The sequence below is a fragment of the Colossoma macropomum genome, unplaced genomic scaffold, assembly GCF_904425465.1.
Source record: "Colossoma macropomum unplaced genomic scaffold, Colossoma_macropomum, whole genome shotgun sequence".
NCBI lineage: Eukaryota > Metazoa > Chordata > Actinopteri > Characiformes > Serrasalmidae > Colossoma > Colossoma macropomum.
The window spans coordinates 30,382,709-30,446,482 of NW_023494787.1; the positions used below are offsets into that span (position 1 = coordinate 30,382,709).

The 63,774-nt window shown below is 37.8% G+C and overlaps 11 protein-coding genes across 11 annotated transcripts in view; 5 read left to right on the forward strand and 6 right to left on the reverse strand.

Annotated features, from left to right (window-relative positions):
* Window positions 1–3,180, reverse strand: part of LOC118805789 (hemoglobin subunit beta-like) — a 14,566-nt gene extending 11,386 nt beyond the window's left edge. Inside the window, exon 1 of the mRNA XM_036566849.1 lies at window positions 3,031–3,180. Coding sequence (XP_036422742.1) covers window positions 3,031–3,122 — 92 coding nt within the window. The 5' untranslated portion in view covers window positions 3,123–3,180. The remainder of the gene's footprint in view (window positions 1–3,030) is intronic.
* Window positions 3,181–18,851: 15,671 nt separating this feature from the next.
* On the reverse strand, window positions 18,852–30,297 carry LOC118805793 (hemoglobin subunit beta). The gene is made up of 4 exons (XM_036566853.1): window positions 30,279–30,297; window positions 19,548–19,694; window positions 19,209–19,431; window positions 18,852–19,080 (listed from the first exon to the last, which is right to left on the reverse strand). Exons 2-4 carry the CDS (start codon window positions 19,637–19,639, stop codon window positions 18,949–18,951), a joined length of 447 nt encoding a protein of 148 aa, XP_036422746.1. The 5' UTR covers window positions 19,640–19,694; window positions 30,279–30,297; the 3' UTR covers window positions 18,852–18,948.
* Window positions 21,246–22,155, forward strand: LOC118805798 (hemoglobin subunit alpha-like). The gene is made up of 3 exons (XM_036566859.1): window positions 21,246–21,411; window positions 21,622–21,829; window positions 21,938–22,155. Exons 1-3 carry the CDS (start codon window positions 21,317–21,319, stop codon window positions 22,064–22,066), a joined length of 432 nt encoding a protein of 143 aa, XP_036422752.1. The 5' UTR covers window positions 21,246–21,316; the 3' UTR covers window positions 22,067–22,155.
* Window positions 30,298–36,176: 5,879 nt separating the features above from the next.
* LOC118805800 (hemoglobin subunit beta-2-like) lies at window positions 36,177–36,879 on the forward strand. Its single transcript, XM_036566861.1, has 3 exons — window positions 36,177–36,299; window positions 36,392–36,614; window positions 36,751–36,879. The coding sequence occupies exons 1-3, from the start codon at window positions 36,208–36,210 to the stop codon at window positions 36,877–36,879; spliced, it is 444 nt and encodes a 147-aa protein (XP_036422754.1). The 5' UTR covers window positions 36,177–36,207.
* Window positions 36,880–38,921: 2,042 nt separating this feature from the next.
* On the reverse strand, window positions 38,922–39,541 carry LOC118805079 (hemoglobin embryonic subunit alpha-like). Its single transcript, XM_036565685.1, has 3 exons — window positions 39,441–39,541; window positions 39,139–39,346; window positions 38,922–39,050 (listed from the first exon to the last, which is right to left on the reverse strand). The coding sequence occupies exons 1-3, from the start codon at window positions 39,533–39,535 to the stop codon at window positions 38,922–38,924; spliced, it is 432 nt and encodes a 143-aa protein (XP_036421578.1). The 5' UTR covers window positions 39,536–39,541.
* A 2,967-nt stretch (window positions 39,542–42,508) lies between these two features.
* hbbe1.2 (hemoglobin beta embryonic-1.2) lies at window positions 42,509–43,221 on the forward strand. Its single transcript, XM_036566862.1, has 3 exons — window positions 42,509–42,631; window positions 42,734–42,956; window positions 43,093–43,221. The coding sequence occupies exons 1-3, from the start codon at window positions 42,540–42,542 to the stop codon at window positions 43,219–43,221; spliced, it is 444 nt and encodes a 147-aa protein (XP_036422755.1). The 5' UTR covers window positions 42,509–42,539.
* A 1,701-nt stretch (window positions 43,222–44,922) lies between these two features.
* Window positions 44,923–45,542, reverse strand: LOC118805080 (hemoglobin embryonic subunit alpha). Its single transcript, XM_036565686.1, has 3 exons — window positions 45,442–45,542; window positions 45,140–45,347; window positions 44,923–45,051 (listed from the first exon to the last, which is right to left on the reverse strand). The coding sequence occupies exons 1-3, from the start codon at window positions 45,534–45,536 to the stop codon at window positions 44,923–44,925; spliced, it is 432 nt and encodes a 143-aa protein (XP_036421579.1). The 5' UTR covers window positions 45,537–45,542.
* Window positions 45,543–47,466: 1,924 nt separating this feature from the next.
* On the forward strand, window positions 47,467–48,169 carry LOC118805803 (hemoglobin subunit beta-2-like). Its single transcript, XM_036566865.1, has 3 exons — window positions 47,467–47,589; window positions 47,682–47,904; window positions 48,041–48,169. The coding sequence occupies exons 1-3, from the start codon at window positions 47,498–47,500 to the stop codon at window positions 48,167–48,169; spliced, it is 444 nt and encodes a 147-aa protein (XP_036422758.1). The 5' UTR covers window positions 47,467–47,497.
* Window positions 48,170–49,925: 1,756 nt separating this feature from the next.
* On the reverse strand, window positions 49,926–50,545 carry LOC118805804 (hemoglobin embryonic subunit alpha-like). The gene is made up of 3 exons (XM_036566866.1): window positions 50,445–50,545; window positions 50,143–50,350; window positions 49,926–50,054 (listed from the first exon to the last, which is right to left on the reverse strand). Exons 1-3 carry the CDS (start codon window positions 50,537–50,539, stop codon window positions 49,926–49,928), a joined length of 432 nt encoding a protein of 143 aa, XP_036422759.1. The 5' UTR covers window positions 50,540–50,545.
* Window positions 50,546–53,802: 3,257 nt separating this feature from the next.
* LOC118805802 (hemoglobin subunit beta-2-like) lies at window positions 53,803–54,513 on the forward strand. Its single transcript, XM_036566864.1, has 3 exons — window positions 53,803–53,923; window positions 54,026–54,248; window positions 54,385–54,513. Exons 1-3 carry the CDS (start codon window positions 53,832–53,834, stop codon window positions 54,511–54,513), a joined length of 444 nt encoding a protein of 147 aa, XP_036422757.1. The 5' UTR covers window positions 53,803–53,831.
* Window positions 54,514–56,533: 2,020 nt separating this feature from the next.
* Window positions 56,534–57,155, reverse strand: LOC118805081 (hemoglobin embryonic subunit alpha-like). Its single transcript, XM_036565687.1, has 3 exons — window positions 57,044–57,155; window positions 56,751–56,958; window positions 56,534–56,662 (listed from the first exon to the last, which is right to left on the reverse strand). The coding sequence occupies exons 1-3, from the start codon at window positions 57,136–57,138 to the stop codon at window positions 56,534–56,536; spliced, it is 432 nt and encodes a 143-aa protein (XP_036421580.1). The 5' UTR covers window positions 57,139–57,155.
* Window positions 57,156–63,774: the final 6,619 nt, after the last annotated feature.

Consider the following 63,774-nt stretch of genomic DNA (forward strand, 5'->3'; position numbering starts at 1 on the left):
GACGTGATAATCTGTTCTTATCCATTTTATCCATACTTAGAATTATGCGTACTTTTTGGTGTTCCTATAATTCTGAAAAAAAAAGATTTTTTCTATTAAAGTTTCTAATCTATTTTACTTTGAAAGTCAATGTGTGGTCTTTCCTTTTCAGTTTTGAGGTAGATTGCAATACAGAAATTATGAATGGGTTTTTTTATACATTTCTAAATTTTAATCTTAGTTATGCTGCAGTAAATTACCCTAGAAGCTGGAATAAATGTGCCTTCCAGACTGCACAGTAGTTATCACTGTAAAGGAGTGGGACACTGAATCGATGTAATATTACAGAGGTAATTCGTTCAGCCGGGAGTGACTACGGTAATGGCGGGGGTAAGTGTATTTGCGACTAACAAAAATCGGAATTTGGCCAAACATCCAAACACATTTAGCATTTTCCATAGTAGGCTATAGCACTGTAGCTAGGTGGCTATAATAGACAATAAATCTTGTTTATCCGCTATGGCACACTGTGAAAACATGTTAATAGAACAATGACATACTCCAAAAGGCAGCCCGTGCATAAACACTGTATAAGTCTATACAGAACGCTTTGTCCAAACGTGAGCATTGCTTTTATGAAGTAAGCGTTTCTTATGATATATCTTTATTGTCATACACAGCAAATAACGTACCTGACAGTGACGTACTCGTGAAAAAAGATTAATTCCATGGTCTGGTTTGTGCTGGTCTGATGCTGGTTTTGCTGGCTTCCCAGCAAGGTCATTCGCCCCTTTGTCCCCCACCAGCCCCATGTTTTCAAACGGTGTCTTGGTTTTCTCCAAGCCGCAATTGACAGCCAAAAGAACCTCCAATTTCTTTGGCGACGCCTTCACCAGTTTTTCTTCATATGGAGAAGGCACCACCCCCTGGACTGCTCCCCTTTATGGGGACGTCTCTACTCCCGACTCCAGCTGCTGATGAGAGTTTCTGCTCTGTCTCTGAGTTCAGTAGCCTTTTTAAAATAACCAAAACGCCCATTTGGTGTTGCATCTTACGGGCGAATTGTCTGTCGTTACCTGCAGACGTTGTCTCTGTGCCCAGTCACATTACAGCAGCTCCTTTAGATGTTAGATTGCAGAAAAATCTAGAAATATTTGGTTTTGCGTTAACTTTTGCGCACCGCTGACACATTTTCGGCTGTGCAATTTAATTGGAGAGGTTACGTCTGCCTACTCCATGCACTAGTAAAGATAGGATATCACGGGCGCTTTTCTATTTCTTTCTTTTATTAAACATAATGTGACTAACATTAGAGATGATTCTTTAACCAAATATAATAAAGTTACCCACCAGCTGCATGTCAATTTACTTTAAATACGCTTAGTTTCAAAATGCACTACATTTTAAATTGCCCCTGCATTATACGCCATTGTACAAGCCTATTATTTTTGTCATTCAGTAGTGTTCAATCAGCGAGTGTTTTTGATAATACGATGAAGGTTTTTAACATGTATCTACCTTCCTGATGAGGTCACTTCCAACCCTGACTGGATACATCTGATGCAGATCCTCAGTCCATTTAATTAGTTGGATCAGGTCTTTTCGTTTTGGTCTGGAGCTGAATTATGCGAGCAAGGCTGCAGGAGTTGGTGAACACCACCCATCTTTCACTGTATTCATTAACTTAGTAAGAAAAGAATCTAGGAACATAGGCAACAGTTTTCAGCAGAGCCTTGCCAATTGTATCTGGGATAAATAAAGCATTAGCTTAAAAGCAAAAGCCAGCATTTTTTTTTTCTTTTGTCTTCTAATATGCTCACAAGTACTTTGTCGCGCTGTTATTTTGAAAAAAATTGCTATTTAAAATAACGTAAACGTAAAAAAAGCAGGTGATGTTTTCAGATGATGGAAATGCATAATTTGTCATTTTTTCGCCGCATCAAAAGAATAATAGTACATTTTATAGTTGGATGTTCAAATCATTATCATTGTGCAACTGACGATTAAGGCCATTAAAATTAGCCTTTACTGTATTGGCAGTTTCCATCAGTTACACATGGCGTCATTTATTGCTCCCCCACATAAAATATCTGAGCCAAAACATTTTCAAAACAACGGACATCTATCCAGTTTAATTTGATTAAATTATTTAACTGGATTTCATTTTTAATTTAACCTTCTGAGTTTCTGTACAGTGACAAAAACGTATCATGCGGTGAACATCGTGCACTGTTTAACTACATTTACCGAATAAATTAGCTGGGGGTGAAGTGTGGTTAGAATAAATAACGTGTAACTTGCATAATTGTCAGGAAAGATACAAACAGAAAAAGAACATTCTGACGAGAAATAACAGAACTAGTAAGGTGCGTGTAAAATTGTTTTATTCGTTTATTGGAGTAATCATTTGTTGTCAACAGCTTTGTGCAGTGAATTGGTCTTTAGCTGTTCATTGAGAGTTACACTAGTGGTACTGCCTCCTCAGAGCAGCCACCATCACTCACAGGGACTTCTGCCAAGCCTCCTGCACATCAGCGGTGAAGGCAGAGGGTCCGAACTTCATGGCCGCACGTACGGTGATGCAGTCAGCGAGAAGCTGTAGAAACAGAGAAATAAGCCAAATTGATTAACACACAGGCAATAATCTACCATCGCTTATTTAGCACTAAAGTATGCTATTAGGCTTTGTGAAACAACGTAGAAGCACGGAAAATTACCACGAAGTTGTCGGGATCCACGTGCAGTTTCTCAGAGTGCAGCACACTGAGCTGGGCGTAGGTGGCCTTGATGTTGTCCAGGTTCTTCACGGCTCTGTCCAGCCCACCCATGACGACCTTACCGTGAGCAGCCACTTTAGGGTTGTCAAGGATAGCGGCGGGGCTGGAAAGGTTACCAAAGGAAGCGAAGTCCATGGAGCCACGATCAGGAGCCTGGAATTAAGAATTCTTAAGAATTAAGAATGAAAGAGAAGCAGAAATTCAATTTTAAAGTAATGACCACTTACAGGACATGTCAAGAAACATGTAGATACTATTACAAACAGAGAGCTACCTGGCTAGGGCCTGAGGTCCCATTTCATCGACATTGATCTTTCCCCACAGGCCAGTGATGGCGCTGCGCTCGGCATCTGTCCACTCAACCATACTGACGGTTTAGGGTCTCTTCACTAACTTGCTTGAAGGCGTGCAGCATAAATCCCTTGCACAGTATAGAGACCGGGCTAAATTTATTGAAGTTGAACGTCTCCGCCCTCCAGACAGAGCACAATTTGATTGGCTAATTTCTTTCTGGACGTGAGGAATACATGACTGGACACCAGTGATCGGATTAAGTCCAAATCACGTTGGCAAATATATTCACTTTCTTATTAGGGTTTTTTTTTAAGTATGGTTAAGCGTTCACACAAATCCACAAGTTATACCAAATAGAACTGCTGCCAGTGAATGCACGAAATAAACACCGTTGATAACACAAAATTGACAGTGCATCATGGCTTCATGTGCACTGTAAGCCCGGATAAGTTGAATTTGCTTAAAAAATAAAAGAAAATTAAGTAATGTGTAATGAAAACTTCAGTTACAGTAACTATAATTTTTGAGTTAGGCTAACATAAACATACGTTTGCGCAATTCGTCAATTCTAATTATTTTAATTTAACGTCTTGAAATTGCAATTTAACTATATACTTAAGTAGGCAATTGAGAATTTTTTTTTCTATTTAAGTGATATTAATCACTTTGCCACACACCAAAGGGTTGAGGCATTACTGTGAACATGGTCACTGACCAACACAAATACCCACTCATTAGCCAAGAGAATGATAACCTTCACTCTTTGCCAACAACACAATGTCAGACAGCTGAGTAAAGCATATGTAAAAAAAAAACATTTGCCTGAGGAAAGGCAGCCTGGGTGGAACAAAAGCACACTGACGGTGAGTAAAGCAAAGGGAAAGAAACACTCAGTATGCAAACAGATGGAGCCAGGAGCCAATGGGAAAGAAATATACGTTTTATCTAATAAAATCGTGTTAACAAAACAAACATGTAATTGTATTTCACAGCTTACTTAGTTTCACTCAGTTTCACACATTTGTTCAGCAACTTTAATGAGAAAGAAACAATTAAAACCAACAGAAATGTTTTTGAATATGGGGTTTCAAAGTTGCCATAGCAACAGACTAATGCAACAAGATGAAATCAATAACCAAACCGAACTTCCTTCAGACAAAGCGAATATGCAACCTACATATAACACAGCACACATGTGGAAGATGTTTGTGAAAAAAATCAAAGCAGTAAATGGGGATCATTTCTGAAAATAGTGATGGAAGATCATGTCGTTATTCTCGCAAGTAGACAGAGCTCTACATGTAAAAACATCTATTTCAAAATGTAAGCTAAAAGGGTTCTGCTGTTGTTATGATGTCATGCTTGTAACAACAGCAGAGCCTTTTATGCTGCTATATAAAATCATTTCCAAAGGAGATCTATATACAACCACATACAACACATTCTCCATCAGTCTGAAGATCTATTTCACTATGTAGAGAACAGTTTAAGCATGCAAATGGTTCTTTTGGTGTTCATGGTTCTAAATAGAACCATTGTCTTTACTTTAGAACCCTTGAAGGAACATTTTAAGATATAAGTTTATCATTTAGGATGGTGAATTCAAGTGCTTTGGTGTGCATTTATTTCACTTGTGTTTTATTAGTGAAAGGCACCACATAAGAGACTTGAAAGTGTCAGTATGTTAAGTGTGATTCGGCGCAGTTTGAAGCAAATTGCCAATACAGATTTACCCTAACGTGAAATACGTGAATGAAAAAAATCGTTATCTGAATTATACCTATATAAGTACAAACTGGCAAACTGGGTGCAGATCAGCGGTAACGTACGTCAGAGGTGTGGTTTGGACGGGAGGGCTGGGTGGGTCCTTTATTGGTTTAATATAAAAGTGTTGAAAATTCCAAAAATCACCAGGAGCTTTTTTCTGAATACATTCTGAGTTGAGAAGAAGAAGACGCAGCGATGAGTCTCACTGCTAAGGACGTGTCTGTGGTGAGAGGCCTTCGGGGCAAAATCTCCTCCAAGGCTGATGAGATCGGAGCTGAAGCCTTTGGCAGGTAATTTCATTCTGTGTATTTTAGCGTTGTCGTTCACCGAAAAATACTTAGTGTGGGTACACCCAATAGACTTTTCTTTTACCTATGTTTAAGGTAGCACTGGCTTCTTAAGGCAGTTTATCTGGTTCTGTGTTCTTCGTTGAACATAGTTTAAATTAAGCAGATTAAATTACATTATTTAACATTCAGATAAATTTTACCGGGCTGTTCTTGTAGGTTCAGTTTTTGTAAGTTGCACGGCTAATCAGTTTTTTCTCCATCAGGATGCTCACCGTTACAGAACGTGGCCTGGTGTCTGAGAGATACCGCTAAACTACCAATGGGAAGGGACCGTCGACTGACGCAGTTCTTCTCTGACAGAGCCATGTCTTAATAAAATCTCTCGATGAACTAATCTTAAGATGCTTCATTTTTAATGAAAATATAAGGTTGAGAGGTTTAAAGGAAAATCAGTGGGACTAAGGTGTGTAGAAGTTGTCGCGTTACCCACAATTAAAATCACTAATGCAGTCCCGAGGAATATCAGGATAGATCTTTAAAAATGTACTGTGCATGTTATGCCATGGTATTCAACTCCCAAAATATACATATTTTTCAAAATTCTGTCCAGTTGGTAAATATGAGTTTACTGTCGGTCAGGAAGCTGCTCTCAGACAGATGGAGACTAAAGGGAGAGATGGAGACTAAAGTGCTGGTGGCACAGCTGAGCACGATGGTTGGTCTGACTTACCCAGCATTCGAGAAAGCTATGCAGGAGGAGTGCACTGTAGGAAGAATATCCTGAATGCACTCCTGCCAGATGGGCCGAGACGGCACGTGCAACTTGTCGCAGTGACCAACCGAGAGAGAGTTCAATCCCTGATTGGTATCTGGCAGCAAGAAGCGGCAACATCGCCGTTCGGAAATGTCACGTACTGGCATGTGGCACATAGCGAATGGCGCATGCCATCAATAACTGGAAACGAGTGGCACTTCCCGCTGGGTTAGTGACACTCGCCAGTGGCACCTGCCACATAGAAACTGCGCGTGCCATTCAAAACAGACACGTACCAACAGCTCCGGTGAGTAAAGCAGTGACTCTAACAATGGCTACTCGGCTCGGCTAACTAGCAGCACCTAGAAGCAGCACCTAGTAGCACCACCATCGGCCATCAGAACCTTGGAAACGTGACGGAGGAATGTTGAGCAGATAGTATATAATTTTGTTGGTTTACTGGTTGTGCTGTTGGGTGGACGATTCTAAGCGAAATTAGACGTTAGACTGTATTCAGTACAGTTACAGAGCTGCAGTTTAGGAAAGATACTGTCCAAAATTATACTCTTTCAAGAATAGAAAGTGGAACATGATTCTATAACGAGACAACGCAGCGATCCACACCCATGTTTGTGTGATGTTTATATGTAGATAGACTGTGTGATTCGCGAAGCACAGAGAACCTGTTGGTGTTTTCCTCTGGTTTTATATTAAGCTTATTTCATTTGATAGCATATACAGGGGATCTAAACCTGATGTAGAAGTTATATTCATTTTTTTAAATTATGGTTAATGCTGAGTAATTGGAGTTAAGCTACAGAATTCCTTAATCTGTGTAGATATTAATGATAGATTGGTACCTTCTTACACTAAACTGAAGTCAGCTTCTTATTCGCCAGCTTTTTGTTGAAATTTTCCCCTTCCACCTTAAATGGTGCAGCATTTACATTCTGGTGCCTGAGGCTGCAGCCCGTCTGTTAATGAAATTTGTGTTAGCCATCCTAAACCCCAAAGGTGCAGAACTCTGGTTCTGGAGGGCCAGTGTTCAGCATACTTTGGTGATTTACCTGCTACAACACACCCGATTACACTTATCTGTTAATTGCCAGGTTGAGCCAGGTTGTCCAGGACCAGAGTTCTGCACCCCTGCTCTAGCCCTTCATCAGTGGTTAGTTTCCGACCACAGAGTCCCTCTTGGCTCAGTGTATTTGGATAAGTGCACAGTTACAGATATATGAACAGAGAATCTAAAATGATAGGGAGTGTATGTTCTATACTGTTCAATAATCACAAACACATTTACGTTTTTTTTTACACAGACACTTTTCAGAGCATCAGACATTTGCACAGTAATGTTTTTATATTTATATAGGATTTTCTCATTTACACTTCCATGAATCATTTTTTTAAATTAGGAATTGGATTGAACAGTGGTGGCATCACATTCTTGTGGAAGTGTATGTGAATACTGCCAGTGAACGTGGCTTCATACCACCATTGCACCCCACCCTAGGCACTAGGTAACAAGACAATTATTTGATTTTTGGCTTCAAGCAGCAGAATAAATTTGGGGGCCACATTCTCCACAGGTATTTGTTCCATCCATGCATTGGACTACTAATTAAACTAATGAGATAATTTTCCATCATTCAAGATGTAAACAAACTAGTTCAAAGTTACGTTCATGACTGTAAGAAATACATGCAGACACTATGGCACTCTGGAGCCTGGAGTTGCCCACATTGGGTGAAAGTGGCTAAAATTTAAATAATTCTTCACATAACTATGATATTTTTAGTTTTTGTCCCCAGTCATTTGTTTCAGATCTTGGGTGATTGAGGACCAACCCCTAAGCCATTCAGCCATTCTCCACACCCAGACAGGTCTTAGGCAAAGATGTGGAAGAATCCAGAGTGAAATCAAATATATTTTTTATAATTAAGTATAATATTATCAAACAAATAATACTAATGCCATCGTCTCGTAGAACTGTGCTGTATTATTTGTGTAGTACAGCTATTTAATGGACTAATTTTCTGTCTGTGGCCAAACAAATTACTTGCATTTGCATAGTTATAAACAATGTTCTATTTTTTTTTTTTAATGTAAACACAGGGCATTCATGAGATTCTGGTGCTGCAGCTTCATTCAGTTCACTGCTGTTCAATGATTCACACAAGTTTTTGAAGTACTAATAAGCTCCCTCTTTTTGGAGAAATAGAGTGAAAGTGTTTTACTTTAGCCTGATAAACTGAATAAGTAATAAGGTCCATGTACTGTTTTACAGAGCGACTGATTGGCATTTTCAGCAGATTCCGTTTTCTGAATGGACTGTTTCCTCTTCAGTTTCTGTGGGTTGATGTGGAAAACAGGGATGTGAATCTCAAAGTCCATCTAATGTCTCTCTCCTGATCACAATTTAAAGTAAAGCCTATATTTGTCAAAACTGTGCTTAATATACCTAACTAGTAAGTGAATTGTTAGCTTATATACATCAGAGTTGATATAATTGCATTACTTAATGAACATATTTTTCCTGAAAATGCAAATAATGCTACACACATACAAAACAGCATATTACTGTTATCTCTATTCGAAATAGTGTTTTACTCTATTGTCCTGATTCTAGGTAAGGCATATATAACTAAGGATGTGCATTCCTTGCATACAATGGACTGGTGCAATGGTGCTATATACTGCCTCTGTGTTGAAATGTTCTTGCTTTGTGGTGCTGCCTCCATAGCCAGCATGACATGCTAACATAAGCAATTCTGCAAATGAATGTACATTACAGGTAACACTCTGATTGAAATTTCTGCTAAGTAATTTTATAATTATGTAGTAAAGATATGATACATAGGACCAATCCCATTTCTTATTTTTACCCCTACCCCTTGTTTTCTAGTGTCACCTTGCCCCTCGGAGTCACGGAGTCAAGGGGTAGTGGTTGAAATCTTCCCCTACGAAATGGGATAACCTTCAAATATAGACAAACAATACTTCATTAACTGGCTACTAGCAGTGCTCTGTTGGTGACCCTGCCAATCTGCAGTGATAGCAGAGGAGCAGAAAAGTTCAGCAACCTTGCTGCTGGGCTTAAGGTAAATTTAGGGCATCATATGCTTTCAAAGAGGGGTGATGTGACCACCCCTAATTCTTTGGTGATATAAAACTGAAGTCATTTTTTTCACCAGCTTCTCTTTCAAATTTTCCCATTCCACCTTAAATGGAGCAGCAGTAATATTCTGGCACTTCAGGCGTCAGTACTGCTGGACTATTTAAGGTGGAACGGGAAAGTGGCAGGGGCAAGGGGTGAAATGGGATTGGGCCAGGGACCCGGACATGGAGTAGGGCCATTTACAGGTGGAGAGACTAAAAAGGCTTCAAGATTTAACAGCATTTAACTTCCTTATAACATGATAAAGTAATCTGCTGACAGTGTTAACAAATTGTACTAAATTTATATGCACAAAATTTACTTTAATGTTATCGGTAAGACAGAGCACCTAATAGAGGAAGCACACTGACTGCTCTCAAATTGGATGCTTTGTCCTACACCTTTAAAATATATGGTTTGTCAAGGGTTCTTTAGTAAAGAAAATGGTTCTATATATAGCACTAAAAAGGGTTATTTTATTGTTATTGTAACAATAGCAGAATCTTTTTGGGTGCAATATAGAACCAGTTACAGCACATTCTCCATATATCTGAAGAACTCCTTAATGATGAAAAGAACCCTTCAGCTGGAGCAGTAGGAAATTCTGGTGATTCATCTGATTGTTCCCCTTCAAATTCATGTGCTTTTCATTTTCTTGAAACTTTTCGCTTTCCTTAGTTTTGCCGTGTTTTTTGGTGCCGATTTCGTTTCAGCACACACTTCCTGGGGCATGAATCGTGAAGGCTAATGTGAATTTGAGAGGGGACTGCATTGGATGCAACATCGGCAGTCTAGGAGACTGCAGCAGGGGGAGGTGCCGCCAAAGTAGTAACACTGTGTATTTCTCCATACTTCATATATTTCTCCTTTCACTATACGTTTCATTCACCTATCCTTCCAAACTAATCTGTAGTCTAAATAAAACAAAACTACTATGTTTTTTACAGCTTTCAAGGTAAATCTGTGAAACATATGAAGCCATGATAGCATCAAATGTGTTGACTAATTTAACTCCATTCGTTTTTTTTCATCAGTCTAATGTACATCAACTAATAGTTTGATTATATTTTTCTCTGTCAGCCTCCAAAATGCTGCCATAACTTTAGATACCTTTGGTAGGATCCTTTATCACACAACTGCAAACCTAATTTCTTTATTGATTGTGTATCTATTTCATCTGTTAATTTCGATTAAGCCAAAATGCAAAATGTCCACACAGGAGTTGTTAACTGCACTACTGAAGGCAGGCCTGGCCTTTCATATTCTGTCTAACTATGAAAATGCTATTTTTTCATGTTTCTTCTTGCAAAGACCAAGAACAGATCGTTTTAAGTGCTGTGACAATATAATGTTATTCATTATTGTATTTGTTGTTATTTAAACAATGATAATCATATTTAGCTCAGTAAGCCATATTATTATTATTATTATTATTATTATTATTATTATTCAGAAATAGAAACTATGCACTCTGCCTTTGTCTTTTCCATCTGTTCTTTGCAGATTAATTGTTAAAGTGCCTAATAACTTGACTGTAAATGTCAAAAGTGTCTTAGTAATCCTCATAATCTTTCATGATTATTAACAAAGGATAGATTTGAAATAAAGAATAAACAAGGGAAGCTATTCAAATGAAACTATAAAAACTCACCTTCTCTGCTTAAGCTATATTAGCGATTAGATCAAAAATTAAAGTTATCTACTCATAATTATACATACCTAGATGGCGCGTTGGGTCCAGTCAGGCAAGTCAACGGCGCGCCATTTTAGGGCGCTCAACATCGCTGCTGGACTGCATTCAGAACCATTACAGAGCGGCAGTTTAAGAAAGATACTGTCCAAAATCATACTATTTCAAGAATATTACACTCAGAAAGTGGAATAGGATTATATAACGGAGGGAACGCAGCGATCCACGCTCATGTTTGTGTGATGCGTATTGTTTTTGTGATGTTTGTGTGTAGGTATGGCTGTGTGTAGGTATGGCTGTGTGGTTGGTGAAGCACAGAGAACTTGTTGATGTGATTGTTTTCCGCTGGTTTTATATTAAGCTTATTTCATTTAATAGTCTATTCAGGGGACCTTTACTTTATGTAGTAGTTACCTATTTACAGTGATGGTTAATGCTGTGTAGCTCCGTAAGCTATAGCACTCCTTATTCATAATAGATTAACGTTAGCACCTTACACGAACCTGAAGTTAGCTTCTTATTTGCCAGCTTCTCGTTCGAATTTCCACCTTAAATTATGCATCAGCCAGCATCTTGTTCGAATTTTCCTGTTCCACCTTAAATGGTGCAGCTTCAGGCACCAGAAAGAAGCTGGCGAATAGGAAGCCAATTTTAGCTTCGTCCTTCTTACTGTCTTTTGGGGTTTATTTTATTTTTACGTGTTTTAAGATGAGAAGTGATTCACATATTAATGGATTTGCTGGTTGTGAGATTGTGTTTCTACCGGAGTTCGCGCTAAACTCGGTTTTTAATGTCAGGTGTAGACTTAATACTTTCCTGCTGGTCCGGACGGCTAATTAGCATGATCAGTTATTAAAGAAATAAAAGCTACCGAGAGCGGTCTATGCAGCCTAGATTAAACACCAGTTATGGAAGAATTATAAGAATTATAGCAGTTCGTGGAAGAATGGAGGGATGGGGATGGAACAAATGAAAGGAAAAGGTGCATAGCAGTAATGAATGGGTAAAAACAGGAGCAATGATTTGGTAAAAAAAAAAACCCTAAAGAAGAAACTTACACTGTAAAAAGTGGGACTGGGGTTAATTAATATTTACTAAATAACTTATAGTAACCTCTACATAATAAAAAAGACTATGTTCAGTTAGAAATCAAACTGAGCTGAATCCAGTAAATCTGAATGATTTATTAATTGTATTTTACACAGTTTTGGTTGAATAAAATTAGCTGTGATACACTGAGTAGAATTTACTTATGTTTTATCCAGAACAACAACAATGCAGAAAATTGACAGATTTTACTCATTGGGAGGTCACTGGTTTTAATCACCTCTCACTTCCGCCCAACGCATTTTGTGCCTCATGGACACCCGTGACTACACGTTTCAGGGGTTGCAGTCCTCCAACTTCCCAAAGGTAAGACCTTTTTAATTATTGCTAGGAAACAAACAATTTCCAAGTATGTTGCTGTAGTAGTTGCCCATTCTTTTAAGTTACTGCAACTTACCAAAAATGTCAAATATGCTGTGCTGTAAGTCAAATTTAAGCTAGCACCTAGCTAATGCATTTTAGTTTTGATTAGCACAGAAGCATGGCCTGGACTTAAATTACAGATTTTGCTGCTGAGGTGAGGATAGAGGCAGGGTTCTCTAATTGATGTCTCGATTCCACCCGTATTGGGGAGAGCAGATTACACCCGTATTGAGCTCTGAGCCGTCACCAGCGTTTTGCTTTCACAAAATATGAGAAAGCCACCTTTTTAGCTAAATTACAATTTTAAAGTGAGATGGTGTCAATTTATGTCATAATAAACTTGTGTGTACACTTGTTAGAGTTGCTAGCTAGCTAAATAACCTAGCTAGCTTAGCTACATATGCGCAAGCTTAAGCTAAGTTAGCTATTAGCTCTGCTGGACAACTGGTTCACTCTGGCTAACCTGTGCTGATCCATGATGGGCTTCAAATCTGAACGGAAGATGTCTGTGACTGGTGTTTGAATGACAGAAACTAGCTAGCCAGCTAACTACGGTCTGTGATGCGTGAGGCTGTTAGCTTGGTGGCCAGTAGGCTAACGGGCTCACACACCACAGAGCAAGTTTGATGCTTTTCTCACACGAGTTTAGAGGTTAAACACAGAAATCTAAGGGGGGAGATGTCAAGTGGTACAGGTAAAGCATTAGTTTAATAAGGCCAACTGGGCTGCAATTTGGCAACTAGTTGCTAAGCGATTTTACATGCTAACAATCCTATATCACACTAAAGTTTGTGAAATCTGTTCTTTCTTCTCCTTATGTTGTTATATTTTCTTCTTCTAACCAATATAAATGTGCCTGTATCTGTTTCAGTTGTTGAAGCTAGTCTTTTAAACCTTCACCAAATGTTTTATCCTCTGCTGCTTCTGGTTTTTGACTGATCAGGAATTGTCCCAGGTACTTAAATTTTCATGGTGTTGCTCTTTTTAATATTAGTACATTTTATGCTAAATATTTGATCATGTTTTTTTTTTTTAGCACAAGACATTGTCAATATTATGTATTTTAACATGTATTTGACTCACCTGCTTTGCTTTTTTCTTTACTTGGCAAAAGTTTTCTATGAAAACAATAGGACTTCAAAGTTTGTGTGCTATTGTAAAAGATGTAGTACAATGTTATTCAGAGTAACATGTTCTTTCTTGAATTGTTTTGCATATACCTTTGCTTTTTCTTGTTATTTTGTAGATTTATTTTTGATACTGTTTACTGTTTGTTCAGGATTCTTTATCCTTATGTTTTGTATGGTGAGTGTTTATTACTAATTTTCAGGTATTATTCATGAAACATTCTCAGCACTGCAGCAACACTGACGTGGTGGTGGTGTGTTAGTGTGTGTTGTGCTGGTATGAGTGGATCAGACATAGCAGTGCTGCTGGAGTTTTTAAACACTGTGTCCACTCACTGTCCACTCTATTAGACACTCATACCTTGTCAGTGCACCTTGTAGATGTAAAGTCAGAGACGATAGCTCATCTGCTGCTGCACAGTTTGTGTTGGTCATCCTCTAGTCCTTCATCAGTGGACTATTCTCAGTCCAGCAGTGATACTGAGGTGATTAAAACATTGCTGTATCTGATACACTAGTACCACACGTACTATGTCAGTATCACTGCAGTGCTGAGAATTAACCAGTAATACCTGCTTTGTGGTGGTCTTGGCGGGTCCTGATCATTGATGAATGATGTGAAAGGGGGCTAACAAAGTATGCAGAGAAAAAGATCAGCTACAATTTGCAATAGCAGAACTACAAAGTGCACATATATATTTAAAGGACCTGATTCAATAGAAAAGTAAGTGAATACAAGGCAGCATTACCTAATAAAGTGGCCAGTAAGTGTGTATATATAATCAAGCATAGTGATGTAATTTAATTTGTATTTTTTGTTAACACCGTTGTAGCTGTTACCTGCTATTCCACTCAATATGTCTGAATTCTGTATATATTTTGCTTAGGCAGTTAATGCATCATAATCATTTCTAAATGATTTCTGGTGTCATCAATTCATGTATGCTTACTTGTGAACACAGGTGAGCTTTAAGAATTGTGCACTTTTCAAGACATGATACAGTATGTAGTGGCTTAAAATATGATAATGTATATATTACATTCTTAGAACAGTGGCAGATTTGCTTGAGACTAGTTGTACTTAGTACAACAAATTTTCTTATGTTAGCTCAGCTAAATATTTTAGTGTTGACAGATATCAGTAAGTAAAACTAGTAATTTACGGAAGTTGACCGAACAAGATAAAGCTAGAGAAAATTGATATTAGATTTTTTTCTGGTACAAACTATTTTTTTTTTTTTTTACAGTGTAGGTACATAAGGTGGCTGCTGGGTTGTTATGCATGCTAAGGTGAACTATGTGGTTGCTAAGATGTATTAGGTGGTTTCTAAGGTGTTTGTTGATAGTTGCTAGGGTGTTTCTAGGTTGTTGCTAAGACGAACTAGTTGGTCGCCAGATAGTGACAGGTGGTTGTTAGGGTATAGTAGTTTGTTGCTAAGGCATCTGATTGACTGGAGGCATCTGCGCATTTAGGCTGCTAGTCGACAGAGGTGAAACAAATGCTGATGATGTCACCTGCATTCCAGAATTCTGGTTTCTCCCATGTATACTTCATTGGAGATCAGTTGAGCAACAGAAGGCCTTCATGCTCAAGCACTTCATCAATCTAACTTCTGCTTTGTTTCTGTTTTCTGGCTACAGAGAGGGTCGTGCCGGTCCCTAGTGAACACCTGATGGTCAACATGTGAGTCCTCGTGCGAAACTGGTGACAGTGCACACTAAGTTCCAGTAATCATCCATATCCCATGATGAGCACCCTCTTCAGTCAAGTCTGGACTCAGTGACTCATTATTCTTGATCAACCAGGGCACGTGGCTAATTCTTTTCATGATCTTTATTCATTCCACCGTGGTTTATCCTTTACGTATATGGATACATGCTGTTTTTTTTTCAGCATCTCAGCACTGCTGTGTGAGTATCCTGGACATTTTATTGAATCATGCAAAAGTTTCTTAAAGGTCATCAAAATAGTCTGTACCTTGGATTGTAATGAGTGTTATTTGTTATTTCCTTTGTAATTCATCATTAGCAGTTGTTGACTGCTAAATTTGTGGCAACTAATTGTAGTTCCTCATGTACGGTACTGTATTTTTAGCAATGAAATTCTGGCACCTACAGCTGCCGGTAATTTACTGTAAAGTTGAACTTTGCAATAAAATACTGTAATGTGTCATTCAGTTGTACTGTATTTATCACTGATAGATTGTAATTGTTTTTAAAATAATGTACTGCATACAGATTTACAATATATGCTTTTTTCCACAGTAATTAACTGTATACAAAAAACAGTTCTCAACAGTGAAATTTACGGTTGCCAAAAAAAAGCATAGTGTAATGTCTCATACCTTGCCACTGTATTTTTACGGTTCTGGCAACCACAGCTGTATTAAAGTGTAGTAAATATAAACCAGTTTTCCCCATATATTTAGTAAATGTAAATACATTTTCCCCAGATATTGAGTAAATATAAAGTAATTTTGCTCAGGAACTTGGTAGATATTACTACATTTTCCTTGTTAAATTAATTTGTATTTACTAAATATTTGTGGCCTACATTAACTCATAATGTGGCATACTCTTATTAAATACAGCACATTTTAACTGTTGCTATTATCATTTATATATATATATATATATATATATATATATATATATATATATATATATATATATATATATATATATATATTGCTTAAATGTAGTTCACTTATTTAATTCATTTTAATCAAAGTTTAAGTCATTAAAATCTACTCAATGGTATTATGTGTCACTTATTGCCATATTTTTTTTTTTTAAGTAACTATTGGTCACATTTTTTACAGTGTACAGTTGTAATTAGTGTGTAATACTAATATTCGGCAGTTAGTTTATTCACACGAGATGTAGGTCACAGTTCTGCTAAATGGACCCCACCAAAATTTTGATCCTAGTTACGGCCCTGTTCTTGGCTCAGTTGGCATACTGTGAAAATATGTTAATAGAACAATGACATACTCTAAAAGTCAGCCCGTGCATAAACACTGTATAATCATAACAGACAAGAACGCTTGGCCAAACGTGAGCATTTTATGATGTAAACGTTTCCTTATTATCTATCTATTTATTATTATACATAACAAATAACGTACATCACAGTGACGTACTTTAAAGTTTTGCTGAAAAAAAATGCTCTCTTGCTTTCTCTAAGCCGCATTTGACAACCAACGGGACCTCCCATTTCTTTGGCGACGCCTTCGCCAGTTTTTCTGCGTATGACCACCCCCCTGGCCTGCCCCCTTTACGTCAGTGTTCCCCACTTCTATTTAGTTAGCAAAAATAACCAAAATGCTCATTTGTTATTGCTTTTTGTGGGCGAATTCTCTCTCGTTACCTGCAGATGTCTCTTCCGTCCGTGTTTTGGCTGCTAGATTTGCTACTCTTGTGAAATGGAAGGATATAGGAGCAACAACAGCTTAGCCACAAAGCGGTAGACCACACAAACTCACAGAGTGGGACCGCCGAGTGCTGAAGTGCCTATCCTCTGTTGAATCACTCAAAAACAAGTTTCAAATTGCCTCTAGAAACAACATCAGCAAAAGAACTGCGTATTAGGAGCTTCATAGAATGGGTTTCCACAGCCTAGCAGCTACAAGCAAGCCTAAGTTAAAAATGCACAATGCCAAGCATTGCAGAGGAGTGTTGTAAAACATGCCACCACTGGACTCTGGAGCAGTGGAAACATATTCTGTGAATTGAGGAATCATGCTTCTCTGGCAGTCTGAAGACAGGTCTGGGTTTGGCAAATGCCAGGAGAACATTACACTTTGCACAATGCAGTCAGGCAGGTAAAGTTTGGTGGAGGAGGGATAATGTTATGGGGTTGTTTTTCAGGGGCTGGCCTAGGCTCCTTAGTTCCAGTGAAGGGAAATCCTAATTAGTTAATTAATGCTTCAGCATACCAAGACATTTGGGACAATTATATGCTTCCAACTTTGTGGGAACAGTTTGGGGAAGGCCCTTTTTTGCTCCAGCATGACTGTGCTCCATAAAGACATGGCTGGATGAGTTTGGTGGGGAAGAACTTGACCAGACCACAGGGCACTGACCTCAACCCCATCGAACACCTTTGGGATGAACTAGAACAGAGTTTGTGTGCCAGGCCCCTCACCCAACATCAGTGTCTGACCTCACAAATGCTTTTCTGGATGAAGGGGCTAAAGTCCCACAGACACACTTCAAAATCTTGTAGAAAGCTTTTCCAGAGGAGTGGAAGCTGTTATTACTGCAAAGCGTAGGACAACTCCATATTAATGCTCATGGATTTAGAATGGGACATCATAAAGATTCCTGTAGATGTAATGTGTAGGTGTTACAGTACTTTTGTCCATACAGTGTAGCATACTGCACTCCTTTGTCTGAGAGAAAAAAAACTTCACTAAAGACAAGACAAACGGCAACAACTAGAGATAATTGAAGAAAAATGAAAAGGTACATAACAGACTTGGTCAGTATACTAAACAACAGCAAGAAAATTCTTAAATAAGATAAGAGCAAAAGCCGCGTTCATGACCGTACACATCAGCAAGCCTATGGATTTAGAATGGGACGTCATAAAAGCTCCTGTAGGTGTAATGTTTAGATGTCCCTTTACTTTTGTCCATATTATATATATCACCAAATTGAGCAAATAGAAAAAAAGCAAAAACGGACAAAATAAGTTTGTCAACTTTATCTGAGATAAACAAGCTATTATCTTAAAAAAAACTATGCCAGAAACGTTTGTTATTCTGTCTTCCAATATGCTCACAATTACTTTGCCACGCCATTTGTTACGGTGAAAGATGGCTATAAACGAAAACAATAATGCAATTGAGATTTTTAAGTGATAGAAAAGCATCATTTGTCATCTTTTGACGGCAAGTGTAATTGTTCAAGTTATAGATGGATGTTCTAGTGATTACGATTGTGCAATTAAAAAAAACTCAGTGAGTGTTCACCTACACTCATAAAATCTGTCGAAATTGAATACATCGTGTTTTCTAGAAGTTTTTTGTTTTTGTTTTTTTTTTACACAAAATGAACAAAATTAATGAAGTGGTTTATGGCGAGCCAACGACAATGCTGAAATAAATTGAACTGAATTGTTCTAGCAACTATTGAATTTACTGTTGAGATAAAGTCCTTGTATGCTGACTATACACTTGATTGAATGGAAATGTGTGGCATAATTAAATTAAGTTCGTACACCATTTTTGTGAGTGACAAAATGTTAATACATCTCCACAAATTGCAACATCAACTCAATTAACTCCTTTAATACGTAAAATTTAAGATTAAGGCACCCAACTATCTGAACATCTGTCCAATTTCTCTTTTAATGCAGCCTTCTGCCAGTCTGTACAGTGACTGAAAACCTATCATGCATAATATCTACATTAGCGAATATATTAGCTGGGGGTGAAGTGTAGTTGAAATGAATATTGCATAACTTGCACAATATATGACAGTTCGCCAATAAAAGTACAAATAGAAAAACATACTGCTGAGAAATTACAGAATTAGTAAGATGCATTTTAAATGGTTTTATTCGTTTATTGGAGTAATCATTTGTTGTCAACAGCTTTGTGCAGTGAATTGGTCTTTAGCTGTTCGTTGAGAGTTACACTAGTGGTACTGCCTGCTCAGGGCAGACGCAACCACACACAGGAACTTCTGCCAAGCCTCCTGCACATCAGCGGTGAAGCCAGAGGGTCCGAACTTCATGGCCGCACATATGGTGATGCAGTCAGCAAGAAGCTGTAAAAACAGAAAAACAAATAAAATGATTAACACACAGGCGGCAAAAATCTACCACCGCTTATTCAGCACTGAGGTAATTGCTATTATTAGGCTTTGTGAAACAACGTAGAAGCACGGTAATTTACCCTGAAGTTGTCGGGATCCACGTGCAGTTTCTCAGAGTGCAGCACACTGAGCTGGGCGTAGGTGGCCTTGATGTTGTCCAGGTTCTTCACGGCTCTGTCCAGCCCACCCATGACGGTCTTGCCATGAGCAGCCACTTTAGGGTTGCCCATAATAGCGGCGGGGCTGGAAAGGTTACCAAAGGAAGCAAAGTGCCTCTGAGTCCAGGGAGCTACGATCAGAAGCCTGAAATGAAAAAGAATTAAGAATGAAAAAGAACCAGGAAATCAGTTCTGAAGTAATAACCACTTACAGAACAAGTCAAGAAACATGCAGATACCACTACAAGCATAGAAAGCTACCTGGAAAAGGCCTGAGGTCCCATTTCATCGACATTGATTTTTCCCCACAGGCCGGTGATGGCGCTGCGCTCGGCATCTGTCCACTCAACCATACTGACGGTTTAGGGTCTCTTCACTTACTTGCTTGAAGGCGTGCAGTATAAATCCCTTGCACAGTACAGAGACCGGGCACAATTTATTCATGTTTAACGTCTCCGCCCTCCAGACAGAGCACAATTTGATTGGCTCATTTCTTTCTGGACGTAAAACATACGTGACTGGACCCTAGTGATCGGATTAAGTCCAAAACATGTTGGCAAATACATTTATGTCCTTATCAAGATTTTAAACGTATGGTTAAGCTTTCAAAACACACAACTTGTACAAAATAAAATTGCTGTAAGTGCATATACTGAATAAACACTTTCTTCACAAAGCTAACACTGTATTATGGCTTTATGTGGAATTTGACTCTTTTCTAGAAGTATGTTTGTCTTATCTTGTGAAGTAACTCATTTTACATATAGTGTCCCGAACCAAAAAGCCTGTAGAATGCAAAATGGCAAAATATAACCAACTGACAAAATCAAACTTTCTTCAGACAAAGTGAATATGCAAGCTGCATAGCACAGAACAAATGTGGAGGGTGTCTGTGAAAAATAAATTTTCAAAGCAGTAAACATCATGTGAAATTAGCTACTTAAGAGCATTTTATCATTCCTCTAATTAGACAGATCTCTACATTTAAAGTTATCAATGTCAAAACTTATTTTAAACTTTTTGTTCATACTTAATTTAAGCTCCGAACATTATACAAAAATAAAATGGAATATTAATTATATTTTATGTAGACCTAAGCAAAAATGTTTGTTCCAAAAATCTTAGTTTTGTTTCTCTTTAGATTTAATTGTTCGAGAACTACACTATACTCTTTAAAAAAATGGTTCTTAAACGATTCTTTAATAAAGACAATGATTCTATATAGAACCATGTACAATGAAAGATACAGTCGCATGCTTAAACGGTTATTTGCATGGTTAAACAGTTCTTCAGATTGATAGAGAATATGTTTTATATGGTTCTATTTAAAACGTTTTAGAAGTTCTTGGTTCCATACACCCCCAAAGAGTGTTATTCTATTGTTACTATGTCAAGGTTCTTAACAATGCTATGTCGCCCGAATTTGGGAACATAAGCTCCTAAACATGTTTTCTTCGAAAATAAAAGGAATGATAATTTATATTTGATGTAAATTTCATGTATATAACACATTCCCCATCAATCTGAAGGACTATTTCACTATGCAAAGAACAATTTTGTCATGCAACTGGATTTTTGAGTATTCATGATTCTCATTGTCTTTACTAAAGAACCTTTGAAAAACCATCATTTTTCACATTGCAAGTTTATGAATTAGGATGTCTAAATCAAGTGCTTTATATGCTTTTCTTTTCACTTGATAGTGAAATAATGAGAATAAGAATGCCAGTATATAAAATAAGATTCAGAAACAGTTTGAAGCACATCGCCAATACAGATTTACCCTAACGTGTAATACGTGATTGAAAAAAAAATTATTTCGTTATCTGAATTATACCAGAGTAAAACCTGGCACGGTTTTGATTAAGCTGGGTGGAGATCGGCTGTAACGTGCGTCAGAGGTGTGGTTTGGACGGGAGGCCTGGGTGGGTCCGTTTATGGTTTAATATAAAGAAGGTTGAAAATTTCAGAAATCACCAGGAGCTTTTTTTTCTGAATACATTCTGAGTTGAGAAGAAGAAGACGCAGCGATGAGTCTCACTGCTAAGGACATGTCCGTGGTGAGAGGCCTTTGGGCCAAAATCTCCTCCAGGGCCGATGAGATCGGAGCTGAAGCCTTTGGCAGGTAATTTCATTCTGTGTATTTTGGCGTTGCTGTTCAACGAAAAATAGTTTGGCTACACGCAATGGATTCGTTAAGAACTGGCTTCTTAGTTAAACGCAGTGCTTTTGTGAACTACAATATTTTACTTTCAGATAAATGTAACTAGACTGGATTGTTCTTGTTGGCCTCTTTTTTGGAAGTTGCACGGCTAATCCATATTTTCTCCATCAGGATGCTCACCGTGTACCCCCAGACCAAGACCTACTTCTCCCACTGGTCTGACCTGAGCCCTGGATCTGCTCAAGTGAAGAAGCATGGAAAGACCATCATGGGTGCCGTTGCTGATGCAGTGGCCCATATTGACGACCTTCCTTCCGCTATGTCCCAGCTCAGCGAACTGCACGCTTCCAAGCTGAGAGTGGACCCTGCTAACTTTAAGGTAGGCCTACTTTCAAATACACGTGATTGTGACGAACAGTTTAAATAATTTTTATATAATAAACAGACATCATATTCTCTACACTCTTTTTTTTCTCTTCAATCTCAGATCCTGGCGCACAACGTCATTGTGGTCGTGGCCATGCTGTTCCCTGCTGACTTCACTCCTGAAGTTCACGTGTCTTTAGACAAGTTCCTGCAGAACGTGGCCTGGTGTCTGGCTGAGAGGTACCGCTAAACTACCAATGGGAAGGGACCGTCGACTGACGCAGTTTTTCTCTGACAGAGCCATGTCTTAATAAAAATCACTAAATGAACTAATCTCAAGATGCTTCGTCTGTGTGTGTTTCTTAATGATAGAAAAAGGTTGAGATGTTTAAAGTAAAATATCAGTTCAGCTAAGGTGTGTTAAAGCTTCGGTCTCCCTCAGCCATCACCTTGTATTTTTGCTCGATTTACATATTTATGTGCAAAAAACAGTACATTGACTTGTCTTGAAGTGCTGAGTGCTTGCAATCATATTGTCAGTGATACGACATTGTTTTGAGACCATAACACAAAAGAATATGAATTTTAAAAGGATCTTTCCATATAACCCACAGGTTGTAATGATCAATCAGCCAATTTACTTGAAGAGGCTAAGGCTATGTTTAATAGGTCACTGAACAGTGAAGCAGTGACAATGATTGTATGAAATTTAACCAAGTAACAAATGGCAATATGGAGTTAACTGTTATATGTGAGAAAATACAAATTCTTTGTCAGCTCCCAGTGAACTGTCATTCTCTGAATGCCCTAGGCAACACAGAACCTGGCCATCTGTTACTATGGCAATGATATACTGACTGGCCACTTTCCATAAGTACACCAACTTTGTATGTACACCCTTTTCTACAATGATCAGGACCTCCACAGGACCACCACAGAGCAGGTATTATTTGGGTGGTGGATCATTCTCAGCACTGCAGTAACAATGACATGGTGGCAGCATAATAGTATGTGTTGCACTGGTATGAGTAGATCAGACACAGCAGTGCTGCTGGAGTTTTTAAACACTGTATCCATTCATTGTCCACTCTATTAGACACTCACAACTTTTTGGTCAACCTTGTAGGTGTAAAGTCAGAGACAATATCTCATCTGTTGCTGCATGGTTTGTGTTGGTCATCCTCTAGTCCTTCATCAGTGGTCACAGGATGCTGCTCACAGGACACTGTTGTCTGGATATTTTTGGTTGGTGGACAATTTTCAGTCCAGCAGTGACACTGAGGTGTTTAAAAACTCCAGCAGCACTGCTGTGTCTGATCCACTCATACCAGTACAACACACATCAACACACCACCACCACATGAGTATCACCACAGTGCTGAGAATGATCCACCACCCAAATAATACCTGCTCTGTGGTATGCTGTCAGGGTCCTTACCACTAATGAACAGGCTAAGGGGGCTAACAAAGTATGCAGTATGCAAAGGCTTACATTCTGTAATTGGAGAACTACAAAGTGCAGCTATATGGTAAGTGGTGCTGATAAAATGGGCATTGGGTGAAGATACGATAAGAGTTAATGAAGTGGCCGGTCGGTGTGTTATGTAAAGCGGTCCATTTTCTTGCACATTTCACCTCCAACTCAAAAGTAGTACATTCTCATTTAGCTAATCAAGGACTTCTGAAGGCAATAATTAGATGGGCCATTTGGGGTCCCCAAACTGTTGACACGAATTTGGTAGCATTTCGTCTAAAATGTTTTTGTATGCTGTAGCAGTAACCTTTACTGAACTGAAGAGCCTAATCCAAACCATGAAAAACAGCCCAGACCATTATCCCTCCTCCACCAGACCTTACACCACTGAAGACAACACATGGCATTGTGCATAGTGATCTTAGGCTTGTGTGCAGCTGCTTAGCCATGGAACCTACTGCCAGTGTTTGTCTATGGAGGCTGCATAGCTGTGTGTTTGATTTTATATAGCTGTTAGCAATAAGTGTGGATGAAAAGCCTCATCTTCATACTTAGCTTTTGGGTAGAAAAAAATCACCTAGCAGGTTTTAGAGTGCACTGTTTAATAAACTGATTTGACTCCAGTTAGCCTGTTTGATTGTATTTAATCAATCATTTAACCATTTGTTAAGTTATTTACTTTCAGCAGAAAATTAATATTGAAATCTAAATTAAATCCAGTAACAGTTTCACATAGCTTTTTATTAGGGTTCCAAGCACCATAGGTGCTGCATCTCTCTTAAAATTGCTAGGATTTTTGTTTTTATTCTTTTTCTCTGCTAAAACAATATGGGGAGAAGACAGTGTAAGCCATTTTTTTTATGTTTTGGCCAACATCTCCAGAAGCACTAGGGTTATAATGAAAATTCTTTTTGTATCTTATCTCTTGCGTTATTCTAAAGATGACATACACTCTCTGCTCAAAAATATTGAGATAATTGGCCATAAATGTTTATTAAAAATTTTAACTAGTCTGCGGGTTTTCAAGATATCTGCACAATATTGGTATCAAAATCTTCACGAGTCTGTATGTTAATAATTATTTTAAAAATTTTATATTTGCAAACAATTTGGCTACCACATGCCAATTAGTCCTTTCAGAGTGGAGCTTGATTCACTAAAATGGCTACAGATCTAGATCACTTACATCAATTTTCACAAATATTAGGGCCTTATATGACACATAATTTTGCAGTAGACCTCCAGGTTTGATTATAGCATCCCTTGTTAACTAACTGGAAAGTCCTAAAAATTATTTCTCAGCCTCTGCTTGGGCAATTATATAATAATTGACAGGCTGCATTCTTGAGTTATCTTATAAGTGTGATGTTAAGGATGACTACAAAAAATATGGCAACCATCAGTCAATTAGCTTTGAGCAGGCATTTGGCAGGCTTAAAATTGGTTGATTACTGTAACATCTGAACGGTATGTACATGTAAGAATTCTCTAATACCCTATGAAATTTGACATAAATCGGCCATTAACAGGCATATGTCCTATGGTGCAGAAATAAATTTGTTTCTTATCATGAAGTGCACTCAGACTGACAATTTTGCAAATACAAGTCTTTTAGAAAACTTTGTTTTTCTGCAATTGTACAAAGTTTGAAAAATACGTTTTTTGAACTAGTCTCAGTTTTCAAGATATTGTCTCATGGTCTAGAACAATCTGTGGAGGCTGACAGTTAATAATTATCAAAAATTATTTTTGCAAATGATGGCTAATTTGGAATATAAGCATAAAAGGAAATACTGGAAAAAAATGCTAAATTAATTCTCAAAAAAAAGTTCCCAATCATAAAATAATTGAAAGTTAACTATTTGCAGAAATGGTTCTTGGCTCCTTATTGCTCCCTACAAATAAACGGTTTAAAAAAAAGCATAGCATCTTCATGGGCCACTTGTGGCTCACCATGAAAACATCTCCCTTCCAATGCGAAGGTGCTGGGTTTGAAACCTCTCTGAATTGCTATTTCAAAAGTATAGCATACATGTCAGTGACAAGGCTTGGAATAACTCAATAATTATCTAAATATGGTACTGTTTATGAACATCAGGGTCTCACTCACGCTTATTATTTTAATAAGTAACATTTTACCTTGTGGCCTCTATCTTCTGAGACCTTTAGTCAAAATTCTTTTTTTAAGGAATCCTTGACTTATTCTAAATAAATACATCACTTTGACTAGTTATCTCCTGCCACAAAAACTTGGCAAAATATGTGGAGCTAAATTTGAATAAAGTGGCTACATTCTGAATGTAAGTAAGTTAGCTCTCAGTAAAAGTTCCAAAAAATAAAATAATTTAAAAGTTGTGAACTACTTGATAAAATGCTGCTTTGGTACCTAATTGTCCTCTGTAAATAAAAGGTCTCAAAAATTGTAATGCTGCCATGTGCCACTTGTGGCTCACTATTAAAACATTTCCCTGATGTAAGGTGCTGGGTTCGATTCCTGTCTGAGCTATTGTTGCCAAAGTAAGATACCAAACTTGGAATATATGTAAATAATTAAATATTTAAAAACACACTACCAAATAAATTCTATGTAATAGTTTCCAATAGTAAAATTACTTAGTTTCTAAAACAATGCTTGAGGCGATGAGTTGTCTCTAAAAGTGTTGCATTGTCATGACCTGCTTGCAGCTCACTATGAAAACATTGCCCTTCCAACATGAAGATGTTGGGTTTAAATCCTGTCTGGGCTGTCAGTATATGTAAATGACAATGTTTGTGTTCTGATATTTTTGGAAGATGTTGAAACGCAATAATTATCAATAAATGTTGATGTTTTTAAATGAGAGCCTTGGACCCTGATGATTGACACTTGCAGCTATATTTTTACCTCTTTCATCAGTGTTTGACTCTTTTTCCTTTATTTATTCTTGGTCTCCCTTGATTGCTTAAAAACATACATCGAATATATTTAATTACCCTCATAAACTCTTACATTTTTATCATAGCAATGTCGTATGTTAGCATAGTACACTATATTGCCAAAAGTATTCACTCACCCATCCAAATCATTGAATTCAGGTGTTCCAAATCACTTCCATGGCCACAGGTGTGTAAAACCAAGCACCTAGGCATGCAAACTGCTTCTACAAACATTTGTGAAAGAATGGGTCGCTCTCAGGAGCTCAGTGAATTCTAGTGTGGTGCCGTGATAGGATGCCACCTGTGCAACAAGTCCAGTCGTGAAATTTACTCGCTAATAAACATTCCACAGTCAACTGTCAGTGGTATTATAACAAAATGGAAGTGATTGGGAACGACAGCAACTCAGCCACGAAGTGGTAGACCATGTAAAACGACAGAGTGGGGTCAGTGGATGCTGAGGCACACAGTGCGCAGAGGTCGCCAACTTTCTGCAGAGACAATCCCTACAGACCTCCAAACTTCATGTGATCTTCAGATTAGCTCAAGAACAGTGCATAGAAAGCTTCATGGAATGGGTTTCCATGGCCAAGCAGCTGCCTTACATCACCAAGCGCAATGCAAAGCGTCAAATGCAGTGGTGTAAAGCACCGCCACTGGACTCTAGAGCAGTGGAGACGTGTTCTCTGGAGTGACGAATTACGCTTCTCCATCTGGCAATCCAATGGATGAGTCTGGGTTAGGCAGTTGCCAGAAGAATGGTACTTATCTGATTGCATTGTGCCAAGTGTAAAGTTTGGTGGAGGGGGATTATAGTGTGGGGTTGTTTTTCAGGAGTTGGGCTCTGCCCCTTAGTTCCAGTGAAAGGAACTCTTAATGCTTCAGCAGACCAAGAGATTTTGAAAGATTTCATGCAACTTTGTGGGAACAGTTTGGGGATGGTCCCTTCCTGTTCCAACATGGCTGCACACCAGTGCACAAAGCAAGGTCCATAAAGACACTCCTAAACCTTGTGGAAAGCCTTCCCAGAAGAGTTGAAGCTGTTATAGCTGCAAAGGGTGGGCTGACATCATATTAAACCATAAGGATTAAGAATGGGATGTCACTCAAGTTCATATGCGTGTGAAGGCAGATGAGTGAATACTTTTGGCAATATAGCGTATGTGTGCTGCATACTTGAACATCTCAAGAAGTGGTTACAGAAACATCCCATAGACAAAATTCTAAATTCTCACTTTTGTTTTAACCCTCTCCTTCTATCAATTTTAGGCAACTGTGACAGACAGCCTAACAAATTCACTATAACTAGCATTTATGTTTATTGCAAAAAGTTGGTTTCATGTTTGAGATGTTTTCCTGTAGTTAAAAAAAATTCCAGACACTGCAGCCACCAGTTGAATGTGTGGCTGTTTATTAGGAGCAATAATGTTAACACATTTAGCACACCAGCTAAATCTTGGGTAATAGAAAATTAAAACTGCAGAGAGGTGATGCCTGTTTAACAGCAGGGAGTGCTGTCACAATATTCTTAAATTCCAGTTTGTTGCACTTTAGTTTTGTTTGGACATTTTTACATCAGAAACTGCTGCTAGTAGCTGTCTAGCTAAATAACTTTCTTTTTAATGTTATTTTCATTACATGCTTACGTACGGACATAATAACTGATTATCGATTTAGTTTAGGATTTGCTAACTTGAGATTAGATGCTGTAAGATATTATTCCTAAATTAGGATAAGATTTGCTTTTGCAACACAAATTTGTTAAAAATCTTGATGTCATCAGAGCTTAACTTGCCCTAAACCACATTGACAAGTCTGCATGACCTTAATAAAGACCTACATGTAGTTTGACCAGGTTAAGAGACGTTTTGGGAGATGTATTCACAGAAAAGATTTATACTTATGTACATTTTCAAATAGATCACTACACATTTTCACTCTTTTTGCTGGTTTTGCTGAAATTTAGTTTCCTTCTGAAATCTTTCTTTTTCTTCAGACTTTTTAGCAGGAGGTGGGTCTTAGAAGAAGGCGTTCACCTGCACTCTCTATTGGTCGACTGATTTGGAGTGACATGTCTTTGGAACATGTGGCCACGCCCATTCATAGGATCTCCTACGTGTCTGTCACTGAAACAGGGTCCAATGCTGCTGCTCCAATTAATACCTTCACATTAATACAGTAAACTAACTTTAGATATTTAAGCAGTTTAGTTCCATTACCAGTTTGGCTAGCCTAGTTAGGCCTTTAGCATTGTTAGGTTAATTAGTGCTAGCATCTGAAAACCTTAAAGGTGGTACAGTTTTGTTCATTTATGAACAAGTTAAGTTATATAAATTTTACACAGGCCAACATAAGCATGTGTTACAATAATGACTTAAAAGGAATATGACAAACATTGCTAATAACAAATGTTGCAAATAGCAAGAAGAAAAGCAAAAACTCAAAATTAAATTTATATCAGAAGGAGTAAAATCAGGATATCTTAAAAATAAATTTGATTTAACTCTTACTATTTGTATTTGCAACATATTTTGGTCATTTCAATACTTAACATTTTGCTTGTGGATTTTTTTATTTGATTTGAAACTTTTGGCACAAAACACAGCATTGTAGTTCCAGCGATAAAATGAAGAAGCACAATTTGGACACCAAACATTTCTTGGCTGACCTACTATATGGGGACAGTGGAAATGTGTCTAAATGTGATTTTTTGTTGAATCATTTCTTTAAAGTTTTGGCTTGGGCTACTACAGGGGTGTCCAATCTTTTCCGCAAAGGGCCGGTGTAGCTGCAGGTTTTCACTCCAAACAAGCTGAAGCACACCTGCCTCTACTTGTTTAATCAGTCGGTCTTAGTCTTTAAACATTTCATCAGGTGGCTTCCTGCTTTGTTGGAGTGAAAACCTGCAGCCACACCGGCCCTATGCGGATAAGATTGGACAGCCCTGGGCTACTACATTGGGCTGGTACTTCTGCTGCTGCAAGTTCCTGAAAACTTTATTTTCCAACGTAGCTGATTATCTAGATGGATTTCCCATTTTCTTTCTTGTGACTGAGTTTCCAGCTTTAAAGATTCCTCTCAACTTTTCTGTATTTGCATTTAGAACCAGACTTGCAATGTGAATGTTGAAACTTTACTGCTGCATGCGCCTTCCTCCACGCTTGCTCTACTTCATTCTGGGTCCTTTGCTTCTGTTACCCCAACAAAACCTTGTGTTTTACCTGTTAGGAGAAAATGATTTCTCAAATGTAGCATTCCTGCGCCTTTAGCTCACAGACAGTAGCCTAAATCCAGGCTTGACGCAGTGCCCCTATTATTTTCAATAGTAATCAGTTATGTCACTCTTTGATCAGTAACGGATACTGGAAACAGAAAATCGCGCAGCCAAAGATAAAGTGCTGAAGGAAACGACGCAAAATGACCAAGCCGTTCTACACATCACATCTAATATGCTAAAACATTCATTATATTGTAGCATTTGGGCGTGGGTGAAGATAAGGGAGAGCAGAAAGGCACATACAGAACAGTCCGTTAGTTAGGTCACTTTTAGCCATGCAACTCTGCTTCATGGTAGACCCACACTAACTAAACCCACACTCCGACACAATAACACACATGGAACACATACACACACTTTGAATCAAAGAACAACAACATTAAATAACAGTTAACGTTCCTTTGGCAAAGGGGGGCGGGGCGCAACACTGTATACCACCCTTCTAGAGCCCCTTCTGCCATCCGGAGAGAGTGGCTGTCGCCATAATATTCTTAAAGTACATGACAGGTGTGTAGAAACAATTTACAATTCTGATTTATGCCTGACTATTTTGACTTTACATAATAAGTGATAATGATATAACTGCATACCACAGAAGGCAGAATAACGCAGTAAAAACATAGCCACAGCTTTAAATCATATCAAGTACCTTGCTAAAAATGTAGCCTACGTCATCACATATAATTACTTTTTTAGAACACAAAAAACCCAAAGCCACTAAAGCCGTGCATTGATGGTGTTTGAAATCATTGTCAAGTGGTAATTCAGACTAATTCAAACGCCAAATATCCATACCTTCATTCTTTTGGATATGCCAATCCATTTATTTTCCTTTCATTGTCCGTCCTTACGAGCAGATATTCTACATTCCAAGAGTAAATCTTGACAAACACGGTTGCGCTGCACAAACTCAGACTCTCACGTTTGAACATACGATAAAAATACTGTTTACTTCCTTGCCCCTCATATACCACTTCCTGACAAGACCCTTGGAACAAATTTTGTTCTCTGAAGCGCTACCAAGTGGTCAAAAATAAATAAACAGTTACAAAAAAAAACTAAACGAAAACATAAATAATAATATACATTTCATCTTAAATATTTGTATTTTTTTTCTTTACCACAGCTACTGTGATACTACTACTACTAATAAAAAAAATAATAATAATACTGTTGTTATCATTATTACTGTTGTTGTTGGTGGTGGTATATCCTTATTTTCAACAGCAAAAATGAACTCTCACCCAAATATTGTCAAAACAAAGTTTGGAACTGAAAACACGTCCACAGCTTTACAGCTCATAGAAATTACATTGATCATTCAAAGACACCATTATTTGTTGGGTAATGTACCACAGCATGACTAAGATAAAAAAAAAAATAATGTTTGAAAAACACCCATTATTAATTCCTGTGATGTGAATTACCTCATAAACTAAAAAAAAGACAACATGCTGAATTTCAAAAGAATAGACTGTATAATTAAATAAGAAAAATATTTATAGTTAGACGAGCATAAAGAAAGATAATTAAAAGAATGAATAAAACCTGAAAAACAATCTCAACAGGTCCACATGTTCACACAAACACACATAACTTCACACGCAAAGGCTTAACTAAGGGCGTTTTCACACTTAAAAGTCCAGATCAAGTTACAGATATTGTATACATTTGATCCAGTTGGTTTTGGCGTCACATTAATATTTAGTTGGCATACTAAAGAACTATGGATGACATACCTACGTCCTGTCGTCATCACCTACGTAACCTGCGTCTCCCTATACTTGCACATTGATTGGTTTGTAGAGAAGCGTGCGTCTGACGTCGGCAAGTTGTCATGTCGGCGGGCAGGCTTTGACGTTTAAATGGAGAAAATGAATATTTTCTCTCTCATTCTCATCCTCTCAGAAAATAAAGTATAACTTTTGGCATTTTTATGCGTTTTTTCAAGTTTTTCTTTGGACCAAATTACAATTAAATATTTTGTCTCCTCCTCTCCCCATGTGCCTCTGCAGCTTTTACTTCTCTCGCGGTTCTTTCTCTTCATTGTTTAATAGCTGATGATTGCCTGTCTCATCTTCCCGCAATTAGTCCAAAATACCTAACCATATAAATAAATAAATACATAAATAAATACAAACAAACAGGTTAAGATCACTTCTTTCGGTTGGACCAGATTTTGGTCTGGACCCAACAATGTAAATGTAAAAGCACCTCAAGCCAGAAGCTTAGAGAAAAGAAAGAAAGCATTGGTCTGGGGTCATGAGACCGGATACGGTTTCTTTTTCCGTCTGTTGTGCCGCTAAATCAGAACCAGGAAATATTGAAGAAAACTACACAAATAAGTGCCTAACTGCTAAAAAGCTAAAGCTTTATACATGCCACCCACCACAAAACACATTTGATTTCGTCCGTCACAGCTCCAGTCTCTCGTTGTGCTCTCAGATTCTTTATCCTCTAAAAGAGTGTTACTTGAGCATGAGCTACAGAAACCAAGGCTGTACTGCAGTGGGCTTAACCTATCACTTCAACACCAGTCTTTCTAATCTGTGCTCTCAGATATCTAAACGTGTTTTTCAAGCATCCGTCCGCTGGAACTAAGTCTGTACTGCAGTGGGAGGCAACGTACATGCGTAAGCTTTGCTTATCAGGCTACAGCTTAAAATACCGAATCAGTTTGAATTTGGTTTTGTCACTCCAACACCAATCAGTCGACTTTGCTTTCACTGAAATAGGTTTTTATTGTCTATACTTGTGATAGCAGACGCCATTAATCTAACTGAAACTGTACTGGGGTGTTTAGATCTCTTTAGCTAAGCTAAATTAGCTGGGAGAAAGGAGTAAGCTAGCATTAGCTTAACCACACTACAGTTCCAAACACCACAGAACAGGCTTAATGTCAGCTTTCTGTCCCTTCAACACCAGCCACTCGACTTTTTTCCCTCAGATTTGAGTCTTTATCATCTAAACTTGAATCAGTAAACTTTCTGTTGGTGAGAATCGTTTTTGGGTTTGAAATAACGCAGCAAATTGTTGTGGCAGAATACCAATATAAATAGTTACATCCCACTGAACAGTTCTGTGGCCCCAAGTAACGCACTGAGCCTGGTTTTTAAGCATTCCGTGTGGGGAAAAGTCACTGGAACCCTTACCCTCAGAACCTTTTAGCCCTGCAGTGGAAAAGAGACCATAGTATCCCTCCTGCCAGCCGAATGACATCAGCAAAAATTGCTCTCAGGTTCAAGGCCTTAAAGGCAGTTGACCACTACTCTGGCCACGGCAGTTAAACAAAATGAGACAGTTAGCCTCTCAAAAGGAATAGCACCATTCTTTGCTGAGTTCAAAAGGCATAATATACCGATGTACAAAACGTGTGTAAATAGTTGAGTTTGTTTCCATCCATAATTTTATAAAATGGCTTTAAAACAGCAGCCTGATTGCACTCATGCCCAAACTTTTATTTTTTTAGTTACCCTCACAAAGTCTTTTGGTATGCACAAAGTCTTTTTTTTCTGTATTTATTTTTTATTACTATTTATTATTACCCCACGGCCCAGAAGGATAAGCGGCTTAGAAGATATGTGTTTGTGTATTTATCATTAACATGATGCATGCTGGTTAGAAAATTTTGTTCCGCTGCTGCAGAACGTCACAGTGTCACATGACGTTAAAATCTGGCGGGAGTAAAGCGGCTGTAGTTTTTTTAAATCAGACGCTGCAGTTGCTCTCCTTTGGATGTACGAGCTACAACATGCTTTTTTGACAACCAAACATTATTTTACGTATGGCCACCATACACTATAGTTTCCAGCCTTTATTTCGAGCTCATTGATTTCGTCTGCAACAAAAACAAATTGTTGTGAGCTCAAAAGTATGTGCCCGACTTGACAGCATTGTTTTTATACCCCACCCCTGCAGTCGAAAAAGTTGAAAACGAATGCAGCCGGAGATTCCAGCCAATCAGCGTGATGTTCTGATGTTGCGAGGGCGTGTTGTAGCTCGTGCAGCATATGGAAATACAGGCCTTTGGGATCAAAACACTGGGAATCCCGGTGTTAACATGTAGCCGTACTTTCGTGTTAACACAAAAATATTCGCTGTGTTAACGCGTCAAGTTTGTGTATTTGGATTTTGTTGCTGTTAGGAAACCGTTGTGAACCATGATGCTTTACTGCCACCTACTGGTGTGGCCCTATTGCTCAAATAACATAGGCTACTGAAAACAGACCAGGACAGGAACCACAGCAACTCAGCCACAAAGTGTCAGACCATGTAAAGTTACAGAGCGGGGTCGCCGTGTGCTGAGGCACATAGTGCATAAAAGTCACCAACGCTCTGCTCACGCAATAAGAGTTCCAAACCTTCTCTGGCATTAACATCAGCACAAAAACTGTGCACCAGGAACTTCATGGCATGGGTTTCCATGGCCTGCCTTCCATAGCTGCATGCAAGCCTTACAACACCAAGCACAGTGCCAAGCGTTTGATGGAGTGGTGTAAAGCACGCCGCGCCTGGACTGTGGAGCAGTGGAAACATATTCTGTGCAGTGACGAATCACGCTTCTCTATCTGTGTAATTTGTGTAATCCTATCCAAAACTATTTGTGCGTGTGTAAAACACCAGTTTGCAGGTCTAGAATAAAGAAGTATATTTTTAAGGTTAACAAAACTCGAAAAACATTTTACCTTTCACTTTTTGTACTGTCTCTGTAAATAAGACTCAAACTTTGTTAAGACTTGATAGGCTTCACTGGCCCAAACTGCAGAAAGCTTTTTACCACATGAAGTTTTTTTTAGGTTAGACTGACGAACCATACAGTGTATCGTAGCTCGTTGGAAGATCGACATGCAACAGGGCAGTCAGTTTGTTCATTAAAGTATGTTATAGTTCATCATTTTGTAAATGAACACTTCTAGCCTCACACAACGCAACAGCCAGTGAACTTCAGAGAGAGATCTTTCATCGCCTTGTTAACCTCGTTGAAATCAATTTCCTTACCAGGAGTGCCTCCTGCTGGTAAAAAGCAGTAACCTCATGTAATGTCTGTGCATATTTTTGTTTTAATGCATCTGAAAGACAGGGGGCGACATTAGTCTTTTTTCCCCGAGATGCGCTGATTCCCCTGCTGAAAAACAGCATGAAATCCATGTTGGTCTAAGCAGGTTTATGCTGGTCTGGTGCTGGTTTAGCTGGTCACCCAGCATAACCACGCACGTAAAACAAAACATATGTTGGTTTTGCTGGTGACCAACCATGCTGGTCTGTGCTGGCTTTTCCAGCAGGATCGGTCCGTAAAACAACATTTAATCCGTTAAATTGCCAGGACCCACAGACGGCTCCTGACGTTTAATTCACACTTCTGTAACATAAGAATAACTCAGTCAATGTACATTGTAGTCCATGTAGTTACCGAATTTTACTGAATAATAAACGTGGGATTTTAAAGGGTTAACTTGTCGTGACAGTTTTTTTGTCGCGGGCTCTGTTGCTTAGTACAAAACGATAACCGGTCGAATCCTAGCCCAAACTTAGCCTAATGTTAATACGTGTTGGTGACACGGTATTGTATACATAACCTTATCCCATATCCATAACATATATCGTATATGTAGGCTGTATTAATTATGTAATAATTTGATAGGCAAGGGGTGTCAGTGGACTTTCTGTGTTTCGTAGTGTAGCGCATACTGCTTCGGTTTGTTGAGTACATGGTCGCTCATATTTTTAAGATGTACTCGGCGGGACCGTCTTAACAGATTCACTTCTCGTGCTGGTAAGCTCAATATAGACTTTATACATGTAACCAAAAAATAAAACTGATTGTTACGCATAGCTTAAGATATTGAGAGTTGGCACACTTACATGCTGCATCGACAGTGAACATTATCATGATAAAATATATCGCAGATCTATTGTTCAAGCTTACTTGCTTTCGGAAAGAATTGTGTTGATTCATGTATTCCTTCTGTGTAGAGCTGATATACATATTTAAAAGAAGTAGCCTAAATTAAACAAATTTTTCCAGCGTAATGTTATTTTGACATTGTGTTATTTGTAGCTTATTGAAAACATATTTTAATTTCAAAAAGAGATACGTACAGATCCACACCAAAAGCAACAACTTTAGTAAGAGTGTTGAATTTAGTTTTTGTGTGTGTGCAGTTAGGCTATGAACAGCTCTTTTGCTAAATGTTGAAAAATAGGAACTATTTTTCCACAAATATAACTTTTAACTGTAATTAAATAGACATAAAACACTAATGTTACATTAACACATCTATTTTTCGTTGTCACGAGATTACATTGAGTAGGCTACTAGGGATGTCGAGTGGTTTGATAAAAGTTCAAACTTTTAATATGAAGCCTTTTCAATAATAATGTAATAAAAATAATCCAATTTGAAACTATTACAGACCGTTAACTGAAGAATGATGACCAGTGTGTATAGCCTATCTGTGAAATCGGTTAATTCATCTTCCAGCTGTTCTCCATGAAGAATTTTGCATGTGTCGCCAAACACCGTGACGACATTTCAAAAGAAAAGTAAACCATATCTGATGAAAATGGGTCGGATTGACGTGACTTGACCCACCCGATGAAACGTTCAACCTATCAGCTGGGTTTGGGAGGGGTGTGCTTATGGGTATATAAACTGCAGACCGAGACTCTCAGCTTACAGGGTTCTACCTCATCAGGACACGCAGAAACCTCCAAAGTCAGCAACATGGTTGAGTGGACAGATTTCGAGCGCGCTACCATCCAGGACATCTTCTCCAAAATGGATTATGAGTCCGTGGGACACAACGCCCTGGCAAGGTACGTTTCTGTAAATGATCTTCATATCATGCATAGCCAGCTAAACGACTTTTTTCGGATTTAATTTCATGATGATTTGTCCCACTGCTCAGGTGTCTGGTTGTGTACCCCTGGACCCAGAGGTACTTCGCCAAGTTTGGAAACCTGTACAACGCCGCTGCTATCATGGGAAACCCCTTGGTTGCTGCTCACGGCGCAGTTGTGCTCCATGGTCTGGACAAAGCTGTGAAGAACATGGACAACATCAAGGCTACCTACGCTGAACTGAGCGTGCTGCACTCTGAGAAACTGCACGTGGATCCCGACAACTTCAGGGTGAGTCCCGTGAGCTTCACTTATAACGGAAGTAATTTCTTGTGCTAGTGAAGCCACTATTTATTTAAGGCCTGTTTCGGTCGTTTGTTACGTGCTTTGACTCATGTTTATTATTCATCCTCTTTTTCTCCCACAGCTGTTGGCTGATTGTCTTACCGTCGTCGTTGCCTCTAAACTGGGGACTGGTTTCACAGCTGATGTGCAGGCAGCTTTCCAGAAGTTCCTGGCTGTTGTCGCCTCTGCTCTGACAAAACAGTACCACTAGACGCTGAATGGATCTTAATTATTAAAGAGAACCATCACAAGTTTCCCGTTTTAAAAACAAGCCTGTATTTGTCAGTTAAAGCAAATAAACATGATCAGAATTGAATAATGGCTTGTGTTTGTTGATGTGTTTGGCGCAGTATGTGACTTTATGATAATCAAACATCTCTAACGTGCAAAATCTGGTACGCTTCCTTGCAAATGATTATGATGCTGCACACTACTCTGTACCAAAATATCGCGTTATTAACCTCATGCACTTTAATTTTTTACAAATGAATCAGTCGAAGTTTCGTACAGGCATTAAAGACAGATAAATGACATAACTGGTATTAAAAAGTTCAGGAAGAATAAAACGTGCAGGGGGGGGGGCATTTACAACCCCATTTTCAAAAGTGTTGGGAAGTTGTGCAGAATGTAAATAAAAACAGAATGCAATCAAATCATGTAAACCCTATATTTAAATGAAAATACTACAAAGACAACATCAAATGTTTAAAGTGAGAAATTCAATGGTTTTTTGAAAAATGTATGCCCATTTTGAATTTCATACCAACAACACTTTCCAAAAAGGTTGGGACGGGGGCATGTTTACCACTGTGTTTCATCACCTCTTCTTTTAACAGCACTCTGTAAGCGTTTGGGAACTGAGGAGACCAACTGCTGTAGTTTTGAAAGTGAAATATTTCCCCATTCTTGCTTAACATAAGATTTAAGCGCCTCAACAGTTCAGGGTCTCCTTTGTCATGTTTTTCATTTCATAATGCACCAAAAGTTTTCAGTGGGTGACAGACAGTGGTTTTCAGAAGTGTTCCAGAGTCCATGCAGTGATTGCCACTACATAATCATGTCTGTTTTTAATGCAGAGCCACCTGAGGGCCCAAAGATCATGGCCAGCAAATACTAGTTTTTTGCCTTGTCCCTTGCATACAGAGATTTCTCCAGATTCTCTGAATCTTTTAATTATATTATGTAACATAGTTGATGAAAAGCAAAAGTTTTTTGCTATTTTATGCTGAGAAACGTTATTCTTGAATTGCAGCACAATTTGCCTGCACAGTCTTTCACAGAGTGGTGAACTCCTCCTCCTCTTTACTTCTAAAAGACTCAGCCTCTCTGAGATGCTGTTTTTATACCCAATCATGTTACTGACCTGTTGCCAATCAGCCACCACGTGTATTTTTACATAACTTTACCAGCCTTTTGTTGCCCCAGTCCCAACTTTTTTGAACGTGTTGTTGGCATCAAATTCAAAATGGGCATTTTTTTTTTAAAAAAAAAGCAAAATTTCTCAGTTTCAACATTTGATATGTTGTCTTTACACTATTTAGAATTAGATGTAGAGGTGTTCCTCAAAAGAGTAGAACATTTGTCCTCATGTTAACGAGGATAATAAATAGGATGTACGGCATATACGTTCACTATATACACACAATAAATGTCATGAATAAGAAATAAGAAAATAATGCAGTGTACAAAAAAAATTCAAATACAAAAAATGTTTCTCAAAATAGTGGAAATGTTATCCACACGTTAACCTGATGACTGTAAATCATAATAGTACACTTGACTATGTGTAAGCAAGTTTACTGATTACAGAACAGCTCATTATTTTATTCAAAGATTTTCAGTTTTCAGAACAGAAATTTGTAGACTTTAATTAATATTAAATTGTTTATTTATTTTGGAAAAGTGTAGCAACATGATTCCCAACTTTTTAAAGCAAACTCAATGTGTCATAGTTTACAGTGCTGCAGTAAAGTTCATTATAAACTCACATTTGTATCATTGATAAGAAATAACGTAATAGATTTTTTCTAAAATTTTCAATGAATCTTGTAAAGCACCAGTAGACGTGTGTTGTGCGTCTTTGCGAACTTCTCATTGACTTTCATTTATTCACAGACACTTTTTGAACACAAACAAACCACACATATAGTGTTAATTACGAATAATAGTTCAGACACATTTTGTTTAGATCATTCAGAACCATTTATTGGATCTTAATGAGACAGGCTGTGCGTCTAATGCGAGCTCGGCAGCTTATCGGTACTTCTCAGAGAGAGCCAGGGCCACAGCAGAGAGGAACTTGTCCATGGCCACGTGCACCTCAGGAGTGAAGTCATTGGGGAACTGGATGGCCAGAACCACGAGCAAGTTGTGGGACAGGATCTACAGAGAAACAAGGACATGATTAAAAAACTGAAGGCAGAGCAGGAATCGAGAAGGAACTGGCAGCGTTAAGAGATACACAACTTACCTTGAAGTTGGCTGGGTCAACACGCAGCTGGAAAGCGTGCAGCTCGCTGAGGGTGAGCAGTCCGTTGGTCAGGTCATCGATTTTGCTGACAGCCTCTGCCACGCCAGACATCACAGTCTTTCCATGCTTCCTCACGGGGGCAGAGCCGGGGCTCAGGTCATTCCAGTGGGAGAAGTAGGTCTTGGTCTGCGGGTAGACGACCAGCATCCTGCATGTACGGACACATACAGACGTTACTGTCAGAACTGAAGAGAAACTGGACAGTAAACAGAGAGAAGAGATGGATGAATCAAGTCCCCTACCTAGACAGAGCGTCGGCACCGATCTCTTCAGCTCTCGGGGCGACCTTAGCCCAGAAGCCTTTGATGGTGTCCTTGTTTTTGGTAGTGAGGCTCATGGTTACAGAGTGCTTTGGAAGAGAACTTCTGTAAAATGTCACAGAGAATCGCTCTTTTATACCGCGAGCCGAAGTCGGCACACCCGGGACCAACCTCGAAAACGTTCCAGACATGAAAGATTAGCTGCCTGACAGAGACAGGCCAATTTTTAAGAATGTAGGTAACAAAATGCCAAAATTTATCAGATCTACCATTTTACCAAAACATATAACATTATCAGCTCAAATAAGCGCATGAAACGTTAATGTCTTTTGTTGTTGTTCTACATTTATTAATTTCAATGTTGTTTGGACTAAACGGTGACGTAATAAAAGTACTGATTAAACCTTGCTGGCATATATCTAAATAATTGACTTTAAGGTTCCCGTTACTCCCCTTTGTCCAAAATTTTCAGAGATTAGTTTCCCTTAATTTCTGACTTGTGTCTATAATTATTTTCTTGATTTTTGTTGCTTGATTCATTTGATTCGTCTTTGTGGCAACCTAGACTGAGCAGTGAAATAAAAAAATTAGTTTTCTTTTATCAACCGAAGCCAAATATTTTTTGATTGACCAGTAAACGTATTGAGATCATTGTAATGCTTGCCAATAATGGGTGTTTCAGAGAATTTTCTTGTTATCAAAAGAAGCTTATTTCCGTGGGTATGACTTCTAAAGCGTCTAGATAACAGTCTATTTCTGCTTCATCACTGTTATGAGCTTATTCGTTTCAATATTGTGCTTTATGGCCATTTAGAGTGCACACACCAGATGCTGACTAATTCATTTCCCCGAAGGGAAACAATGCATTGAGCAAAATAAAAATAATAATATAAAACATCTAAATTGATATGTTTAAAGATCCAGGCATAATACCTTGGACTATAGTTTATTTGGCTAATGATTAGGGAGGCAACAGTATAATTATACAGATATATATTTCGGACTTATACTTACTTCATATATCTGTACATAGTTTATTTATTTTATACTTACTTTGTTCATTTAATAATGAGTTAACATTGGTTGCGTTCAAACAATTAAACACTTTCCTGTCTGCTTTTCTTGATTTTGCCTGCCACAGTAACCGTGTTGCGGCTGGTCAACTTTACCAACACTGAATGAGGCCACGGGCTACAGATCGAGAAACAAGGCAGTAAGCCAATGTAACCGGAGACGAAACAACGCAAGATAACACTTTTCCCCTCGAAGTACTCTGCTCCTCGCCACCACACAAAGTCATTTCTAAGCTTTGATGAATCTTGATGGCCTCGTTCTGCAAAAGCTAAATAATAAATTGTGCCACTAAAGATTGGTAGTAGTTTATAGCACATTACATTGATTGAGCCATCATCATAACGTTTAACTGTGACGTTGCCCGGCAGTTACAATGCCTAGTCCAGACTATGACCCATATATTCTACGCCATAAATCAATGAAGACCATTTATGCTGTGTTCTTATACGTAAAGTGAGTGGTGGATAGTCTAAAATCATACTTAAGTAAAAGTATTGTTATTTCAGTAAAATAATGACTTAGTAAACGTTTTTTTTTGCTTTTCAATTGGAGTAGTACAAAAAGCAGTTTCATCATCTTCTCATGCATCTCACATACAAGGGCAGAAGTATGATATGCGCTACTCTGTTTGTGTGTGTGTTGGCTTCTATAACAATCTAAAAAAAAGAATTTAAACCTCTGATGTCAGAGGTGTGGCCACTTGGAAAGCAGCTCAGATGCTGTAAACAAGGTAACATACTGAAATGAAACACAAAAAAGAATTAGTAAGCATTACTGAAAAAATGACGGCTTATTCCTGAACTCTTGATCATCGATCTGGAGGATGACATTTCCAAGGATATCCAGCTTCCAACGAGTATGCAATTTTTTTATATTTTCCACAAGACTATACAGTGAAAAATGATAGTTTAACAATCATGCCAGACATCATACAGGACTGTGAACAAATCAAATAATGAGTACATTTTTTACACCGCTATATTTTCCACAAAATTTCAAATTTATTCCAAGTATGCCATAATAAATATCAAGAGGTTTAAAGTTAATCGTTTAAAACCAGCTACAATATAGTATAACCCAGCTTAACTGATTCTAATTAAAGTATTGGTCAAAACATGGCAAAAACTGGAAAAATTACAAACACGTTTCAGGTTTGAAGATGCTATTTCATAGAGCATATTTTCGCCAGGTTTTTTTTTTCTGTAGACAGAAATGTTATATTTTGTCACAAACCACATAAACAAGAGAATTTAAGAATACTTAACAACTTAAACGAGTGATGATTTGGGCATGCTGTTTGTACAGTGAACTGAAAAAAGATATGCAAGTGTAATGATCTTAAATCAAGCCAGTATATCTAATATTTGTAATTTCGAGATTGATTGAGAACATGAAACAATTTACCATTTAGTCACTAAATAATACGCAAAATCCTTCACATTATTTAAACCAATTCTATTTTGTGATTCTCTGCTTTAACCTTACAGACAGAGTGTAAAGGCTCAGTGTGTAAGCTATTATGTTGGGGCAGTTAACTGAAATTCTGTCACTGCGGACAAAGACATGGTTTTTAAATATCTCTAATAAAGGAAATCACCAAACAATGCTGGACCCCGAACTCCGGGACCAAACATGGGTATTCAATTGCGGTTAACACTGGCGATTTTCTTGCACGCACTTCAAGGAAAAGTGGTGCGAACTCTAGATTTTAAAGGAGCATTTAGTCTCAAGTAGAATACTCTAGATTATATATTCTCAAACGAACGTTTAAGAACCCACCACAAAGCTATGATATTCGTTACTTTCGCCGAACACTATGACAGCGTTTTAAAAAATACAGGTACCTGATATTAGTCTTTCACCCTATCAGGACTGAATCCACCCACTGAAACTGTTAGTCAGCTGGGTTTGGGAGGGTGGGCATGTGTGTATATAAACTGCAGACCAAGACTCAGTTTACAGGGTTCTTCCTCATCAGGACACGCAGAAACCTCCAAAGTCAGCAACATGGTTGAGTGGACAGATTTCGAGCGCGCTACCATCCAGGACATCTTCTCCAAAATGGATTATGAGTCCGTGGGACACAACGCCCTGGCAAGGTACGTTTCTGTAAATGATATTCAGAATAGACTTAAACAAATTAATGACTTCCTTCGTGATTAATTCCTTTACATTTCTTTATGTTTTGTCCCACTGCTCAGGTGTCTGGTCGTGTACCCCTGGACCCAGAGGTACTTCGCCAAGTTTGGAAACCTGTACAACGCCGCTGCTATCATGGGAAACCCCTTGGTTGCTGCTCACGGAGCAGTTGTGCTCCATGGTCTGGACAAAGCTGTGAAGAACATGGACAACATCAAGGCTACCTACGCTGAACTGAGCGTGCTGCACTCTGAGAAACTGCACGTGGATCCCGACAACTTCAGGGTGAGTCCCGTGAGCTTCACTTATAACGGAAGTAATTTCTTGTGCTAGTGAAGCCACCATTTGTTTAAGGCCTGTTTCGGTCGTTTGTTATGTGCTTTGACTCATGTTTATTATTCATCCTCTTTTTCTCCCACAGCTGTTGGCTGATTGTCTTACCATCGTCGTTGCCTCTAAACTGGGGACTGGTTTCACAGCTGATGTGCAGGCAGCTTTCCAGAAGTTCCTGGCTGTTGTCGCCTCTGCTCTGACAAAACAGTACCACTAGGCGCTGAATGGACTTTGACTGATAAAGAGAACCATCACAAGTTTCCCGTTTTAAAAACGAGCCTGTATTTGTCAGTTAAAGCAAATAAACATGATCAGAATTGAAGCATGGCTTGTGTTTGTACATGTGTTTGACGCAGTATGTGGCTTTATGTTACTCAAACATCTCTAACGAGTCAAAAAGTCTGGTGCGTTTGTTTGTAAATGATTGTCGGGCTGCACATTATCCTGTTAAAAAATGACACGTTATTAGCAGAACCTAATGCACTTTAAATTATTACGAATAAGTAAAACAAATAACGTTTCATACAGGCATTAAAGACAAATACATCACTTAACTTGAATGAAAAGGTTCAGATGGGAAAAAAAACATGCAAGTATTATGTCATAACAAATGAAATATAACGCCCTATTTTCTGAATTAATCTGCCTGATATGTAGAATTTCGTTTTAAAAAGTATGTAATTCAAGTGAACAATGCAAAGCTTGCTTTTATCTCTTTATGTCTAGAGTAGTTCTATTTGCCTGAACAAATTTAAGTGGAAACAAGATTAAGAAAAACAAATGTGGTTTAAAAAAAGAAATACAAGAAAATAACAAAATTTTCACTCAGAAAATCAATAAAATGTGTAATTTGACGGGGGCATATAGAATTTTGCCTACGACTGAAGCCTCCAGTTAGTGATATCATTCCAATGGATGATACTGGTACTGATATGCAGAGGTGTTCCTCAAAAGAGTAGAACATTTGTCCTCACGTTAACAATTAATGTTATTAATGAGAAATAAGAAAATAACAATACAGTATACAAAACAAATTAAAATACAAAAAAACTTTTTTTAGAATAGTGGAAATGTTGGCCACACGTTGATCTAGTCACTGTAAATCATAACAGTATACATTTTTAGACTTGACCTGAAATTAAATTGTCACAGTTTACAGAGCTGCAGTAAAGCTCATTATGAACTTACTACATACCCTATTGATAAGAAATACTATACTAACACAACTATTCATAAAAATAAATATATAAAACAATTACTTGTTTAATTTACGTATTTCCTGCTCGTTGTATCATATTTACTGCAAAAGTTTAATAAATGTAAATAAAAACTGTAAAGCAGTACTCATTTTCTGGGCTTTTGATGATTTAACTAGCCTGTGCTAAAAATTCATTTATTGAAATTGTTCATAACAAACTTTCCATTATGTCAATCAGTGAATATTTCGAATTGTGAAACATTTCCAAGACAGTGAGAGATTGTATCTAGATGGTATGGATGACAAATGATTTCGTTTTTCATTGTTTTGTTGTGCACACGGCTGAACACAGCGTTTTATTTGTTGTTCAGTTAAGCGCTCAATGATTTTGATGTAATTGTTTCCCACTGCAGAGTTTGAGTCGCTGAGAGCATGAAAGTCTGAAGATAGAAGTTATTTAATTGTTTAGGTTGCAATTATACGTTTTATCTAAATTCTTCACTTAAGCATCAGTGCACGTGTGTTATGCGTTTGAGAAGTTAATCTTTAATCTTTCTTTAAAAACACTAGAAACTGCTTAACATATGAATGCACATAAAACAAGACACACAAATAGTGTTAATTGTAAATAAAAGTTCAAACACATTTAGTTTAGATCATTCAGAACCATTTATTGGATCTTAATGAGACAGGCTGTGCGTCTAATGCGAGCTCGGCAGCTTATCGGTACTTCTCAGAGAGAGCCAGGGCCACAGCAGAGAGGAACTTGTCCATGGCCACGTGCACTTCAGGAGTGAAGTCATTGGGGAACTGGATGGCCAGAACCACGAGCAAGTTGTGGGACAGGATCTACAGAGAAACAAGGACATGATTAAAAAACTGAAGGCAGAGCAGGAATCGAGAAGGAACTGGCAGCGTTAAGAGATACACAACTTACCTTGAAGTTGGCTGGGTCAACACGCAGCTGGAAAGCGTGCAGCTCGCTGAGGGTGAGCAGTCCGTTGGTCAGGTCATCGATTTTGCTGACAGCCTCTGCCACGCCAGACATCACAGTCTTTCCGTGCTTCCTCACGGGGGCAGAGCCGGGGCTCAGGTCCTTCCAGTGGGAGAAGTAGGTCTTGGTCTGCGGGTAGACGACCAGCATCCTGCATGTACGGACACATACAGACGTTACTGTCAGAACTGAAGAGAAACTAGACAGTAAACAGAGAGAAGAGATGGATGAATCAAATCCTCTACCTAGACAGAGCGTCGGCACCGATCTCTTCAGCTTTTGGAGCGACCTTAGCCCAGAAGCCTTTGATGGCATCCTTGTCCTTGGCGGTGAGGCTCATGGTTACAGAGTGCTTTGGAAGAGAACTTCTGTAAAATGTCACAGAGAATCGCTCTTTTATACCGCGAGCCGAAGTCGGCACACCCGGGACCCACCTCGAAATGGTGGGTCCAGAGATGAAAGATTAGCTGCCTGACAGAGACAGGCCAACTGTTAAGAATGTAAGTAACAAAATGCTAAAATTTAACAGATCTACAATTTTACCAAAACGTTTAATATTATCAGCTTAAACACGCGCATGAAACGTTAATCTGTTTTTTGTTGCTGTTCAACATTAATTATTTTCAGTGTTGTTGAGGCTAAAAGGTGACGTATTCAAAATATTTATGAAACAAATTCTTTGGTGGCATGTATCTAAATAATTCACTTTATAATTCACGTTACTAGCCTTTTCCTATAAAAATGTTCAAAGATTAGCTTTAAAGTGTTTCCCTTTATTTCTGCCTTGTGTCTTAGTATTTGCTTGATTTTTGTTGTTTGATTCAGTTGTTTCGTCTTTGTAGCAATCTAGACTGTGCAGTGAAATTAAAACACTATGATTTTCTTTTATCAACCGAAACCAAATATTTTTTGATTGACCATTAAACGTATTAAGTTCATTGTAATGCTTGACAAAAAACGGGTGTTTCTGAAAATTCGCTTGTTATCAAAACAAGCTTATTTCTGTAGGCGTGACCTCTAAAGAGTCTAGATAACAGGCTATTTCTGCTTCATCACTGTTAAGAGCTTCTTCGTTTCACTATTCTGTTTTATGGTCAGTTAGAGTGCACTCACAGTTGACGAGCAGTTCATTTCACAGAAGCAAAAAATGCCGTAAACAAAACAAATATAATAAAATAAAACATCTAAATTGATAGATGTAAAGATATATTGTTCTAGCCAGAATATCTTGAACTATTTTTTTATTTGGCTAATGACAGTATGTATATGATTATATATTTCAGACCTATACTTACTTCACATATCTTTATATAGTTTACATACTTTATACTTATTTTGTTAATTTAAGAATAAGTTAACATAGGCTAAAACAGATTACTTTCCTGTCTGCGTTTCTTAATTTTGACTGATTTAGTAACCATGTCGTGGCTAGTCAACTGTCAATGTACTGAATGAGGTCACAGTCTACAGATCAAGAAAGAAAGCAGTAAGCCAATGTAACTAAACAACACAACAACAATTTTCAACAACAAAGTACTCAGCTCCTTGCCACTGTACATAGATATTTCTAAGCTTTGATGAGTGTTGATGGCCTCATTCTGCAAAAGCTGTGGTGTCACTAAAGATTGGTAGTAGTTTATAGCACATTACATTGATTGACCTATCATCATAATGTTTAACTGTGACATTGTCCAGCACTTACAATGCCTAGTCCAAGTTATGAGCCATAAACGCATAAACATTGGAAAAGTTTGATATGTTAACAGATCAGGTCAGTGTTTAGATGGAGGCTTTACAGGTGGCACAGTGGAGATTAATACTTCCAGTGCTCATGCAAAAATTTGCAAAATCGTTTACATTATTTAAATTTTTTCTATTTTTTAATTCCCTGCTTTGTGTTTAACCTTACAGACTGAGTGTAACGGCTAAGTGTGTAAGCTATTATGTTGGGGCAGTTAACTGAAATTCTGGAACTGTGGACCTTTAGATTTTACATGAACATGTAATCTCAATTAAAATACTAAAGATTCTATATTCTCAAATGAACTTTTAGTAACTTCCCACAGAGCCATGAGTGATATTCGTTAATTTCGCCAAAGACCATGACGGCGTTTTTAAAAAGTACACTAAAATATCTGATATTAATCTTTCACCCTATCAGAACTGAATCCACCCACTGAAACTGTTAGTCAGCTGGGTTTGGGAGGGGTGGGCTTATGGGTATATAAGCTGCAGACCGAGACTCTCAGTTTACAGGGTTCTTCCTCATCAGGACACGCAGAAACCTCCAAAGTCAGCAACATGGTTGAGTGGACAGATTTCGAGCGCGCTACCATCCAGGACATCTTCTCCAAAATGGATTATGAGTCCGTGGGACACAACGCCCTGGCAAGGTACGTTTCTGAAAATGATCTTCATATCATGCATACCCAGCTAAACGACTTCTTTCGCATTTCATTTCATGATGATTTGTCCCACTGCTCAGGTGTCTGGTCGTGTACCCCTGGACCCAGAGGTACTTCGCCAAGTTTGGAAACCTGTACAACGCCGCTGCTATCATGGGAAACCCCTTGGTTGCTGCTCACGGCGCAGTTGTGCTCCATGGTCTGGACAAAGCTGTGAAGAACATGGACAACATCAAGGCTACCTACGCTGAACTGAGCGTGCTGCACTCTGAGAAACTGCACGTGGATCCCGACAACTTCAGGGTGAGTCCCGTGAGCTTCACTTATAACGGAAGTAATTTCTTGTGCTAGTGAAGCCACCATTTGTTTAAGGCCTGTTTCGGTCGTTTGTTACGTGCTTTGACTCATGTTTATTATTCATCCTCTTTTTCTCCCACAGCTGTTGGCTGATTGTCTTACCGTCGTCGTTGCCTCTAAACTGGGGACTGGTTTCACAGCTGATGTGCAGGCAGCTTTCCAGAAGTTCCTGGCTGTTGTCGCCTCTGCTCTGACAAAACAGTACCACTAGACGCTGAATGGACTTTGACTGATAAAGAGAACCATCACAAGTTTCCCGTTTTAAAAACGAGCCTGTATTTGTCAGTTAAAGCAAATAAACATGATCAGAATTAAGCATGGCTTGTGTTTGGTCATGTGTTATTTAAACACATCTAACGGGTCAAGCGTTCTGGTACATATGGTTGCAAACGATTATGGTGCTGCACATTATCTTGTTGTAAAGTACACGTTGTTAACCTAATGTACTAATTCATTACAAATGAATCAAAGAAATACCGTTTTGCACAGGCATTAAATGACGATACATAGTTTAACTGGTATCAAATGGTTCAGATAATGCAAGTAATATTTCATATCAAAGGAAGTATAAAGTCCTATTTTCTGATTTAATCTGCCTGCATTTCATAAATAAAATATGTAATCCAAGTGAACAATGTAAAGCTTGCTTTTATCCCTATATGTCTGGAGTAGTTCTATTTGTCTGATCAATAATTTCTTAGTTAAATGGAAACAAAATCAAGAAAAACAAATAGTTGCAATGTGGTTTAAAAGAAAAAAAAGACATACAACAAAATACTAACATTTTAATTTAAAAAACGAACAAAATATGTAATTTGACGGGGGCATTTCAGTCAGTTTCATTCAGTAATATCATTCCAATGATACTGGTACGGATATGCAGAGGTGTTCCTCAAAAGAGTGGAACATTTGTCCGCATGTTAACGAGGTTAATATATAAGAAGTACTGCATTACGGTTCACTATATACACGCACAATAAATGTCATTAATAAGGAAATAACAATACAGAATACAAAACAAATTCAAATACAAAAACGTTTCTCAAAATAGTGGAAATGTTGTCCCCACGTTAATCTGGTCACAGAAAATCATAATAGTACACTGTACTAGTTGTAAGCAAGATTGCTTTATTTTTTTGCCAATTCTGATTCTGTATTTTATTTAAAGAATGTAAGATTTCAGAAAATAAATACGTAGATTTGAATTTAAATTAAATTGTAAATTTATTTAAGAAAAGTGGGACAACCTGTTTTCCAACTTTTTTAAGTGAACTCCACGTGTCACAGTTTACAATGCTGCAGTAAAGTTCACTATAAACTCACAATATACACTATTTAAAAGAAATAACAAACTAACATAACTAATTATAAAAATAAATATATAGAACAACTACTCTTTTAATTCTTTAAATTTGCATATTTCCCACTAATTTTATAATATCAACTTAAAAAGTGTAATAAATGTGTATAAAAACTATAAGGTAGTATACAAATCTCAATAACATTTTGTGAGCTTTTAATTATTTAACTAGCCTGTGCTAGACATTAATTTATTGAAATTATTTATAACAAAATTTCCCACTATGTCAACCAATGAATATTCTGATTTTGATATAATCATTTCCCACTGCAGACTTTGAGTTACTGAGAGCATGAAAGATGGAAGTTGTTTATTGTTTAGGTTGCAATTATGTATGTATTTTGATGGTATTAAATTTTTTCTTAATTCTTCACTGAACCTTGTTAAACACCAGCAGACGTGTGTTGTGCGTATTTTAGAAGCTTTCATTTCCTATCTTTTTTATCATTGATAATCATTTTTTTTTTCACATTTGCGTTGGAAACATAAACACACACAAACAAGACACACAAACAAAATACATTTTGTTTAGATCATTCAGAACCATTTATTGGATCTTAATGAACCAGATTGTGCGTGTCGGCGACCGTAGTGCGAGCTCGGCAGCTTATCGGTACTTCTCAGAGAGAGCCAGGGCCACAGCAGAGAGGAACTTGTCCATGGCCACGTGCACTTCAGGAGTGAAGTCATTGGGGAACTGGATGGCCAGAACCACGAGCAAGTTATGGGACAGGATCTACAGAGAAACAAGGACATGATTAAAAAACTGAAGGCAGAGCAGGAATCGAGAAGGAACTGGCAGCGTTAAGAGATACACAACTTACCTTGAAGTTGGCTGGGTCAACACGCAGCTGGAAAGCGTGCAGCTCGCTGAGGGTGAGCAGTCCGTTGGTCAGGTCATCGATTTTGCTGACAGCCTCTGCCACGCCAGACATCACAGTCTTTCCGTGCTTCCTCACGGGGGCAGAGCCGGGGCTCAGGTCATTCCAGTGGGAGAAGTAGGTCTTGGTCTGCGGGTAGACGACCAGCATCCTGCATGTACGGACACATACAGACGTTACTGTCAGAACTGAAGAGAAACTAGACAGTAAACAGAGAGAAGAGATGGATGAATCAAGCCCCCTACCTAGACAGAGCGTCGGCACCGATATCCTCAGCTTTTGGAGCGACCTTAGCCCAGAAGCCTTTGATGGCATCCTTGTCCTTGGCGGTGAGGCTCATGGTTACAGAGTGCTTTGGAAGAGAACTTCTGTAAAATGTCACAGAGAATCGCTCTTTTATACCACGAGCCGAAGCCGGCACACCCGGGACCCACCTCGAAAACGTGCCAACTTGGAAGCTTTCCAGAGATGAAAGATTAGACAGGCCAACTTTTAAGAACGTAGCTAACAAAATGCCAAATTGAACAGATCTACTATTTTACGAAAACGTTTATCATTATCAGCTCAAATAAGCGCATGAAACATTAATCTGTTTGTGTTAATCTGTTTCTACATTCATTAATTTCAGTGTTGTTGAGGCTAAATGGTGACGTAATCAAAGCACTGATGAAACATTTTTTTGCTGGCATATATCTAAATAATTCATTTTAAGGTTCCCGTCACTAGCCCTTGCCTAAAAATATTTTCAGAGATTAGCTTTGAAGTATTTCTCTTTATTTCTGTCTTAATTATTATTTTTTTAAATTATTTGTGTCTTAATTTTTTTATTGGTTTTTTCTTTTGTTTATTCATTGTAGCAATCTTGACTGTGCAGTGAAATTAAAACACCATGATTTTCTTTTATCAACCGAAGCCAAATATTTTTTGATTGGCCATTAAACATATGGAGTTCATTATAATGCTTGCCAATAACATGTGTTTCTAAGAATTTGCGTGCTATCAAAAGAAGCCTGTTGCTGTGGGCGTAACTTCTAAAGAGTCTAGATAACAAAGTATTTCTGCTTCATCACGGTTATGAGCTTCTTCGGTCCAATGTTATGTTTTATGGCCATTTACACTGCACTCACCAGATGACGACTAATTCATTTCACAGAAGGGAAACAATGCACTTAATAATCTTAATATTAAAAAAAGAACTAAACTGATATATGCATCGACGATGTATTGCTGTCACAGACAGAGTACCTTGCTTCACGTCAGACTTCTGAAACCCCACCCCCACCGCACGAAGTACTAGGTAAAGTAGCTTATAGAACTGCAGAACATCCAAAATATAAAAAATGTATTAAAAATCAGCAAAAGCTTCACGTCAAACTCCTGAAAAACCCTTAAGTACTAAGTAAAGTAAATGCAGAACATCCAACATACATGTTACGGTATTTATTAATTAATTCATTTATTCATTCATTCATTCATTCACTCATTTATTTATTTATCTATTTGTTTATTTATTCATTCATTCATTCATTCATTCATTGACTCATTTATTTATTTATTTATTTATTTATTTATTCATTCATTCATTCATTCATTCATTTATTTGCACTCTTCATCTTCTAAAATAAAATAATAAACTTCGAATGTCAGAGGTTAGCCAATTTGAAAGCAAAAAGCAGCCCAGATGCTTTCAAAAATATAAATTAAACACAAAGTAAGAAATTACAAAAATGTTACTGAGTAAAAAGAAAAACGTTACCTCGCAACTGCACTTGCGTAAAAGTGGAGGTTTTATTTTAATATACTTAGGAAAGTACGTTACTTCTTGAGTGCATGTAAGTAAATGTAACTAGTTACTACCAGCATCTGTTTACAGCACACTTTATAGACTTGTTCATATTATCATTATAAACATTCATTATAAAATTTTCGGTGTGGAAATCGGGAAAAAAATGTCGATTTTTATTATGTTTAGTTATAATATCTTGTCGAAAACATGTTGTGTTTATCTGGGGTGACTAAAAAGACAGGTTTACAGCACTGAGACTGAGTGTTTACTTTTTATTGCTGTTATTACAGTGTTGTTATTGTTATCAGAAATAAACATGTAAGAAACCAATAAACTAAGAAATGCAGTTAAATGATTTAAAGTTTCTGGAGCCCTTGATTTGTTGTATTCTACTCTGTCCATATCTCAGCTAGGGATGTGTTTTGACAAGGATGCTGGCTACAAGTCCAGTTTTTTACTGAGTGCTGAGTGAGTACTGCAAATTGTAAGTCTAGATAGCATCTGTAAGCTTGTCAAGAATGTCCTTTGATATTACTGTACCTTTCTCATATTTGATTTTAATGTTTTCAACTCAGCATAATGGGAAATATATATATATATATATATATATATATATATATATATATATATATATATATAATATATATGTATACAATATATATATAATATAAATATAAGAAATATATATATATATATATATATATATATATATATAGAGAGAGAGAGAGAGAGAGAGAGAGAGAGAGAATTTAATCAAACTATGCCATAATAAATATCATGAGGTTTAAAGCTAATAGTTTAAAATCAGGTACTATATAACATAACCCTGATTATGATTAATATATTGGCCATTACAAACACATTTCATGCTTGAAGATGGCTGCTCTTTCTGATTTTAGACACGCAGCATACATTTGCCATTTTTTCTGTAAGTATAAATATGTTATACTTTGTCAGACACCACATAAGCAAATTAATTAAAATACTTAACTTGAGCCAGTTTAAGACAAATCAGTAATTATATAAGCATGAAATTTGTGCAATGCACTGCAAAAAGAAATCTAGGCAAATGAAATCAAATTGCCAATATATCTAATATTTCTAATATTTTGAGACAGCTATAAAAATATGAAAGTAACTCATTACTAGACGTTGTCAACATGTCAACAAGTAATTCTGTTTGTTGAAATTGTCATTTATTAGCAGGTCATTGTGAAATTATTGTCTGAGACAAGCCATATTATCTACTAATGATCGAGTGAAAAGATAATTTCACTAGATTCGATTATCAGCGTTTTCTCAAGACCTCAAGGAGCGTGTGGACCTCTGAGATAGCACTTCTTTTTACCGTCACAACTCACTGAGACCAAAATTCTAACTGAAATGACTCCTGCTTTTATTTTTTGTTCGTGTAGTGCAATTAAAATGACATATTGTTTAACCTTTAAGTACGTGAGAAATTCTTTATTTTAAAAGAAACATTCTATAATGTGAAACAATTGACTCAAATGACCAGTTGTCTATGCAGGTGTAACGTACTATTTTATCTGTCTGACGTGTATAATTTCATAAATAAGTGCTCCGACAAAACAAAACATAGAAATTAGTTGATTGGGAATAAGACACCATGAATGCGTTTTAACATCATGAATGCGTTTTAAAAAGAACACTTAAATATCTGATATTAATTTTTCACCCTATCATGACTGAATCCACCCACTAAAACTGTCAACCAATCAGCTGGGTTTGGGAGGGGTGGGCTTATGGGTATATAAGCTGCAGACCGAGACTCTCGGTTTAAGGTTCTTCCTCATCAGGACACGCAGAAACCTCCAAAGTCAGCAACATGGTTGAGTGGACAGAATTCGAGCGCGCTACCATCCAGGACATCTTCTCCAAAATGGATTATGAGTCCGTGGGACACAACGCCCTGGCAAGGTACGTTTCTGAAAATGATCTTGAGATCGTACTTTGACAAATGAACGACTTCATTCGTAATTAATTCCTTTCCATCTCTTTATGTTTTCTTCCACTGCTCAGGTGTCTGGTCGTGTACCCCTGGACCCAGAGGTACTTCGCCAAGTTTGGAAACCTGTACAACGCCGCGGCTATCATGGGAAACCCCTTGGTTGCTGCTCACGGCGCAGTTGTGCTCCATGGTCTGGACAGAGCTGTGAAGAACATGGACAACATCAAGGCTACCTACGCTGAACTGAGCGTGCTGCACTCTGAGAAACTGCACGTGGATCCCGACAACTTCAGGGTGAGTCCCGTGAGCTTCACTTATAACGGAAGTAATTTCTTGTGCTAGTGAAGCCACTATTTATTTAAGGCCTGTTTCGGTCGTTTGTTATGTGCTTTGACTCATGTTTATTATTCATCCTCTTTTTCTCCCACAGCTGTTGGCTGATTGTCTTACCATCGTCGTTGCCTCTAAACTGGGGACTGGTTTCACAGCTGATGTGCAGGCAGCTTTCCAGAAGTTCCTGGCTGTTGTCGCCTCTGCTCTGACAAAACAGTACCACTAGGCGCTGAACGGACTTTGACTGATAAAGAGAATCATCAAGTTTCCCGTTTAAAAAACGAGCCTGTATTTGTCAGTTAAAGCAAATAAACATGATCAGAATTGAAGCATGGCTTGTGTTTGTTGATGTGTTTGGCGCAGTGTGTTGCTTATGTTACTCAAAAGGTCAAAAGGTCTGCACGACAAATGATTATAGTGCGGCACATTATCCTGTTATAAAGTGTCTACACGTTACTAACCTAATAGACTTTCATTCATTACAAATGAATCAAACAAATGACCTTTCATGAAGACATTAAAGACAAATACACTGTTTATTTTTTATTTTTTTTCAAATGTCAGAGAGGTCTGCGTAGTCCAAATAAATAAATAAACAAATAAATAAATAAATGTGAGAAATTCTTTATTTTAAAAGAAACATTCTATAATGTGAAACAATTGACTCAAATGACCAGTTGTCTATGCAGGTGTAACGTCATATTTTATCTGTCTGATGTGTATAATTTCATAAATAAGTGCTCCAACAAAACAAAGCTTAGAAATTGAATGGGAATAAGATCATGTAAAGCGGTACAGTTTTAGAGGAAATAAAATGGCACCATAAAAACAATTATAAATAAATTGACATACAATACATGCAAAATACTCTAGTGCACTGTTTATGTAAGCCATGTATAAACATTATATAAAACAATGACAATACAGTAATCCTGTAAAAGGCTTACACATACAGTTGTATGCCAAAAGTTTCGTCAAATTGCATGCAATGTTGACTTTGTAAGTGAAAATAAGTTCATCCTCTACAAAGAACAAACTTTTGCGCATTTTAAGGCATAGTTATTGCAAATTAACGCATAGGCCACAAAAAATGCTATGTTTTATATTTTATTTTTTCTAGTATGTTAAACTGTGCACTAAAATCTTGAGAAAAATGCCATATTGAAGTCTATTCATATTTTCACTTAACAAATCAACAGAATTTTAATTCTAAAATTTGACCAGTAGTGGAAGTGTAGGGCAGACCGAAGAGTAGTACTGTTGTCAACATGTTAATCAGACTAAGAACAGAGTCCTGCAGTAGAGTACTTCTAAACTCACGATAAACACTAACGAGAATTTTCAATATTCCTGAAAATGAAAATAGTGGAACTGCTGTGTTATGTGTTAAGCACAATGTCCTGCAGTAAAGTTTAATACGAACTCACAATCTGCCCTATTAATGAGAAACAGGAAAATAACACGACGATATTAAAAAAAATAAAAATAAAAATGAAACAATGCGCTTGTTATTTTTGTCAAATCAATTACAAAAACATCGTGAATGTATGTAAAAACTAAAATATAGGAGTTCAGTAATATTTTGTGGGCTTTTTAATTTAATTAGAATGCGTGAACCATCCGTTTATTAAAATTATTTGTAAAAGATATTCCGCTGTATTCACAAATGAATCTTTATAATTGTGAAACATTTGCAATAGAGGGATGGTGTGTTTCTGAAGCGAACTCGGCAACACGTCACCATATAAATAGCCAAAACTAACCAGTAAATATCCAGTAAAAATTTTATTTCCAATTTCATTTTGTCATTGTTCTGTTGAACACAGGGCTGAACACAACATTTTATTTATGGTTCACATAAGCACTTAATGAGTTCTGTCATTTTCCTGGACGTTAATGAGAATATATGAGTTAAATATTATTTAGATTTCAGTTGTGTATGAAATGTAATTTTTTTTTTTATTTAAGGCTGAGTGCCACAATAAAAAAAAAATCATCTAAATTTACTGAACCTTGGTAAGCACCAGTGCACGTGTGTTATGTGTGTTGAAGAAGCTTTCATTGATTTTCATTTATTGACAATCGCTCTTTAAATGAGAGGGAAACTCCATAACATATAACACGCACAAGACACACAAATAGTGTTAATTGTAAATAAAAGTTCAAACACATTTAGTTTTGATCATTCAGAACCATTTATTGGATCTTAATGAGACAGGCTGTGCGTCTAATGCGAGCTCGGCAGCTTATCGGTACTTCTCAGAGAGAGCCAGGGCCACAGCAGAGAGGAACTTGTCCATGGCCACGTGCACCTCAGGAATGAAGTCATTGGGGAACTGGATGGCCAGAACCACGAGCAAGTTATGGGACAGGATCTACAGAGAAACAAGGACATGATTAAAAAACTGAAGGCAGAGCAGGAATCGAGAAGGAACTGGCAGCATTAAGAGATACACAACTTACCTTGAAGTTGGCTGGGTCAACACGCAGCTGGAAAGCGTGCAGCTCGCTGAGGGTGAGCAGTCCGTTGGTCAGGTCATCGATTTTGCTGACAGCCTCTGCCACGCCAGACATCACAGTCTTTCCGTGCTTCCTCACGGGGGCAGAGCCGGGGCTCAGGTCATTCCAGTGGGAGAAGTAGGTCTTGGTCTGCGGGTAGACGACCAGCATCCTGTACGGACACGTACAGACGTTACTGTCAGAACTGAAGATAAACTAGACAGTAAACAGAGAGATGGATGAATCAAGCCCCCTACCTAGACAGAGCGTCGGCACCGATATCCTCAGCTTTTGGGGCGACCTTAGCCCAGAAGCTTTTGATGGTATCCTTGTCCTTGGCGGTGAGGCTCATGGTTACAGAGTGCTTTGGAAGAGAACTTCTGTAAAATGTCACAGAGAATCACTCTTTTATACCGCGAGCCGAAGCCGGCACACCCGGGACCCACCTCGAAAACGTGCCAACTTGGAAGCTTTCCAGAGATGAAAGATTAGACTACATTGCGGCTGCTTGCCATAGATAGGCCAGCGTTAAAGGCTGTCGGGTAATACTCAACTGATTTCAACAAATATAACATTTTTTCCTACGTATTTTATGTCAACAGCTGTGAAATGCAATAAATGACATAAACCAAAGCGTATTTGTTGATTTAATATTTTTTACTTGTTTTGTTTTAGTAGCTTACAAGCTAAATCAGTACGAAGTCCACCATTCCTGAGTAAACACATTCATCTATTTGTATGCAATGGAAAAACATCTACTGGCAATTATTACAGTTTTGAATTATTTCCTTCAATGTTACTGCCCTAAAAAGACGTGTAAGTATTCTTTCTTTCCCTCTTTGTTTTATTGGAGCGATTTTGTTAATTTCGTTTGTTCTTTCCTCTTTATAGCAGCAATCCAGACTGTTCTGTAAAACACTGAAAATCGATTTTGTTTAATCACGTCATGTTTAATGGCAGTCAAACCATCCTTCACCCTTTAACAGCATGTTTGAACCTGATTTGCCAGTGTTGAAAATGTCTGTAAAAAGTATTGTAATTGATTTTAGAATATTAAAAAATAATTTTGGTTAACTTATTTTGGGGGGAAATATCTATATACTTTAAATAGAACGCTATGTTGTTTCAAAACCAAATGTATATAATCAAGTGTCTCATACAAAACATAAAAAATTGTTTACATGAAACATCTGCAGATTTTTGGTGATCATAGTCACAAGCGGCAAATTAGTCAAGCAAGATTTCTCAAGTATGCTCATCAAGTAAAGCAGTGTAATGATTTTTGAGCAGCAGTTACTTTAAAATGCTACAGACTTCATCTTTCCTTTGTACATAGTATGAGAGACTTTGAGCAGGTCTCTGTTGTTTTGTAATGGATATTATATCTGCAGGGCAGCACGGTGGCGCAGTGGGTAGCGCTGTTGCCTCACAGCAAGAATGGCCTGGGTTCGATTCCCAGCTGGGCGACCAGGGTCCTTTCTGTGTGGAGTTTGCCTGTTCTCCCCGTGTCTGTGTGGGTTTCCTCCGGGTACTCCGGTTTCCTCCCACAGTCCAAAAACATGCAGTCAGGCTGATTGGACGTGCTAAAATTGCCCCTAGGTGTGAGTGAGTGTGTGATTGTGTGTGTCTGTCTGTCTGCCCTGCGATGGACTGGCGACCTGTCCAGGGTGTATCCTGCCTTCCGCCCAATGACAGCTGGGATAGGCTCCAGCACCCCACCGCGACCCAGAAGGATAAGCGGTTTAGATGATGTATGTATGTATGTATGTATGTATATTATATCTGCAATGGATACTATTGTTTTGCAATGTGATCAATTTGCAAGTAGGTTCAACATGTAGAAAATGTTTTAGTGCTTCTTTTGACACGTCTACTGATCTTTGCACCCTGTTTCAGCATGAGGTATAGAAAAGAAAGTGTCAGTATGGTATTCAGTATTCAGTATGGTGTCAGCCAGACAATATATCCTTGTTGGTGCAGTATTGTACTGAAAATATATATAAATCAAAATTAGTTAGACTGCTTGTACAATGTGAAAAATTTTCGCTTGCACAAAAAAAAAAAACGGGGTACAATTCTTCTTGTTCACTTAACTTCTGTAAATTCTTAGTTATAGATTTTTTGTAAACACCAAAAAAATATTTAGTTGAGGTATTATTTTTTGCACTAAGAAGTACAACTAGTCTTGAGCAAAGCTTTTTAAGTTGCACAAACTTTTATTTCTTTGTTTAACAAAGACAATTGAGTTTATGTATCCATTACATTCTTGCTCATTAAACAAACCTTTCTGACAACTAAAAATATTAATTGAAAATCAGTACAAAGTAATATAAGTTGTGTCATTACACCTAAAGAGCACAGTTAGTGTCTAGCTTTACACTAAAATTGTGAGTGTGTAAAGAAATAGAGGTAGTACAATACAAGTGAACACAGTTGAGCAATCAAAAATCTGCCACAGTTCTAAGAAAATAATGTCTTACATTAAGCCACTATGTACTGTATCATGTCTTAAAATGTAACTATTCTTAAATTTCACCTGTGTTCACCAGTATGTGGACATGAAGTGATTACACCAGAAAGCATTTTGAAGCAATTGCTTTAATTGTCTAAACAACATATACAGAACTTACAGTTCAGACAAAGTGAATGGAATAACAACTGCATAAGTAAAGAATGTTACAATGTTGTTTATGAAAAAAATACAAACTAAATTGGTGTGTGCAGTACACTGTTTAATTTTCCGTTTAATCAGGTTCATTTATTGTTTAAGTGCACTTTGTAGTTCAATTTCAGACTGTAGTTGTAGTAACATAATCCATAAACTCTTTCACCTCCATCATCAATGATCAGGACCCCAACCATGACCACCACAGAGCAGGTATTATTATTAATGGTAGTATGTGTAGTACTGGTACTAGCATACCAGATACAGCAATGCTTTAAACACCTTAGTGTCACTTCTGGAGTGAGAATACCAAGCATCCTGTGGTCACTGATGAAGGACTAGAGGATGACCAACACAAACCATGCAGCAACAGATGAGATATTGTCTCTGACTTTACATTTACATGGTGGACCAACAAGGAGTGTCTAATAAGAGTGGACAGTGAGTGGCCACAGTGTTTCAAAATTCCAGCTTTACTGCTGTTTCCATTACACCACCCTAATAATACACTCTTAGAAACAAAGGTTCTGTGCAGGTACATTTCTCATTCACTAAGGTACAAACAATGTACTCTCAATGTACAACAGTGGTTTTAAGGTCCAACTGCGTACCATAAATAAGACAATAAATCAAATGTTTAAACTGAGTACTCTTATTGTTTTTTGAAAAATATATGCCCATTTTGAATTTGATGCCAACACATTCCAAAAAAGTTGGGACGGGGGCAAGAAAAGTCTGGTAAAGTTGTGTAATGCTAAAAAACACCTGGTGGCTGATTAGCAACAGGTCAGTAACATGATTGACGAGTGTGAACACTCCACCCGCATTCGGGTCTGAAACAAACAGCTGAAACCCACTGCTGGTGGGAACGCATTTTATGATGAAACGAGGGAATTCATCAATAGAGCTGGCTTTCCTCTTCTTCTAGCAGCACGCCAGCGCTGTACTGTCAGTATCATCTGCCTGTTTTAACGTCTGATTTATTGCTCTCATATCGTTCCTGCAGCTCGAGCTGCAGCTGATAAAAATGACAGATGATCCATAAATTAACAGCAAAGATCTCTGTTTGATTTCTGGCCGAGCATCAGCGACCAGAGTAATTAAACTCAACTTGATAAACTAATGACAAAGAAGCAGATATTAAGTAAGGTTTATTACTATTGTTGATTGTGATGACGCTGATCCAAAAGCATGGGTGGAGTGAGGTTTATTTCACATGAGGCCCTAAAACCCTCAAAACTAAAGAGACATCTCCAGATCAAACAGTTACTCCTGTGGGAAGAAGCCACAAGGGTATTTTCAGTGAAATCGTGATGCTCCAAATCACAGTCCACGTCTACCTTTTTTTTCATTTTCCCGTTTCGACATCTCTGCAAACATATCTCATGTTATGTTTTTTAACTTAACTGCAAATTTTGGTTTCTGTGATTGAAGTAAAATGGACGATCAGATCTTTTTCAGGCCCTAATGTATAGGTTTTCAATGTGAGCAATTAAGAAAAAAAAGAAAACTGTTTTAAAAAAAAAGATTATTTTATTTTTTCTGTGGGCCGCTATGCTTTATAGTTATAAACAGGTGGGCCTTGGGGTGAAAAGTTTAAGAATCCCTGATCTATGGTACATAATAAAATTAAAAGATTCAGAGAATCTGGAGAAATCTCTGTATGCAAGGGACACGGCCAAAAACCAGTATTTGCTTGCCATGAGCTTTGGGCCCTCAGGCAGCACTGCACTAAAAACAAACATGATTCTGTAGTGGAAATCACTGCATGGGCTCAGGAACAGTTCTGAAAAACACTGTCTGTGAACACAGTTTGTCGCTGCATCCACAAATGTAAGTTAAAACTCTAAAACGCGAAGAAGAAACCATATATAAACAGGATCCAGAAATGCTGCCACTTTCTCTGGGCCTGAGCTCATTTAAAATGGACTAAAGGGAAATGGAGACGTGTCCTCTGGTCTGACAAATCAACATTCTTTTTGGAAATCACGGACCCTATGTCTTCCAGGCTAAAGACAACTCAGCTTGTTATCGGTGCACAGTTCAAAAGGCAGTATTCAGGATGGTATAGCAGTGCATTAGTGCACATGGCGTGGGTGACATGCATATCTGTGAAGGCACCATGCTGAATGATATATACATGTTTTGGCAACATATGCTGCCATCCAGATGACATCTTTTTCAGGGAACACCTTGCTTATGTCAGCAAGACAATGTCAAACTACATTCTGCAGCTATTACAACAGCATTGCTCTGTATTAAAAGAGTCCGGGTGCTAAACTGGCCTGCCTGCAGTCCAGATTTGTCACCCACTAAAAACATTTGGAATGTTATGAAATGAAAAATACGACAAAGGAGACCCCGTACTGTTGAGCATAGTAATAATATGTAGCACATTATATAAAAATGTATGTCCATACTAACAATTTAATGTTTTTTCTTTGTACTTAAAAATCTTGTAAATCTTATTAGTTTTATATTTTTGCATAATTTTACATTCAAACTCTGTAAGTAAAAGCAAAGTCAGGAAAACAAGGCATTGCGATAGTCCAGGCAGGAAGTAGTCGAAGCAAGAATGATGAGCTTTAAGTCCTTTAGAGCAGCAACATGCTTGAAAGTTTCTACCTCAAGACAGCAGTGAACCTTTTACTGTATGCGATTTAATGTGAACTTATTATCGGTTCCTGCTTGTTGATGGGTAAAACGTGATTATCAGTGAGAACATTGCTGAAAAAACAATGATCACTGCACAACAAAAGGTTAAGAGTGGGTTAATATTCAGAAATTCTGATACATCTTAAAAATAATTTCTAGTCATTGTGTTACATTAAACTGGAATAGGCTTTTTCTGCTGTTTAGAAAACTGAAAATGACAATGCTGTGATTTTCACATCCTGGAAATTGTGAGTCAAAAATATTATTGATACTCTTCCTATTTTGCTTAAATGAGTAAATGTTAAGTCAAGTCAATTTTAATTTATATACTGCTTTAAACACACACACAGATCCACAGTGCTTTACAGAGAAAATGGTGAACAGAGATGAGAAGAACGTACATCCTTATACAGTGAAACGCCCCACAATCCACCCACCACATTCAAAAACACACTCATATGGCAAACAACCAGTTTAAAGTGTTCGTCATGTTATCTAATCAGAATGTGAATGTGTTATGTACACAGAAATCAGGTCATATCAATGCCTTGAGGAAAAGTGCATGAGAGAAAATACAGTGAGGCAAGTCACACTGAAGTGTACACAACACTGAGACACTGAAACTACAAAAAGCAGTATGTAGAGAAAAAGGTTTGAGAGGACTGGAATTCAAAGGGTGGTAAGCAAGGAAGTAGTCCATCACAGAACTAACACACACATTCAAACATATGGGCAATTTAGAATCCTCAATTTATTGAATATGAATGTCTTTGTACTATGAAAATAAGAGTCCCCGGAAGAAACACAAGGAGAACATGCAAGCAACACCCAGATGGTACCAGGTTTAAAGCTGAACCCAGGTCCTTCTTGTTGTGAGGTGACAGTGCTTATCACCGAGCCATTAGGCCACAGTATGCACTCATACATGTGCCACTCAAGTACCACACTATCACAGTGTTGAAATAAATGATAATGCATGCATTATCACACTGCACAATTGCGGCTGAATTGCTGCATATCATGTAATTGGAGAGAATAATCATTTACCAAAAGATGCACTTCCACTAAATCTGTGCAATAACAGTGAAATCAATAGTTTCATGAAGGTGGTGCTGTGCAAACTTTAGAACTGACAAGTAACTGCAATGATTACCTATAACCAAGAGTCTTTGATTGATTGATTTGATTAGACTCTGACCACTGCAGGCAGAATACATATTGCTAATGCTGAAATAGAATCTCACAGTTCATCCTTGGAAGAAAACCGATGTCTAGAGCCATAAATATGTAGCTTAATGACGTTCTGTGGGTTTTCAGAGGGACTCGGACAAGGTTAACATGTCAGGACTTGATGAAAGTGTGCTTTAAAAATGATTGTTTGATGGAGTGGCTGCATGTTCACGTCCCATTGGAATTTGAGATGCTACTTCAACATCAGCAGTATGCATTCTACCTGCAGTTGATTCAGAATCTAAATCTATCTAAACATGGATAATTTTAGGATCATTTTTGCCAATTACATCTGTAAATTAGCACTTTAATATTCCTATTATTCTTGGTACAAAATCAGCAGCAGCTAACATCTGATTTTGATTAAATTTGAGCTAATGATGGTGAATAGCTAAGCTACAGTTGTGTTTTTCACAAGCCTTGAAAATGAAGACTTCT

Bases quoted from the DNA above. Each gene is read 5' to 3' on its own strand.
- LOC118805793 (XM_036566853.1), bottom strand. From the start codon at position 19,639: ATGGTTGAGTGGACAGATGCCGAGCGCAGCGCCATCACCGGCCTGTGG. The intron at 19,432-19,547 runs GTAGCTTTCTAT...TTTTCATTTCAG, and splicing joins GGACCTCAGGCCTTTTCCAG to GCTTCTGATCGTAGCTCCCT. The intron at 19,081-19,208 runs GTAAATTACCGT...CTGTTTTTACAG, and splicing joins TGGATCCCGACAACTTCAGG to CTTCTTGCTGACTGCATCAC.
- LOC118805798 (XM_036566859.1), top strand. From the start codon at position 21,317: ATGAGTCTCACTGCTAAGGACATGTCCGTGGTGAGAGGCCTTTGGGCC. The intron at 21,412-21,621 runs GTAATTTCATTC...TTTCTCCATCAG, and splicing joins GGAGCTGAAGCCTTTGGCAG to GATGCTCACCGTGTACCCCC. The intron at 21,830-21,937 runs GTAGGCCTACTT...CTTCAATCTCAG, and splicing joins TGGACCCTGCTAACTTTAAG to ATCCTGGCGCACAACGTCAT.
- LOC118805800 (XM_036566861.1), top strand. From the start codon at position 36,208: ATGGTTGAGTGGACAGATTTCGAGCGCGCTACCATCCAGGACATCTTC. The intron at 36,300-36,391 runs GTACGTTTCTGT...CCCACTGCTCAG, and splicing joins GGACACAACGCCCTGGCAAG to GTGTCTGGTTGTGTACCCCT. The intron at 36,615-36,750 runs GTGAGTCCCGTG...TTTCTCCCACAG, and splicing joins TGGATCCCGACAACTTCAGG to CTGTTGGCTGATTGTCTTAC.
- LOC118805079 (XM_036565685.1), bottom strand. From the start codon at position 39,535: ATGAGCCTCACTACCAAAAACAAGGACACCATCAAAGGCTTCTGGGCT. The intron at 39,347-39,440 runs GTAGGGGACTTG...CCGTACATGCAG, and splicing joins GGTGCCGACGCTCTGTCTAG to GATGCTGGTCGTCTACCCGC. The intron at 39,051-39,138 runs GTAAGTTGTGTA...GTTTCTCTGTAG, and splicing joins TTGACCCAGCCAACTTCAAG to ATCCTGTCCCACAACTTGCT.
- hbbe1.2 (XM_036566862.1), top strand. From the start codon at position 42,540: ATGGTTGAGTGGACAGATTTCGAGCGCGCTACCATCCAGGACATCTTC. The intron at 42,632-42,733 runs GTACGTTTCTGT...CCCACTGCTCAG, and splicing joins GGACACAACGCCCTGGCAAG to GTGTCTGGTCGTGTACCCCT. The intron at 42,957-43,092 runs GTGAGTCCCGTG...TTTCTCCCACAG, and splicing joins TGGATCCCGACAACTTCAGG to CTGTTGGCTGATTGTCTTAC.
- LOC118805080 (XM_036565686.1), bottom strand. From the start codon at position 45,536: ATGAGCCTCACCGCCAAGGACAAGGATGCCATCAAAGGCTTCTGGGCT. The intron at 45,348-45,441 runs GTAGAGGATTTG...CCGTACATGCAG, and splicing joins GGTGCCGACGCTCTGTCTAG to GATGCTGGTCGTCTACCCGC. The intron at 45,052-45,139 runs GTAAGTTGTGTA...GTTTCTCTGTAG, and splicing joins TTGACCCAGCCAACTTCAAG to ATCCTGTCCCACAACTTGCT.
- LOC118805803 (XM_036566865.1), top strand. From the start codon at position 47,498: ATGGTTGAGTGGACAGATTTCGAGCGCGCTACCATCCAGGACATCTTC. The intron at 47,590-47,681 runs GTACGTTTCTGA...CCCACTGCTCAG, and splicing joins GGACACAACGCCCTGGCAAG to GTGTCTGGTCGTGTACCCCT. The intron at 47,905-48,040 runs GTGAGTCCCGTG...TTTCTCCCACAG, and splicing joins TGGATCCCGACAACTTCAGG to CTGTTGGCTGATTGTCTTAC.
- LOC118805804 (XM_036566866.1), bottom strand. From the start codon at position 50,539: ATGAGCCTCACCGCCAAGGACAAGGATGCCATCAAAGGCTTCTGGGCT. The intron at 50,351-50,444 runs GTAGGGGGCTTG...CCGTACATGCAG, and splicing joins GGTGCCGACGCTCTGTCTAG to GATGCTGGTCGTCTACCCGC. The intron at 50,055-50,142 runs GTAAGTTGTGTA...GTTTCTCTGTAG, and splicing joins TTGACCCAGCCAACTTCAAG to ATCCTGTCCCATAACTTGCT.
- LOC118805802 (XM_036566864.1), top strand. From the start codon at position 53,832: ATGGTTGAGTGGACAGAATTCGAGCGCGCTACCATCCAGGACATCTTC. The intron at 53,924-54,025 runs GTACGTTTCTGA...TCCACTGCTCAG, and splicing joins GGACACAACGCCCTGGCAAG to GTGTCTGGTCGTGTACCCCT. The intron at 54,249-54,384 runs GTGAGTCCCGTG...TTTCTCCCACAG, and splicing joins TGGATCCCGACAACTTCAGG to CTGTTGGCTGATTGTCTTAC.
- LOC118805081 (XM_036565687.1), bottom strand. From the start codon at position 57,138: ATGAGCCTCACCGCCAAGGACAAGGATACCATCAAAAGCTTCTGGGCT. The intron at 56,959-57,043 runs GTAGGGGGCTTG...GTGTCCGTACAG, and splicing joins GGTGCCGACGCTCTGTCTAG to GATGCTGGTCGTCTACCCGC. The intron at 56,663-56,750 runs GTAAGTTGTGTA...GTTTCTCTGTAG, and splicing joins TTGACCCAGCCAACTTCAAG to ATCCTGTCCCATAACTTGCT.